This window comes from Rattus norvegicus, chromosome 6 (genome assembly GCF_021556685.1).
Source record: "Rattus norvegicus strain SHRSP/BbbUtx chromosome 6, alternate assembly SHRSP_T2T, whole genome shotgun sequence".
Classification (NCBI taxonomy): Eukaryota; Metazoa; Chordata; class Mammalia; order Rodentia; family Muridae; genus Rattus; species Rattus norvegicus.
The window spans coordinates 77,974,849-78,046,937 of NC_141539.1; the positions used below are offsets into that span (position 1 = coordinate 77,974,849).

General features: G+C 45.9%; 2 protein-coding genes across 3 annotated transcripts in view; both read right to left on the reverse strand.

Moving 5' to 3' along the window:
- The window catches only part of LOC148005241 (uncharacterized), a 136,958-nt gene extending 125,555 nt beyond the window's left edge, over positions 1-11,403 (reverse strand). Inside the window, exon 1 of one of the 2 annotated variants that reach the window (XR_015622416.1) lies at positions 11,201-11,372. The gene's annotated coding sequence lies outside the window, so the exon portion shown is untranslated. Of the gene's footprint in view, positions 1-11,200 lie in introns of both variants that reach the window. The other variant, XM_087554946.1, reaches the window with a different exon arrangement.
- A 22,982-nt stretch (positions 11,404-34,385) lies between these two features.
- Egln3 (egl-9 family hypoxia-inducible factor 3) lies at positions 34,386-59,988 on the reverse strand. The gene is given in 5 exon segments (NM_019371.2): positions 34,386-35,980; positions 36,995-37,068; positions 39,056-39,192; positions 39,994-40,113; positions 59,095-59,988. Coding segments are annotated over 5 exon segments (1,068 nt in total). The 5' UTR covers positions 59,800-59,988; the 3' UTR covers positions 34,386-35,948.
- Positions 59,989-72,089: the final 12,101 nt, after the last annotated feature.

Consider the following 72,089-nt stretch of genomic DNA (forward strand, 5'->3'; position numbering starts at 1 on the left):
GTGTTGGTTAAAAATTTCAATTAGCAATCCAAAACAGGAGAGTCAGAAGCAAAGAGAAATAGGTTGTCAGAGAAGATCATAAAATATCAGACTCTCTGTAACAATGGCCTGGGACAGTGGTCAGCCCTCATAAAAAGATACCAAAACTTAACCAAACTGCAAGTCTCTGATCCCTAAAGCATCAGGGAATGAAAGTCACACCCTTCATAAAAGTAAGAGGTACTAAACACATCAGAAGTCATCAGAACTAAGGCACTCAGCACACTGTAGGGGCCACCCAGCAACTGGGAGTTAAACACAGGAGGATCAGGAGGACCTTCCATTACATCAAGACCAGCCTGGAACATGTAAGGACCACCTCAAAAAAAAAAAAAAAAAATCAAAGAATCCCAGAGGCAAATTAGCAGAGACAACACTTCTGTCTGGAGTGATTTGTTGTTCTTGATATTCTTAAATTTGTATGTGAGTAACTTGGGGCTGCAAAAAAGACTCATCATATCATGGCCCAGACCCATATCTAAGGAAGAGGGTCAACAACAGAAGACTCCTCTGGCATCTAGGTGTAGGGTGAGGATAGACCAAAGGGATCCAGGCCCTGTGAGATCCTATATCCTCAGTAGGTCCAGAACTCCAGAACTCTGGGATTAGGAGGTCCATATACTCACATTACCCTAGGTAAAATTCTTCACAAAAGACTGTAGCCATGTTCTAGTTAGCCTCTATATAGAGAGATATTTCCACGGCAACGGTAATCAACAATGAATACATATTTAAAACAAAGCAGGAATGGCGAGAAGTCTCGGCAGTTAAAGTACTTACCACAGAAGCAAGAGGACCAGAGTTTGAATCCTAGAACCCAGGTCAATATAAATGCTGAGTGGACGTGATGGCCCACATCTAATTGCAGCCTCTGAAAAGTGGATTAGGACTTTAAGCCTAATCCATTTCCACTGGCTCTGGGCCTAACTGAAAGACCCTGCCTCAAAAATAAGGTGGACAAGTGGTCAAAGAACATTGCTAAATTCAACCATGGGGGCCTCCATATGTGCATATATATACCTGCATGTACCTGCACATACATATATGTCCATATATATGTGTGCATACATCATGAATAGACAGACAGATAGATAGATGATAGATAGATAGATAGATAGATAGATAGATAGATAGTGCCTTTCTCTCTAGTGTGATTTCTTTTTATCTATATATCTGTATCTACATTGACATCTACCTCTACCTTTCTACTCTACCCATATCCATATCCATTATCTATATCTATCTATGTCATCTATATCCATGTCTATGTCCCTATATAGGTATATAGATATTAGATGATATCTATATATGCAGATATGTACATATAAATAGAAATGATAGCTATATATATATCTATATATAGATATACAAGATATAGATGTATAGATATACTATATATTGCATCTGTAGCAATCAAGAGAGCACTACAAAATAATTTAGCAAATGAAAAAGGGAACCCAAAAAACTACTAGATTACAAAATAGCCAGCCAGAAATGGCAGTGCACTCTTGTAATTTCAGGGGAGTCCTTTCCCCTTGGGAGACTGAGGCAGAAGGGTTGTAAGAACAGCTGATAGCATATCAGGCATATTCATTGACGGTGATTTTTTAAGATTATTACTTTGAATATAGACCAAAGAGACAAACAAACCCAAAAAGGAGATATCCAGTAATTCAGAACGGTCAAGGGCACCCAGAGAGAGCTCCTACAGAAGAGGAGAATGGAACAGAGACCACAAGAGAATGTCTGAGAGTGTCTATACCGCCATATTCTAGGAATTTGAAGCCCAATTAGAATGAGCAAAATAAATTCTTGCCTATGTCCAGCAAAGAGGAACCACTGCCACCTAAACAAGGTGTCTGCTTCTAAGTAAAGCCATGGGTAAACCCACAGGTTTGCTTTCAATAGCTGTCAGACTGATGGTAACACGACATAAAACCCGGGGGCACCAGCAGAGAGGAGCCATGCCTAGGTGGGCAGAGCATGTAGTGAGTAGAGAATTAACACAGATGCCACCACAGGTGCTGGTTAGGCAAGGCTGAGTAGGAGAACTGCTGGAGGTGCCTACGGGTCCAGCAAAGGGTCCAACAAAGTTGAAGAGGCCTAGGGCCATCTGAGCAAACGCAGATCCAGGTCTGCACAGACGGATGCACAACCGTTCAAGTGAACCATGTCTAGCAGTGTGGACTGTGCTCAGATAAAGCCAGGAACACCTGGCAGCTCTCTGCCTATTGGTCCCTTGACCTGTGTATTAAATGTTGGGCAGTCAGCTGATAAGGCAGTTACCATGGGGATGTTAGGTACTCTTTTTGTAAGATTCTGGTGAGCTAGTGTACCCTTAGTTGGAATGCCTTTATTAAATTCTTGGCATGGTTTTTCTGATATGGTTTTCTATGTCCATATGCCTTGTACCCCAATTGACTTCTAAAAGTTCACAGATGGTACCTCCCCACTTACATAAATAAGTTATGTATCCATTTGTGGCCCATGCTTTATACTGGACAGGTAGTGGCATTTATATACACAAATGAAAGCAAGGTCATTCTGCCTTTGTATTTATACCCCAAATAGAATCAACCCAGGGCAAGACACATCTTAAAAGCTATTGGTTCATGCAGTATCAAAAGCTTGGGGCAAGACACACAGCCTGATCATGCTGTTACACAACTACAGGGGAAGGAAAATATCTAAGTAAGTTCTGAGCTACAGTCTAGCAATCCACTATTAGTGACACTCTGAGGGCTTTAATCTAAGTCACAAAAGTAAACTGCAAAGAAATTTCAGACTTTCCTTAATATGACTGCGGGTAGCCAAGCAATCATAAAATATTTATTTATTTCAGGACTGAGCAAATACATTGTTGGGAACCTAGGCTTTCGTGCTGGAGAAAGAGGTGGCCAAGAGAGCAAAGGCCTATGGTGTTCGATGGAATTGAGATGTCAGCAAAATAAATACATTTGACTGCTTAGCACTTTCTGTAGAAAAGGGCTGTTATGTTACTTTTCCTGGGAGATGTCAACAAAGAGCTGTTCTCCTCAGATAGGGAAAACAATAACAAAAGAGAGTATTGCTCCCAGGGCTGACCTAATATACCACTCAGCCTAATTGGGATTACTTCACAGGAGCAGGGCAATTTATGGGTAGCTAGACCATCTCAGAAGACCATTCTCTGAGAAACCGAGAGCTTGCATATCCCCAGGGAGGGAATGAGTGGCAGAGTGGCATATGTCTTCATGTGTACCCTGCCCCCACCCTCCAAAAGGAAACGGTAGTGGACCCAGTCTTCCGAAGGCTTCATGTGGGCAATCATAAGATGCTCTGATATTAACCACTATGATGATAGAGTTCCTAATTACATTAAATCTCTGTTCCAAAGGTCATACCTCTTCTCCATCTCAGTTTCTACATGCTACTTCCTACTGCAAAGAAGAAATGGACTGATTACAGAGCTTAAAAAAAAAAAAAAAGAGGCAAGAGAGACAGCTGGGTGGGCAAGCGCCTTTGCTGCACAAGCGTCAGGATCTGAATTCAGATCCTGGAACCCATGTGACTACCTAGGCCTGGCCATACACATCCTTATAACTCCAAGGTGCATGTATGTAAATGGGCCAAGACAAGAGGCGAGTTGACAGAGTTCCACGTTCAATGAGAGACCTGTCTCAGAGGAATGAGGCAAAGAGTCATAGAGCAGGACACCCAGCATCCTCTTCTGGCCTCCACACACATGTGCAGATGCTCACACTCACATACATATACATATAACATGCAACTATATGCCTTACTCACAAGGCATATCCACATACAATTATTTTATTTTATACAAAAATAAAAAGACTAAAGAACACAAGCTGGGACAGTTCTATAGCTATCATAGAAGAGAGATTTTAAACGTGGAGCATTACCGGAAAAATGAAGTTTATTTTACGACCTTCAGAAAGTTTGATTCACAAAGAATATATTAAAAAGTTCTACAATTGCATATGTCTAATAAAAATGATTTTACTATAAAAGACAAAACAGACATGACCACAGAGAAAACTTGAAAACTTACATTTCTTTGTCCCACACATCCTAAGAAGAAAAGCAGTGCTGGCACTATCACGATACTTGATCTCAGACTATACTACAGAGCTACAGTAACAAAACTGCATGGTACTGGCACAGAAGTATACATGTAGACCAGTGGAATTGAAGACACAGAAATTTACTCCACACCACTGCAGCCAACTTTTGACAATATGGCCAGCAATCAGCCCTGGAACAAATAGTGCTAAGAAAACTGCATATCCACACTTGGAAGAATAGGCTGGGTTAATCTCACACTGAGCAAGAAGATTAAAATGGAAGAGCTGAGACTTTGAAATTGCTAGGGGAAGGCACGCGGAAAAATACTTTAGGGCATGGGTGTAGGCAAGAACTCCTGGAAAAAGACTCTAGTACAGGAAGTAATTCTGAGAACTGAAAAAATGGAATTCTGTGAAAGTAGAAGGCTTCCATGTAGTTAAAAACAAAAACGAACAAACAAACCTAGTTGAAGACATACCCCTACACACCTTTTTGCTAAGAGAAGAGATCAATAGCTAGAATACATAAAAGAACTAAAAAAAATTAAACACCAAAAAATTTAAAACACCCCATCAACAAATGGTCTAATAGTTCTTAAGAGAAGAAATACAAGTGGACAGTAGATATTTGAAAAATGTTCATCATTCTTGACTCCCAGAAAAACATAAAATGAAACTTTTTTAAGATTCTGTCTCATCCCCATCAGCATAGCTACCATCTAGAAAAGACAAAAGTGCCAGCAAGGAGGTAGGGGAAACGTGTCTGTAGGCATTGGTTTAAGGAATGGGATATGGTGCAACCACTGTGTACAAAAGTAAGGAGGTTCCTCAGAAAAACTAAAAATAAAGCTCTACCCTTTCTGGATATACACTGAGGGACTGTAAGGCAATATACCACAGAGATGCTACCACAGCCACATTCATTGCTATAGTAGCCACAGTGACTGAGAAGTAAAACTAACCCAGGTGTCCTCCTAACCCACTGAGACTCTGTCTCAAAAATAGCAAACTAAAACTTAAAAAGTAAGCAGCCCTTCGTCCCCACCCCCATAAAAATAAAAGACAGGAAAGGGACAAAACAAACATGGAAATAAAGAAGGTGGCAGAGTGTGGTGAGTCAGACCTAAAACACCAGGTAGCTTTCCTCAGAGGCAATGAAACTTAGGACTATTTCCAAGAGATAGCCCTGAAATAAAGTTTTTTTTTTTTTTCCTCAAGGACTCTGTGACCGTTTGCATAGGAATGGCTATCTTAGATTCATGTGTTTGAATGCCTGGCCATATGGGAGTGGCATTGTTAGGAGGTGTGGACTTGTTGGAGGAAGTGTGTCACTGGTGGAGGTGGGCTTTGAGGTCTCCTATGCTCAAGCTACACCCAGTGTGACACAGAGTCTCCTGCTGCTGCCTCGGGGATCAGGATGTAGAACTCTCGCCTCCTCCAGCACCATGTCTGCCTGCCTGCTGCAGTGTTTCCCGCCATGATGATAATGGACTGAGCCTCTGAACTGTAAGCCAGCCCCAGTTAAATGTCCTATCCAAGAGTTGCCCTGGTCCTGGTGTCTCTTCACAGCAATGGAATCCCTAACTAAGTCAGGCTTGTCACCTGCCTTTTAGAGAAGGGACCCCTCTCAATGAAGCTTGATGACTGAACCAGCTGGCCAGTGCATCCTGGCTTCACCTCTCCAGCTCAGGGATTATAGGCACACCCTGCTGCCCTGCCTGGCTTTTTATATGCATGCTGGTGATTAAACTCATCATGCTTACATAATGAGCACTTAACTGACCCCGGAAACGGATTTAAAAAAAAAAATGAGAGTAAGTACTTATCCCAAGAATAGTTACAAAAAGAATGATGATAATAGTGTTTAGTGACATGAGTTGATGGAACTCTATGCTGTATGATGTCACTAGAAGAAAGCAAAGGGAACAGCTTTAGCTACAATCCACAGAACTGTAAGAGTCACGAAGACTTGGACATTAGCCAAGAAGTCCAAACAACAGGCCTAACAAAAGGATAAGCAGAAAAGTTGGAGCCGCAATGGGTCTGGCAGGCTTGGACTCCTCAGCCAAGCATGCTCTCCAGGACAGTCTTGGCACAGTAGCAATGTCTCCAAGTTCACCTAGAGTCCATCTAACATACGTCTTCCCAGGCCAGAGTTGATGAGCATCCCTGGAATATGAGGACTGATGCAGCTTGGGACAGCTGTGGACAAGCCTTTTGGAGGACAAGACTTCCCTTTTGTAGCACAGGACTTTCCTGCAGAGGGAAATTAGTCTCTTCAGACATAAAAGTCAAGGAATGCCCCTAGGGGAAACGCTGGGAATAACTTAGGGTTTCAAGATGGCCAGTGTGGAAGCCAGTGAGATGGCTTAGCAGGTAAAGATACTTGTCACTCAGATTGACTACCTGAGTTCACCCCCCAGGACCTGCATGGTAGAAGGACACACCCTGAGCTCCATCCACATGCCTTTATGCTTGTGCACATGCACACACATACAAAATCAATGTAAAAAGACCTTTTTAGTGATTGCCGGTTTCATCAGACTCCAACCTGACATTCTCCCATGTTTCAGAATTCTATTCTTTCCCATTTAATACCCTGCATTTTAGTGTAAGAAATTTGGAATGCTGTTACATTATAACTCAAGAGCTCATACAATCACTCTTTAGAGCTTATATCCAGCAATATCAATTCTGTGGTCAGAAGAAATAACTCTTCCAGAGCAGAAATAGGAGCTCAGGTGTTTAGACATGACGGAAACAGAGGATAAAGGATCTGGCCTTGTCAGTTTCTTTCAGTAAACACTCTGGTAAATGGCCAGAAAGTTCACTCAGTGTCACAGTCAGCACAGTCACCATGGAGTCAAGCACCTGCCCAGGGGACTGGAGAATTTGCAGCCACTGACATTTCATCATAATTGCCCACAGGTAATAGCATGGTCCGTTGGGCAGTGCTACCTGCCACAGTGAGGAGTGTTGCCCTTAACCCCACAATGTCCCAAGGCCATTTGTGTAGGTGTATGTGCCCTTGGGAGGAGGGACTTGTCCCCTGGAACTTTTCCTGGGGTTGACTCTCTGTCAGGCAGGACTGTGATTTGAACAAAGAGGTTTTACACGCAAAACTGTGGCAGAGTATACACGAATAAATAAGAAGACCTGGAGCTGAGGAAGAGAAGCTTCTTGGAAGGCAAGCCAAGAACAAAGCCGACGGGCTTCCAGACTCCTTGGAGAGGATCAGGCTGCAGCCTGTTTACACACTGGGTGCAGTCAACACAGCACACAGGATGGGTCAGTGCTGAGGAAACTTCTAGAGGGTTAGCACCACCTGGATGTGGTGGCTGTGACCATATATGCCACAGATAACCACCAAAGGAGCAAATGGGAGCCTGAACAGAAAGGAGTGGGCACTGAAGCAGGACGGTCTGTGGTGTTCCCCAGCACCCACCACTACAGAGCTCAACACCACTGAAAGCCTGAGAAAGGGAAGCTGGGTCGTCAAGTATGGAGGAACAGCCCTGAAGTGGAGAAGTAGACAGTTATGGCCGCTTCGCTCCTCTTTTCCTTCTATTGCTAAGGAAGCTGAGCCAGGGAGTGTAGCTGGAGGTCTCTGTAACTGCCCAGGATGGGCCAAGGGATCGCCTAGTATCTGGTACCCACATTCCCTGAATCTCCAAGCACCAGAGATCCTAACCTTCCCCGCACAGTTCCATCAGTCACCCAGATGACTGGGTCTTCCTGTCACTCACTTCTGATTATTTACTTAACAGTGACATCTGAAGTTACGACCAGACTGGAAGAGTTCAGATACAGTAAATGTTGAGTATTCAAGTCACCCTTGGAGGGACTGAAGGCAGCAAGGTTACAAAGGAGAAAACTGGGCAGGACACATTAATCCCAGAGGCAGAGGCAGATGGTCATCTCCAGCAGTTCAGGATTAGTCTGGTTGACAATAAGGTCACCAGATCAAAAGAGAGGGACTATCTCCAAAAAAAAAAAAAAGAAAAGAAAAGAAAAGATAAGAAAAGAAAAAACAAAACAAAACAAAAACAGAAACAAAACAAACAAACAAACAAAAAACCCAAAGGAGGGAAATAGGCCCTTAGGGAGTGGATAGTTTAGATTGCAGAATTAGAACGTCTGGCCTGGAATCTAAAACCAAAGTTCCTCCAAAATCCACTTGCTTCCCACTCATGGTCTATAAAGCTACTGTGACACAGTGGGGATAAGGACAATGTCAGAAGCAGTTAGTGGCCCAGGGCCCCGACTATTGCAGCTAAGAGAATCACTACATCTCAGATACCCACCACACTGTAGTCTACAGGGACCTGCCTGCCCTTGTGGTCAGTTCACAACCACAACCATGTAGGTCTGGTTGTCAGACCAAACGTCACTTTCAGGACCAGTGTCCTTCCCTTCCGTCAGAGCTGAGCCTTTCCCAAGCCTGAGAACACTGCAGCAGAGACAAGTTCATGGGTCCGGAGTCTTGGTGGTTGGTTCAATTACTTCACTCCATGTCCCGTGGCAGAGGCTCCCAATCTACCATCAGCCAGACAAGAGTGGTTTTGAAGAAAAATGCCCACTTGGTAATGGGAAGGAGGCTCTGGCTGGCATTTACCAGACCCTTCAGCTCTGAGGGAACTTAGCATTTAGACGGTTGAACGTCACCAACGGCTCTGCTTTGTACCCTTGAAGTTGTTTTTCCTGATCTCATTTCTACCTTCAGGGCTTACTCATGGGGCAGCAGGGAAACATGTGGCTGGAATCTGGGGGAAACATTAACTCTGACCTGTAGCAAATGGAGAGCATTACTACATAGCAACTGGCCATAATCTAATAGGGTAAGAAATGCTATGATGTAATTACTCCCCCTGAAGAGGGGATTCTTGACATGACTGTTATTTATATAGGCCATTGCTGAGGCCAGGTTTCTTCAGGACGGTCCAGGACCTGACGGATTCATACAGATCTAAGTGCTCGAGTGACTCAGGCCTTCTCCGTCTTCTTAGGCACTCACCACCCAGGCAAGAAGGCTGTGGGAGTAACAAAGCCTTCTGCTGTTGCCACCCAGCAGGCTTCATCCTTCCTCACACTCCTCCATCCACGATTCTGAAATCACAGCCTGACGTTCAGCATTGACAAGACCTGACTCCTACATCATTCGTTCCCAAAACCTAGGTCAGCTGCAGCCTCAGAATCACAAAGAAGCAGGTCGGCAGGTGTGTCACTTTATATTTGCTTAACAGATGTGAATCTAGCACTGATGCACATGACAATTTGGCAGACACTATGGACCATAATGTCTGTCATAGTAAGGCTCTACAAATATTCATAAGCCCTATAAAAGCCTTTAGGAAATGTGTCTCATTTGATAGCAGAGAGGGTTGAGCTTACCCAAGGTCACACAGCCCATAAGACCTATTACAAAGGCCCATCATTTTCACCCACGTTCACAGATCCAGGCATTCAGAATGGCATATCAAGTGTGTATTTGGAACAAGAGAAAACAGCAGGGTGCTTTTAATTACACCTCTAATTCCAGCAGGTGGAGGCAGGAGGATTTCTGCAAGTTTGATATCAGGTTGGGCTACAGAGTAAGACTTTTGCTTCTTATTCCTACACTCCCTATGGAGAAAGAAAGAAAACACTAAAGAAAAGGTCCTATTGCCATCACAAAAGATATCAGAAACCAGGAAAGACATGTTGTCCGTACTGCAAGTCCTTTCTTACTCTGTGTATACAGATGTATATGTGTATGCAGGTGTGTGCACTATGACTTATATGTGTGGGTCAGAAAACATCTTCTGGGGAGTTGGGTCTCTCCTTCCACCTTGTTTTTGAGGCAGGGTCTCTCTTGTTATTTCTGGTACTGTTCTGTGTGCCTGGGGTTCAGACCCATTCATCCCTCTCTTTCCTGATTCTCTTGTCTCTACCTCCCATCTCCCCACAGACATGGCAGGACTAAAATTATAGATACCAACGACCACACCTGGCTTTTTAAACGTGGACTAAAGCCAAAGGCCTTTCTAGTCAGTTGTTGCTCCAAAGTAGAAATGACATAAATATACCTGAGGTTCTTCCTCCAAAGTCAGCCACGATCGAACGCCTCCTCCTCACGCTGGAGGTAAGAAGCAAGATGGAAGGGATGGTGTCAAAATTGTTATCCTAGCTCAAACGAGAGACCCAAGTGGGGTGAGAGGAAGAAGTGCTGTAGGCTCAGGTCTCTGAGCTTGCCCTGCCTCTTGAGCCAGAGCCCTGGTCCTTGGGATCCATCTCTCTGCATTCTGCAGGCGCAGCTTGCCCAGGGGCAAGGAGAGGGGAATGAAGGACTCTGGCTCTCAGCTGAGCTCCCACAAGCTTCTGTGACACAGTGCATTAGCACCAAAATGTGTGCACCTGGAAGAAGATGAATACATTTCTAGTGAAGCAGGCTGTGTGCCCCTCTTGGGTGGCAGGCCACTGGGACATGCTTCTGTCCTTTGTTATCCAGTGAAATGCCTGCTGTGATCTGCTTTGGACTGTGTGCTGTGGGTGAGCATGTTCCCTGTGTGGCCCTGTGGAGGTGGTGGAATTCTGGAGGGTGAGTGGCCATGGTTCCTCAGTCACTTACTGGCTCTCACACTCACTCCTACCACGATGGTTTCCATCTTAAATCTCTTATCAGAGGCAGAACCCTTAGAACCACCCTGCCTTGGGCTGCGAGCTAGATCAACCTCCTTACTTTATAAAGTTATCCTGCTTCAGTTATTTCATTACAAAAACAACAACGGAAATGTGCTAAGACAGAGCCTCCATGGCATCTGGAAAGGATAAGGCAGGCTGACCCCTTGATCTGAACCCTGAACTACAAATAAGTCCAGAGCACTGGGTCTTAACCTTCCTAATGCTGGGACCCTTTAATACAGCTCCTTGTGTTGGGGTGACCCCCAACCATAAAATTGTCTTTGTTGCTACTCCATAACTGTAATTTTCCTACTGTTTTGAATATCTGATATGCAGGGGTGTCTGAAATGTGGTACCCAACACACCTCTCTCCCAAAGGATCTCAACCCAGAGGTTCAGAACCACTGATATAGAGACTGGACAGACATAAGACTCACCTTCATACCCCAGCAGAGTTGAAGATCCAACCCAGGGTCTTTTGCATGCTCTAAAAATTTCACAGCCCTAAAAATTTCTTTTTGGATGGTCTAGCTCTAGAAAAGAAATAGGTCCCATTGCTTGACTGTGCACAGTCCCTGCTGAGAAAAACCAGCAAACAGCTTAAACCATACCATTGAGTCCACCACACCATAAGTTATACAAATTTCATCAGTACTGAGTCATTTGATAAGTGTGTTCCACCCCCTGAAGCTAACTAACCCCATTTACCAGTGCCACTTGCAGTGGTCATAGGTGTCAGCAATTCCTCTAGGCTCCGCCCAGCAGTTACCTAGCAACAGTCTGCAACTCCACCCCAAGCTCCGGCCTGGAACCAGGAGTATAAGGATCTCTCTCTCTCTCTCTCTCTCTCTCTCTCTCTCTCTCTCTCTCTCTCTCTCTCTCTCTCTCTCTCTCTCTCTCTCTCTCTCTCTCTCTCTCTCTCTCTCTGTCTCCCCCCATCCCTCCTCCTTCCCTCCATCTTCCCTCTCTGTGTCTCTCTCCCGCCCCTTCCCTCGGTTCCCCATGTGTTCCAGGCCGGCCTCTTGCTCTCTCATCTCCCTTTTTGCCCTTCTGTCCCTCTACCCCCTTTCCAGGTCTCTGCTGCTCTGCTCCCTGGCTCCCTTTCCCCAATAAATTTCCTTTGTATTAGGCCTGTAGCGTGGCTTGACCCCGGAACACCTTGGCAGGGCCCACTGAGATGCTCCCTCCAGCCACACTATGCTACCCCATTTTATAAAACACAATAGGCTTGGTGGTGACAGAGCTCAGTGAGCCTAAGAGACAACTGGTCCCCTGAGAATAAGTGAAGTTCGAGGTCCTGAAGTTCAAATTGCCTGGCAGCAGTGTTCCCATGCACACTCCTGGGACAGAGGGGATACTGCCAGTCAGGCCCCATTCTCCTCTCCAAACCCTGTAGTCCTGTCAGAAGAACTTCCGGTGTATATACATTTGAGGAAGGAGCATGCTGGACCAAAGGGTTAAACGGAGAAACAGAGCACATTTATATAAAGTACTGAGGTAAATTTATTCCCACATACTTGTCTGGGAAAGCCTGTTGCTTTTTCAGACACCATGTGACACTAAAACCAAAAATTCTTCCCTCCTGTGGGAGAACTGGCTGCTTTGATTAAATCTTAATTCAAAGGCTGCAGGTTAAGTCGTCACCCTGAGAAGTCTTAGTAGCTACAGGGCATTGTAGCTGCCTGACCCACGTGTTAATCATCACAAGTCACAGCTGTCTTGTTTGTGTTTCTTTTTAAACGGGTGTCCTTTATCAAGATAACATAAATTTACTGACAAAAGGAAATTCGTGGACAGCCTGGAGGGGAAGCAGGAGGTAAGAGTGAATGGCCCTGCTAAAAACAGTGCCCCACACCCAGGAGAAAGTGTCCCTGCCCTGGAAGTCAAGCCACCTTCCCAGCTCCCCACTCAACTACAGTCAGTTAGGAAGCCCCTGGCCCAAAGAGTGCCCGCATGAAAGCCACAGGAGGCTGGGAAGTGTGTGAGCCTAAGAAAGTTAGAAGCCAGGAGGAAAGGCTGTGGGGCATGGCTAAAAATAGAACTTATCAGATGGATTAAAGTCCTCGGGAGAATGTTATCTCTCCCCACAGGAGGGTGGGGGGAAAGTCTGTCGAGGGGAACACTGGCCACAGGATGAATAAGCAGAAAAATAGGAGGAAATGACGGAGCAAAAGCACGGGGTGTGCGTGCTGGACGAGTGCTAGAGGAGTGCTGGGGTGCTGGCTGAGACAGCACAGCTCGAGCAGAGAGTCAGAGAATCTGCTGAGGTAGAACAGTCCCCAAAGCGAGACGGGAAGGAAGCACTTGGTCCTTCCTTCCCACCTTTTCAGAATTGTGGTATTCCCCATTTGTTTGGGTATTACCTTTTTAAGCCATTAAAAAAAAAAAAGGTCTACAGAAAAGGTTTCTTGGGAAAGTCCTACTTCCAACATTTTATGGCAGTCACCCAGTGAAATTTCCCAACTCAAGATAGCTGATGAATCCTTAGATCTTTCCCAAGCTCCCGCCGCCCCCAGTTCTGAACAAGAGAGGCTTCCTACCCCTCCTCTCTTTAGTCCTGTTCCCCAGAATCCCTCAAGAGACGAAAGGTTCTTCTACTCCTTAATCCCAACTTACCTTTTGGAGTCTACACATACACCAGTCACAAACACAAAAATGAGACCTCCTGAACTATGTAGTGTTTTAATCAACTCAGTATGTATCTACTCCTACAGCAATTTTTCTCAAGTTGGTAAAGCATTGTCAGTAAGATCCAACAGTATTTCCTAAATATCAGAGATATTTTTTAAGTAGAATCACAAAATGACCTCTATAAATATTCCCAAAAGAGCCAAGTGCAGCGACAAACGCCTTTAATCCCAGTCCTTGGAAGAGGCAAGTGGATCTTTGTGAGTTCGAGACCAGCCTGGTCTACAGAATGAGTTCCAGGACAGCCAAGGCTACATAGAGAAACCCTGACTTGGAAAAGCATACCTCACCCCCAAAACAATAAGAAAAGAAAAAGGGGAAAAAGCACTCCGGAACATAAGAGTCAAGTTCCAGGAGTTAGGAGAAAGGCTATCTGTCTTAAGTGGGAAAAATCACCCAAGATCAAAGTTTTTTTTTTAAGTCTTATTTCAACACAGTTGTTCCTACGAGGAACTGAAGGCTGAAGGCTGTGTGTCACAAGGTAGGAATCTAAACATGTCAAGAAGAAAAGTCAGTGTTCCTTTCATTCCTGGAAACTGTATCTGCCACGGGAACACAAGGGAGGCATCAGGTACACTGGCTAAATGCTCCAAACTGCACCCTGGTGTTGTCCACTCCAAATGACCAGTGCTGCTGAACTCTCCCTTAATGGAGGAGAACATCTCACAAACGTCTCACACCCAAGAGGCCAACGTTGGGTAAAAACCCAAAGTCCCTCCTCAGTCTTAGGAGGCAGGCAAAGAAAATCCTATTCAAGCAAGAAAGCATTCAAGAACAAAGCTGGGGCTTCCAAGTGTGTGGCTTTTACTGAATAAGGAAGACTTCACTCCTTTAGGAGGCTGGCCCCGAAACCCATTATGGGGAGAGAACTTAAAAATGCAGCAGCATCGGGCATTTAAAGCTCGCCCTTCCCAGCTCCATTCACGCTCTTTCTTTGCCGTCTGCTCGGCAGGAAGGAACAGAGACAACAGGGAACTGGAGGTCTGGAGTCCAACCCTGTTGTGCCACTCCATCACAGTAACCTTGGCAGAGCCGCCTGACTGTTCTGAGTAGTTTCCTCAGCCTGGAAAGAGGAAGAGCCGCCTCGCTGTGGTTACAAAGAACAACAGCGGGCGCACGTAGTGCAGGCCCCAGGCACACAGGTATCCTCCGAGGACTCCAGCTCGACCATTGTTGTAGGCTTCCCTACGTGACTCTTTGCCTCCGTCTTTGGCCTTGCAATGACCCATGGTAAATAAAAGGGTGCCCTTTAAAGGACCCGAGGATCGCGTTTGAGCGGGCAACATTACCCAGCCTGACTGTTTAATGGAAGCCAGCACATATTACTCAACCAGGTTCACTTGCAGACTTCCAGTGTGGCTTCAGCTTGAAGGGAGCTGTTGGTTTCCACCGTGTCTAAGTCTCTGACCAACCCGATTAGCTAATGTTCTTTCCACACCACATAAAAATATTTAGGGCAGAAGCCAAGTTAATTTTGTATTTTTTTTTTATTTTAAATAGCTATGCTGAGTACGGACCTCTCACTTGATCAAGCCTAGATAGACCTGGCAGCTGACTCCTGTCTTACACAAAGTGCTGGCCGGGCCTGGCCTTTCCCATCGCTGCTTTCTAAGCACACAGAAACATTTCAAGACCAAACGGCTGAATTCAGATGACCTAGACTCAAAAGTCAAAACAAAACAAAAACCAGAGTTACTTACAGAAGAAAACCAAAGTCATGTCTGAGTTGATAAGTCATGATTCAGACAGCCCACAATTTAATTGGCATTAAATACTCTACTAAGCTCTACTAAAGAGTTTTAAAATGTACTTAGGTAAGGCGTTTTATTTCCATGAAATTGAATCTTTGCTCCCAAACTCAATCTCCTTCTGCGGACTCTGCCCTATTCAGATGATGTAATGTTGAGGTAGGCTCTTAACATTTCATTGCCAGGAATATAAGTGAAATTGATCAGATTATTTGCCAAATAATGTTTCTTCAGCGGGACCAAGTCATCCCCTAAGTGGGCTGTGAAAGCAAGGGGACACGAGAGCAGACACTGAGAATCGCATTTTCCAGTGCGATCGCGCAGGCCTCTGATCAGCCATGAACAATTAGTGTGCAGTGAGAAGTGATTTGTCGTGTGGTTTATTAGTTTAGGGGACCTTTGTCTGGAGAGGCTAAAGAGTCATATCCCTCGTGGGGTCAAAATAATGCGAAAATGAAAGCTGCAAAATACAGAGATTAGACAGTGATAAAGAGTTAGTTGCTAAGCCCTCTGTCCCTGGGCAGCTGTGAGAATTAATCGGGATGTGTACTACTTGAAACTGCACAGGGCAGGCAATAATCATTGTGTAGGTACTGTAAGTAAAGACAATAGGCCCAGGCCCAGAGCATGAGCCTACGTTCCCCTTGAGTCACAGGATGCCTCTCTGCTCCAACAGAGCCTTGAGTCTGAAGTGAACTCCAAACCAGATTCCTACTGGGGCTGTTTCGTAGAACACACAAATGCTTGTGTCCACCCAGGGACGGGCTGGCTTTCTCCTCATACCTCAGCATGCTTCCTGGGAGCTGAGAAGCACCAGTGGATGCTCCAGCAGGACCTTGCAGTAGTCCAGTTCATGCCGGGCTTCAGCCACAGAGGCCGAAGTAGAACAGAAGACTCCAGGTGCCAGCCAGCTGATGGGGATCACCTTCTGAGATCAAGTTCTGAACAAATTTCCACCAGTCTCTTCTGTAGGGGTGACACCCATCCCTGGGGAAGTGGGGGGCAGTCCCAGGCTGCAGCTTCTTCTAGAACATCAGCGTTACATTGGTGGCTCAGTCCAGGACACAGCAGTGAATCAGACTGGGCACCCACAAGGCTTCAGATGTTGCCTGCACAAAAAAGCCCGATTAGGTGGACCTCCTGGGAACACTGCCGAGTGGCTTTTGAGTTACAATAGCACCCTAAGCCGCTGGGTGGAAGACCTCATAGTGGCTGTCACCTGTCTTTTCAAAATCCTTCCCTTCTGTTCCAGAAAAGACAAACCAACCCTTCACAGCCCTAGAGCCAACTTAGGTGAGGGTCTTACAGCTAGGCTGTTGTGGTAAAAATAAAAAAAAAAAAATTTTGCTTTTATCCCGCGCTAGCCAGCACTGTAGGGCCACATGGCATCTTCGGAATATTTTCAGCTCAGTCAGCAAAGAGTCTCACCCACTAAGTTCCATCCCATCTCACACTGCCGATGGCTACTCTCTGAGCTCTACAGCCATCTCTGTACTTATCTAGTTCCCAAGGCTTGTCGCTGCCAGGCCAGCTTCATGCCGAGACTGCCTATCTCTCGCACTGTGAACTCAGTGAAGTCGCCACATGGTAGAACACACCGCACAATAACCTGTGATCCAATGATAAGATAGTATTTGCCCATCTAGACAGCACAAAATCCTGTACGCACCCATCTCAACGCTAGTCATCATAATCTGTATCTATGTGCAGAGAAGACTCTTAACATCTGCCACCATGTTCTCCCAGCCACTTCTCCTCACTCAGGCCCCTCTCTCCCGCTTCTAAAACTTTGTTCCTGCCCACCCTTCCTTCTCGTCCAATGACAGACCTTGTTTTATCTTGTCTGCTCTTACCTGCATAGTAACATCAACCTACACTAGGCTGCCATTCCTCCACCTGTCCTGTAACCTGCTACCTTTGTGTGGCCATCCTGACCTGCAAGGTCCTTTGTCTTTCCTGAGATGAGCAGCCTTACATGTCTGCTTATAATTTTTAAATTATACAAGAGATGTGTAGTCTCTTGGAACACCCGAACAGGGCCTGGGAGAGTGTCTGGTGGCAATGTGTTTGCTGCAAGCCATAGCCATCCGAGTTTAAACCCCAGGCCTTCATGCAAAACCTGTGCTGCCCTGCTTAGCACTGCCTCCAAGACAATCCTATTTCAGCCTCTCCGCTACGTCAGTTACAAGTCCGTTCTTTTTAACCTGGGTCCTGAGGTTGGAAAGCAGGGCATCCTGTTCACACAGGAGGCCGTTTGAGGGCTGCGCCCTCTCAGCGTCTCCTGCCCCTTTACGGTTGTTAAGGTTATGAGATGTTTGCTAGTAGTCGTTTGCTCTTTTTAATGTGTAGAAATTCAACTTTCTAATTCAATAACCAGTCAAAGCATAGAAAATACAAGTCTAGGGAGGGCTCAGCTGCGGATGGGACACCTACATCACACTCTTCAGATCTGCTTTCACTCACCCGGTCTTTCTGACCAGCACTGCATTCATTTCAGGCTGTTTAAGAGATTTTCTCTGTTTTTGTTTTTTAAGCTACTGTGTGTTTTACTGTTAATTTATTTTGGTTTAACCTTTAGCGATTGTTACCTTTAGGATTTTGAGGGGTTTTTTTTGTTTTGTTTTGTTTTGTTTTGTTTTGTTTTGTTGTTGTTGTTTGTTTGTTGTTTGTTTTTTGGTTTTTTTTGTTTTTTGGGGGGGGGTTGTTTGTTTGTCTGTTTGTCTGTCTCTGACCAAGTTTGGGAGCTTGACAGATACTTTTTGAGCTTTTGAGCCTTGTTCTGTCCCTATGAATGCTGATGATACAAATCTTAGATGTCTAGGTGTTCAGGTGAGTGTCTCTCATAGATCACTAAGGCTCTGAATGGCCTGTCATCAGTGTTTTTTTACCTCTGGTTTTCACACTGAACACACCCTGATATCTTTAAGTCCTCAGGTTCTATGTACTGTTGTTGTCTTTGGTTTAGTACTGAGTCTGTCCTAGGAGGTTTATGTTTGTTTTTTTGTTTGTTTTTCCTTAAGATTTACTTTTATTTTATGTGTATGGGTGTTTTGCTTACATGCATGTATCTGCACTGTGTGTGTGCTTGGTGCCCCAGAAAGCCAGAAGAGGGTGCCAGATCCTGAGGAACTAAAGTTGTGGACCAGTGCAAATGGCCGGTGGGTACTGGGAACTGAGCCTGTGTTCTCTGCAAGAGCAGCAAGGGTTGTCAAGCACTGAGCCATCTCCTCAGGCTCTGTCCATTGAGCCTTTTTATTTCTATTGTATTTTTCAGTTCTGCAATTTCTACATTTTACCACATCTATTTCCTTACTGAGTTAAATTTTCATTGTTTCAAGGGACTCTGTTGACACCTTCTTTTTTTTTTTTTCCGGAGCTGGGGACTGAACCCAGAGCCTTGTGCTTGCTAGACAAGTGCTCTACCACTGAGCTAAATCCCCGACCCCTGTTGACACCTTCTTATTGTAAACCTTTGAATCTTTGTGGAATAACGTCTACAGGGTTCATTTCGGTATTTACACCAGGTGATATTTTTTTTCCTCATAAAATGTGTAATTTTCCTGAGTCTTTGATATGACTAGTGGATTTTTGTTTTTAATCCCAGACACTTTAGTTACTCTGCTACGGGATCCTTGGGATTTAGATGACCTTTTGTGTTTGTTCTGTACCCCTCCCGCCCCAGCAGTCACATATCTCACTGAATTGTGCTTGCCCACTCAGTCCTATGCTTGCCTGTAGAGTCATCCTTAACAGGTGACATACCTCAAACAGTGAGGTTTCTACTTCTCTGTGATCCAGTCAACAACTAAAATGAACTAAGTCAGCCCTTGGGCAGGGGTGGAGGTTGGGGAACATGGCAGATGATGGTCTTGGAACTCTGAAACAGAACCATACCCAGTACAGGAAGAGTCATGAGCTTCTGAAGCAGTTAGAACATCTGTCCTGCGAGGCTAGCCAGTTGTCCAGGTTCAGCCACCAGGCTGCCTGGTGGCTTTCCTAAAGTTTTTACTGCAACCCCATGCTGCTTTCAAACCTCTAATCCAAGCTGCTTCTTAGAATCAAGCTGCCAGGTTCTCCAAGGAGACCCCTAAAATGATGTTTGTAATTATCCTTCTCTCTGGATCAGCAGAGCAGTAGGTGGTCCCCTACTTAGAGACAGTTCTATTGTGGCTCAGGACTAGTGTGAAGCAAGCCTTTGTCCTGAATGAATGGAAAACCAGCAGCCCAGGATCTCCTGTAGGCACAGTATGGTTTTATCTCAGATAGCTCACTGGCTTAGGCCCTGGGCTCCAACCCTTGTAGAAGCTTGGCTGCCACCAGCTCCAGTGACTTTATACATATCAGCTGCCACCCCTCTCTGAAGACCTCACAGCCACCATCCTCTTGGACTGAAAAGCTGAAGCTCGCAGGAACTTCCTAGAGTTAATGTTGGTCTGTCCACTGGCCTGGGGCACTTTTCCCAGCTAAAATTACTTAATTTTATACATTTTGTTTCACATTCTCCTCACAAGTTGTCCATTTGGGCAGTACATGGAAAATGTGGTCAGTTTCTAATTCTGTTTGTGTGTGTGTGTGTGTGTGTGTGTGTGTGTGTGTGTGTGTGTGTGTGCTTGCCCTTGCCAGTGTGCTCTTCTGGAGGAGGCAGGGTATGTGGATAGGAGCGCAAATGCCCAGAGACCAGAGGCTTGGGGTCCCTTGCTGCTGGAATTACTAGCGGTTATGAACCACCTGGCGTGGGTACGGGGAGCTCAGGTCCTCTGAAGGAGCAGCAAGGATCTTGCCCTCTGAGCCGTCTCTCCAGCCCTGGTCATGTCATTTTATTTATTTATTTATTTATTTATTTATTTATTTATTTATTTATTTATTTATTTTATTTTTTTTATTAACTTGAGTATTTCTTATTTACATTTCGAATGTTATTCCCTTTCCCGGGTTCTGGGCAAACATCCCCCTCCGCCCTCCCCTTCTTTATGGGTGTTCCCCTCCCCATCCTCCCCCCATTGTCCCCCTCCCCCCAACAATCTAGTTCACTGGGGGTTCAGTCTTAGCAGGACCCAGGGCTTCCCCTTCCACTGGTGCTCTTGCTAGGATATTCGTTGCTACCTATGAGGTCAGAGTCCAGGGTCAGTCCATGTATAGTCTTTAGGTAGTGGCTTAGTCCCTGGAAGCTCTGGTTGCTTGGCATTGTTGTACATATGGGGTCTCGAGCCCCTTCAAGCTCTTCCAGTTCTTTCTCTGATTCCTTCAACGGGGGTTCTATTCTCAGTTCAGTGGTTTGCTGCTGGCATTCGCCTCTGTATTTGCTGTATTCTGGCTGTGTCTCTCAGGAGCGATCTACATCCGGCTCCTGTTGCCTGCACTTCTTTGCTTCATCCATCTTGTCTAATTGGGTGGCTGTATATGTATGGGCCACATGTGGGGCAGGCTCTGAATGGGTGTTACTTCAGTCTCTGTTTTAATCTTTGCCTCTCTCTTCCCTGCCAAGGGTATTCTTGTTCCCCTTTTAAAAGTTCTTTTCTTTTCTTTTTTTTTTTTTCTGGTTCTTTTTTTCGGAGCTGGGGACCGAACCCAGGGCCTTGCGCTTCCTAGGTAAGCGCTCTACCACTGAGCTAAATCCCCAGCCCCCTTGTTCCCCTTTTAAAGAAGACGTGAAACATTCACATTTTGATCATCCGTCTTGAGTTTCATTTGTTCTAGGCATCTAGGGTAATTCAAGCATTTGGGCTAATAGCCACTTATCAATGAGTGCATACCATGTATGTCTTTCTGTGATTGGGTTAGCTCACTCAGAATGATATTTTCCAGTTCCAACCATTTGCCTACGAATTTCATAAACTCGTTGTTTTTGATAGCTGAGTAATATTCCATTGTGTAGATGTACCACATTTTCTGTATCCATTCCTCTGTTGAAGGGCATCTGGGTTCTTTCCAGCTTCTGGCTATTATAAATAAGGCTGTGATGAACATAGTGGAGCACGTGTCTTTTTTATATGTTGGGGCATCTTTTGGGTATATGCCCAAGAGAGGTATAGCTGGATCCTCAGGCAGTTCAATGTCCAATTTTCTGAGGAACCTCCAGACTGATTTCCAGAATGGTTGTACCAGTCTGCAATCCCACCAACAATGGAGGAGTGTTCCTCTTTCTCCGCATCCTCGCCAGCATCTGCTGTCACCTGAGTTTTTGATCTTAGCCAATCTCACTGGTGTGAGGTGAAATCTCAGGGTTGTTTTGATTTGCATTTCCCTTATGACTAAAGATGTTGAACATTTCTTTAGGTGTTTCTCAGCCATTCGGCATTCCTCAGCTGTGAATTCTTTGTTTAGCTCTGTACCCCATTTTTAATAGGGTTATTTGGCTCTCTGGAGTCTAACTTCTTGAGTTCTTTGTATATTTTGGATATAAGGCCTCTATCTGTTGTAGGATTGGTAAAGATCTTTTCCCAATCTGTTGGTTGCCATTTTGTCCTAACCACGGCGTCCTTTGCCTTACAGAAGCTTTGCAGTTTTATGAGATCCCATTTGTCGATTCTTGATCTTAGAGCATAAGCCATAGGTGTTTTGTTCAGGAAATTTTTTCCAGTGGTCATGCCATTTTAAACCCCTCTGTCCACAGCAGCGGCCACCACCTTTGCTCCAGGTACACTTCCAGACTAGCTTCCTAAGCTCCGTACATTTTATCATTTAAAGAGAAACTATGGTGTGGTAAGTAAAAGCTATAAAGCAAGCGCCAAATATCAATATCTCATGTAAGTGGCATGACAAAAACAAAACAGAGACGGTGAGGAGCACACAGCCTCTGCTCTGTGTCCCCTTGGTTTTGCTTCCTTAGCCTATGTGGAAGACGGTAAGCTCTCTGCCGTGGGCCAGGCACTTTACAAATAAAGCCATACCTTTCGTTAAAGATATTACTTAATCATTAAAAATAAAAATATGAACCACCTCCTTGCAACATTTACTGTTACAAGGCTACACATTAGAGGGACGTAGCACAAGGAAAAGTCACTTTTGCTTTAAACAAAATCCTAATCTAATTCCAGGAGAGGGAGGCTAAGCTCCTCCCCATCTCTCCTTCACCCTCTGTTTTCATTTCTTTTTGCACCAATAAATGATGCTGAGATAAACATACACACACAATAAAAACCAGTTAATCTATTTAATGCTTTATAAATGCAAGTATATAGTTAATTATATACCTGAATGTAAGAGCCTTAAAATATTTCAAAGAATACCTGGGGCTGCGATTCAGTGGACTAGCATACATGAGGTCCTGGGTTCAATCCTCAGTGCCTAAGAGGAAATTCTCAAAGAAAATGCAGAGGGTTCTCATAAAACTCTCGAGTATGAAATAAAAAAAATGAAAATCTTGATAAATTTGATAACTCAAAATTTAAATATTTTGTTCTTCCCAAGACACTGTTCAAAGAATGAAAGGATAAGCCACAGACTTGGAGAAAATGTCTGCAGGTCCCATCCTGAAAAGGCACAGGTGTTCAGAATATAGAACTTTCAAAACTCTATGGAAAGACAATTTGAACTGGAAAAAGATTTAGAGTAGACATTTCACAGAAAGTGATATGTAAATGGCGACTGAGCAAAGGGAAAGAGGTTCCACACCATTAACTATTAGAGAATTCCAAGTCAACCCTCTCATGATAGCACTGCACTCTGGGCCAGACCACACCAACCATTAATGAGAATGGGAAGAAAGTTAACCTCACACAGGGCACAGTCACGATGGGCGGTCGGCTCTTTGGAAAATAGTTCGGAAGATTATAAAACCGTAAACACAAGCTTCACAAGCGTAACACGGGACAGCTCCACGTGCAGGAGTCTATCCAAGAGAAAGGAAAACCCTGGTTCTCGAAAGAAAATAATAAGGTTTAATAAGCACACAGGTATCATATTAGCTTCTTTACTGGGGGAAGAGTCAAGGAACCCTTAAGCAAAAGTGCAAAGAACGGATGGAACCCTGAGTGTCATATATTGTTTGTCATGGATATGTAGCCCTGTCAAGGACCAATGCCTCAGACTCACGGCAGTAGAAAAGCCTTCCTCAGGTCTGGTTCAGAGTAGCAAAGCCTTTCTTTTATTCAACTACTAGAATTTACCAACTATTGGCCAGTTCCTGCCAAAACTAGCAACTGCAACTCATGTCTTCTAGGTGCCTGACTACTCACCCCAGAGACCTCCTACCAGACTAGATAGTCCCTCCCCCTGTGCTGTACATACAAACTCACTGAGGCTCCAGGTGTTGAAGTGTTGGTACCACCCCACTAGAGAGTGCATGAGCCACCCGACCCCAGTTCTATGTCTATATGCCTGTTAGTCCTTCATTCCATAGCTACTCTTAGCCAGGTTTCCAGAACTAAGTCTCTCACTGGACTTGGAGATGATGATGATGATGATTATCAGTAGTAGTAGTAGTAGTAGTAGTAGTAGTAGTAGTAGTATTTTGATGATTTACTTTTATTTTATGTGCATTGGTGTTTCACCTGCATATGTGCCTGTGTAAATGTGTTGGAGCCTCAGGAACTGGAGTTAAAGACGTTTGCGAGCTGCCATGTGGGTGCTAGGACTTGAACCCCGGTGCTTCAGAAGAACAGGCAGTGCTCTTAACTCTGAGCCATCTCTCCAGCCTGGAGATGCTTATTTTAGATAAACTGACTGGTAGAAAGCTCCCCTCCCCTGTCCAAATCCCAAGGCTACTAAGCTACCGTACCTAGCTTTTATGACGCACTTACACTTTAAGTCCTGATCCATCTGCCCAGCCTGTATCATTGAGATTCCTCTACCCTGCGATGTACCCTGCTTGTTGGCACTGATGTGAAGTGTAGACTGACTTCCCCAGGCAGTTCTGTGCTTGGTTCGCATCTGAGTGTTTCCTAGTTGGAGGTGTTAGCAGTTTTTATTTATTTCTGCCACTGTCTTTCATGTTCTACTTCATAGAAGCCCATGGATACAACAGCTGAATGCATGTGCACATGTATGCATGTGTGTGTGCATGTACCTGTCCAGCACTGTGGCAAAGTTAGCAAACCTCATGAAGTAGATAAGAGGCTTCATCCTCACCTATGTTTACCATGTTTCAGTCTTTTCTCATTTGGACCTCTTTGGTGAGTGGTCATTGATCTGTGATTTTACATAGTTTGATGAACTTTCCTCTACTGACACATTTTACCACCAGGGTCCAGACACCCCTTTCATGTTCCCTTCTTGGTTATTGTGCATCTTCTTTGCCACCAACTGTCTTCTGTGATGTTTTTATTCCATCTTGTTTCATGGGTTTTTATGGAAGCTCTTTGTGTACACATAAAGTTCACTCTTAAACATATAGATTACATTGTCATAGATGGGAACTGAGACCCCAAAAGGGAAGATGGTGAGCCTAAAGTGGAGTGACCCAGGTATTTGGACCACAGTGTTATCCCTACTTCTGCAGGGTTCAATCTCCTGAACTGGCATGGTTGCCATCATGCACCGTGGAGCTCCCTACCTAGTAACAGGCTGGCCTTGAACCCACAGATCCACCTGCCTCTGGTCCTGAGTGTACGGATTAAAGGTGGGTGCTACCACATCCAGCTTAACAGAGTGATTGAGCATCTCCAAAGTTCTAGAGAACTATCCACAGTTTCCTGGAGAAAATGGCTGAGGCATTTTTCACAGGCTTTCGTGGATAGGAAGTCCCTGGGAAAAGTTCCAACTGTTCCAGCTCACCGACCAATGCTACCTGCTCTACAGGCCGTTTTATGGACCACCACCATCTTTTCATCCTGGTTTGAGATGGACTGAGCACATTCACACTGAACATCATCTTCCCATTCTGTTCCAGGGCCATGAGCAGGCCCAGATACTCTTCTTTGTGTCTTACATTAGAAGGCCTATCTGACAGTCCCTCCAGGAGCTAGCCTCCTGCCTGCTATAAGTACAATGTCTCCCAGCAACAGCGGAAAGGACCCTGGAGCATCTATTGCCCGGTTAGTGCCATGTAGACCCCATCTGTGCTTTGCAAGCATGAAGACCCATGAATAGAAATAAGTCATGCATGGTTATGAATAAACACACATCACACTGTAATCTGCCCTTGGTCCGTCCATCATAGAGACCGAGGGCTCACTGAGCCTTATGTCTGTGCATTGACATTTCACCCCAGGCCTGGGGCAGAGCCATGAACAAGCAAAATTAACTTCCCCCAAACATTAATGGAGGGTGAAGGACAAGTAGACATCAGGAAGTCACAGAAGGGCCTGCAGAAAAATGAAAGACCAGACATAAAGGTCAGAACAGGCACAAACTGACATTACATTCCTTTCATTCAGTACTTCCTGGCGTGTCATAACTGCATTTCACACCTTCTTCCAGTGGGTTATGTGGCCATAGCTCACCAGCTGGTTTTGAACATAAAGTCTACTATAAGTGGCTGTCCATGCTCAAACAGCTCTCTGTGAGTCTTGTACTCTAGATGTGCCAATTCAAGCCCCAGTGTTCAGGTGGTGCTGTCAGCCATGAACCAAAGCAGGCATCTTCTTGGACTGATTCCTGTATCTATGCCCCTTCAAAGTGTCCCTTCCTCCATTTTCAGCTTCAGAGTTACACTGAAGTCTAATGTGACTGAAAGACCCCAGCTTAGCAACAGTAACGCCATTTTGCAAGGCTGTACTTAAGATGACTGGTTCAGGGAAAGGTTAGAACACTGAGTACACAGCGGCTGCCAAACAAGATGTGTTTGGTTGAAGGCCTGGCAACAGGAGGACTGCCGTTGAGCACCTGACAATGAAAAAAGCCCCGGGAGAGGTTCCACACCCTGGTGGGGGGCCGAGTCAGCCGTTATGTTCCAAGAAGGTAGCTAAGAAACTTGCCCCCAGGCTGAACCCTTGGGGGGCCGAATCAGTCCTTATGTTTCAGGAAGGTAGCTAGGAAACTTGCCCCCGGGCTAAACCCTTGCCATATTAGAATCCACCAATTATATCCCTGTAACCATACATCTGCTTCTGTATGCTTGCTTCTGCTCCCCAAAATCCTATAAAAGCCCATCCTTGGTTCCATGGGGTGCGCCAGTCCCCCGAGTGACTGAAGCGCCCGCAGGTGCCTGTGCCTGTGTATCCCGACAATAAACCAAATCCTCTTGCTGATTGCATCCTGTGGTGTCTCGGTCTGGTCTTTGGAGTTAGAGGGTCTCCATCCCGAGGGAAAGTTCTCCCTGAGAGCTTTTCAGTGACCAAGGCCACAAACATTTCTGTCCATCATTTTAATCTTTTAAGCATGATTTCCATTATCTTCAACTGAGCATGCTCAGGAATAGGCTGGTCTCCACTGAGCATGCTCAGGAATAGGCTGGCCTCCACTGAGCATGCTCAGGAATTAGGCTGGCCTCCACTGAGCATGCTCAGGAATAGGCTGGCCTTCTCCACTGAGCATTCTCAGGAACGGGCTGTTGTTCTCCATTGAACATGCTCAGGAATGTAGTCTATCCATTAACAGAGCATGCTCAGGAATGGACCTACCCCTCTATGAATATATAGAAGCTCCCTGAATAACCCACACCCCAACCCCCACGAGTTCTGTGTTCAAGGAACACATTGCCTTCGGAATGGAGACCACATTCTCTTAACCTACTGCAGGTATTATACATTCTCTAGTCTTTATCTCCCATTGCTCCTCATTTTGGCTTTGTATTCTTCAGCATAACAACCCTCAATTCTTGCCTCAGTGTCTTCTAAATACAGCAAGCATGAGCGATGCAAGTAATCTCAGGTGGAGGACCTAACTTCTGAGCAGAGAAAGCCCTTCAGGTGAATTAAGGGGATCATCCACTCTGATGAGGAAAGAGGAGGAGTAACCCAGACAAATGGATAATCAGGTACAAAGTTTCCTAGTCCCTTTGTCCAAGGCCTATACCCTCTGCCGAGAATAACACCACTTTGGCTAGCGTACAGTGCCTGGCTCCTTCCCTTGTGATGTGCCCAGGTAGAGAGCAGCAGGATCTACTCAGCAGACTTTGTTTGCAGGAATGAGTTAGGCCTGGCCAGTTTGCTGCTCTGAGAACACACAGCCTAAAACAGCTCTTCACCAACATGCCTGGTCCTAGGCACTCTGCCCTCCATCACCCTACCTCTCTCATACTTCTACCAGGCGAAGCCTCCACACAAAACACATGGCTGCAGAATCCGGGGGTTTTGTTAGGGTTTCTATTGCTGCAAATAAACACCATGACCAATAAGCAAGTTGGGGAGGAAATTGTCTATTTGGCTTTTATGTCCACATTTCTGTTCATCACCAAAAGAAGTCAGAACAGGAATTCACACAGGAAGGATCCTAGAGGCAGGAGTTGATGCAGAGGCCATGGAGGGGTGCTGCTTACTGGTTTGTTCCCCATGTCTTGCTCGGCTGATTTCTTATAGGACCCAGGACCGCAGAGCCCAAGGATGGCACCACCCACAATGGGCTGGGCCTTCCCTTGTCAATCACTAATTAAGAAAATGCCTTCCAGCCAGATCTTATGTAAGCTTTTCCCCAGTTAAGGTTCTCTCCTCCTAGATAACTCTAATTTGTGTGTCAAGCTGACGCAAGACTAGCCAACACACAAGGAAAGAAGGAAAAAAAATGGCTCCTAAGAGTTCTAGACTTAACCTCTGATCTCTAAGGTCCCAGCCTCTGGCCACAAAAGGCATTACAGCTGTATCCAAAAGCCGGTCTATGAAGTTATAAGATTCCCTACTAAACACTTTGTGCCCAAGAACAACTACTTAGCATCTCTTAATCCACAGTGTATCCTTTGTAAGGTTGATGTCTGTGGGGTGCCGTGAGGACATGTCAAGAGACTGGTACATAGTTCTAGTGATGGACTCCTCTACTCTCTGAAAACATGAGGCACAATTTAGATGCTGTACATGAGCAGGATGGCGTTGCTAGCTTGCCGCCTACTTCTCTTGGGTGAGAGTCCAAGGGAACTAGAGATGTCCCCTGAGCAGCATGAACATGGCCCTCCCTGGGGAAGCCAGTCAGGCTCTTGGTTGGCACCTCTGTGTGTCCCAAAGACTCAGCATCTCTCTGACAGCTATGCCTACTGAGGTCCACTTATGTGCTTGGCTTCTCCCTACAGACTCCCTAACAATGCAACCTCCTTCCCCACATGCTGGCTTTACAAACCAAAGGACTGGCTCGATAATCACCTGCTCACCAAACCTGCTCTGACCCCACCAGCAAGCTGCTTGGTGTCTCTGGCCCTGTTTCCCATGTAGGGCTGTCTAGGACTTACCTGGTGCTCACAGTTCTGGAGCATGATGTGATGCAGTGGCAGGCCTGTGACAGCAGGAATGTCTTGCCATGCCAGTGGGAGATGACTTGGCCATTCCCTTCAATATGATGTGGTGCTCCACAGTGGTCTGGGTACAGACTGACAGAGTGAAGACCTGCTATCTCAATCTCTCGATCACAACAGACACCAGGAACCTTCTGCTGTCTCAAGCATCCTTTGACCTTCAGCAAGGACGCCTGGTTGGGAGGCTTGCTCCAGCTGCCTAACATTTCTCTTCTCTAAATTCAGACCGTCCAGCAGGCCTCAGAAACTTGTCTTCTATCACAGGCCATATTTAATGGATTCAGTGTCACTCTCAGCAGTGCAGGCAGAGATTAGTCCCCTCCTTTCAGGACAAGGTGCAACCACTGCTAATTCCAGGGAGCTGCTCTCAGCCTGGAAAGTACCCAGGCAAACTCTACAGATACCTCACTCAGCAGGGTCCGTCAAACCGCTGACAGCTGCAGCCCCGTGACTATCATGGCTTCCTGTTATTCTTGTCCCTGATGTGGGCACCACATACAAAGCATGGTTTGTTGGCTGTGTGTTGACTGACGCCCTGGGAGATGGCTGAGGCACGACCTTCCCCGCTTGTATGACTGGTCACAAGCCAGGCTCTACTGGGAACAGGCCCTCTTCTGCTCATGGCTGCCTATGCCCTGTACTTTCCAACTCTGCTCTTCAGGGGAAGTTTGTCCTAGCCCAACTCACCCACCCCTTTCTCCTCACCTGGATAAATGGAATTTCCTCTGGTCAGACTCTCCTCCTCCCCCTTCCCCTCCTCCCCCTTCTCTTCCTCTTCTTCCTCTTGATTCGTTGTCCTCTTCTTTCTCCTTCTTTACCCTGCTTCATTCCTTTCCCTCCTCCCCTCTTTCTCCTTTTCCTCTCTTCTCCACAGATCTCTTTCCCCTCTTCTTTTCCCTCCCTTCTTGCCGTCTTCCTCCTCCTGGACTTGCAAGGTATCTGGGTGGCTAGTGCGGATTTTGGTGGGGATGAGGAGAGAAGCTGCTGAAGACCCTGAGCCCTACGATGTGCACAGTTCTCTCACTGCAGTCCTGGGTCCCACAGCACCACAGAAGCTGGAGGAGGCGCGTAGCTTCATACGATGGAAGCCAATAGACCTGTTGGTGTCTGACAGGCAGGTGTTCTGGTACACAGCCTCCTGGAGTTCTGGCCTGGTTCCTTCCTGTAGTTCAACAACTACAGAGCTGGACTTCAACCTTTGACAGATGTCTACCATTCCTCACAGTGTTTCTTTGTGTTGTCACAGCAAGGACTGGGCCAAGAAGGGCAGGGAACAACCCAAAATGGTTTCTTTCATTGTCTGTCCCCAAGGACTGTATTGGTTATTTTTCTCATGGCTATCTATGATCAATCAGTTCCCTGACAAGAAGCCATGTAAGGGAGGAGGGGTTTGCTTTGGTTTGTGCTTTCGGCAGATGGCAAGGTGTGGTAGTTGGAAGACGCGTTGGCTTAGGAAATGGGCCTGAAGCAGCTGGGCACATGGTTCGGCAGACCCCCATTCCCTCTAGTCACCTAATTGACTTGCTCATTTCCATTCCCCAAGGGTTTCATTACTTCCCCAAACAGCACTATTTACTAAGGGTCAAGCACTCAAACACATGAAGTAGTATGGAGCCTTTCACATTCATCCCTAAGGACATTTTGACTTTAATAAGAGTAGTAGTAGCAACAAAGACAGACCGAAGAAGCTTCATGCTTTCTTAGGCTGGAGACATGGGCACTGACTAGAAATGAAATGAAATAAAATAAAAGTGGATAGGGGTTGGGGATTTAGCTCAGTGGTAGAGCGCTTGCCTAGGAAGCTCAAGGCCCTGGGTTCGGTCCCCAGCTCTGAAAAAAAAAAAAAAAAAAGAACGAAAAAAAAAAGTAAATAAATAAAAGTGGATAATCAAGGCGTATGCTGTAATGAGATGCCTTATCCTGTATAGTTAATACATACTGACAAAAGTTGGTTTTGTTATTTCGTTTTGGTTTGGTTTTTTGAGACAGTTTCTCTGTGTAGCCCTGGCTATCCTGGAACTCACTCCATAGACCAGGCTGGCCTCTTACTCAGAGACCCACCTGCCTCTGACTCCTGAGTGCCAGGATTAAAGGTGTGTGCCATCACCCTGCTACCAATGAATGTTTTAAGATAAGAAAGATAAATTTGAATGTCAAAGAAAATGAATAGTTAAGAACAGAAAAATGTGTAGTGGTGGTGGAGTTGGAGGTGGTAGTGTTGTTGTTGTTGTTGCTGTTGTTGTTGTTGGTGGTGGTGGTGATGATGATGATGATGATGAGATGAACTGGAGTAAAAGCACAAATTAAATCCCAAACCAAAATCTACAACTCAAAAATTATAAATAAATTCAAATAAATCAAAAATTCACAAACCCAAACCAATGAACCAGGAAACAAACTCACTATGTTTGGCTCAAAACAGAACACCAGTGTGTTTTTCTAGAAGATTAACGAAATCCACATTTGTCAGAACTGAAGGGAGTCCGACTGTTTCCCAGCCAACCAACAGCTTCCCCTTGGTATGAGGAGCAGCTCCATCCAGTCAGTGCAAGACATGTGTGGATAGCTGTCATTCCTCAAAATGCCTCCTGTGAGGTCACATATGGTCACATGATGGTGGCAAACCACACCTGGTCACAACCCACATTGACTTTCCTAGTCCTTTTCTCATGGCTGTTCCCTAACTTCTGGCAAAAAACAATTAAGGAAGGGTTGATTTAGGCCTGGGCTTTTGGGGAATGGAGAAGGCCTGGTCGTGGGCTTAGCAGGGGTCAGAGGAACTGGTTTAACTGTATGGACAATTTCCTGGGACTCACACGGACAGAACACCTCCAGCTAAGCCTCACATTCAAGGGTTCCCCAACTTCTCAAAACTGTATAGTCTAAACAGATTGAAAAATTAGCGTTCTATTGCTGTGGTAAAACACCATGATCAAAAGCAACTTGGGGAGGAAAGAGGTTTTTTTCTATTATACTTCCAATAACAGTCCATTTCTGACAGCAGAAGTAAGGGCAGGAACCTGGAACTAGGAGCTGAAGCCAAGGCCGTGGAGGAATGCTGCCCATGGCTTGCTCAGCCTGCTTTCTTATCTTACATCACTCAGGACCACCAGCCCAGGGATGGCACCACCCACAATGGCTTGGGTCCTCTCCTGTCAATCGCTAATTAAGAAATGCCCTACAGGCTTGCCTACAGCTTGATATTATAGAGTCATTTTTGTTTTTTAAATTGAGGTTCCCTACTCTCAGATGACTGTAGTTTGTGTCAAGTTGACATAAAACCATCTAGCAGTACAGGGCCCAAAGGTTCATGAAATAATGTGGGACATTTCATATTCACTCCACAACAAAGACCTTTTCCACTTAGTAATAATGAAAGTCACCATAGCAATTAACATGATAGTCAGGACTCTTTGTGCTTCTGTGGGTTATAGACACTGTCGTTTACTAGGTGGGAAGTGTGCTTCAGTGGCCTTATGACTTGGACCCTAAAATTCTATAACATCTGGCTTTTATAGACCTCATCTCAACACTCAAGGACATTCAAATCTTCACTTTAAACCATGATCATTTTAAAGGATCAGAGCCTCTAACTGATACTATGGGTGCCTAACAAAATGTTGTTTCCAAGATGTCCCTGAGCATGTGGTGAATGTATATGGGCCTCAGAAAGACAACTGCATCACATCTTCCCTCTGAGACCCTCGGAAACCTGGGACTCCCAAAGACAGTGCTGATGTACTCAAAAGAAACTCAAGAAGCTCACCAACTCAGCCCCCACCCAGACCCAGATCTAGAGCTCTGAGTTGGCCCACCCCAACTTCTACCCTATGACACCTTCTATCTATGAACTGCACGAGCAAGTGAAGAGCAGGTCCTGCAGATCCAAAGCTGCAGGATCTCCACGACATGGGGGAACAACAGGATATCTGAGGCAGTCCTCATGAGGACCCAGTGTTAAAAGTGTAGCAGAAGCCAGACTCATTGCAATGAACGTTTGTAACTGAAACTGTTGGGGCAAAGGGTAGACTGTGTCATGTCATGATACCACAGCTTTCATGACAAGATAGCTTTTTGGTTTTATTTTATTTTATTATATTACATTTTAGTTTCCTTTGGTGGGGGGAGGTTGCAAGGGTAGAGAAAAGATATGAAGGGATATGAGTGGATTGGGGTGCATGATGTAAAATTCATGAATCACTAAAAAGTTAAAAAAAAAAAAAGGGAGGGGTGGACCTTTGAATCCAGAGTTCACCGACCCAAGAGGTGTCCTTCTTATGGACATTGGAGATAAAGCCCTTTCTTCTTGTTCTCCAACAAAATGCCATTTGAGTCATCAACCAACCACCAAAACTGACTTCTTATACCAATGGAACTTGGCCAGTTAAGACTAATGCACCAAGAACTGCAGGGTGGAAAGAAGGCTACTGTCCGTATCATGTACTCTGTTGCCCTTGCATGACCGAGGGAAAGCCTGAACTCAGTCCTCAGAGTTCCTCTCTAAGGGCAAAACCTTCCATGACTGTGAACTCCAGAGCCTTGTCACCTAGATGCCCCATGTCTTTATTCTGCTGTGTTGAAGTTGAAGTTTTAACAGGGATCTAGGGAGACACATGCTCCCACCTGACACAGCGGGCTCCCCCTAGATATGGCAGTCTTTCATGTTCAGTTGGACAGCAGGCGGGAACTCAAGGCAGAAGGTGCTAAAGGAGAAGGCAGGGCAAGCATCAGTTTAAGTGCTCTTCACAGGTGGGTACAGACAGGGGATCAGCGGTACATACCAGCTCGAGATTAGACTAGGGCTTTCCTTCAGAATCCTGTCACTATCGTTCTTAAGATGTTAGTAATCCTGAGAAGGGAGTCCCAATTTTTACAGAACCTAAGACGTTTGACATATGAAGTTTTAGAAACTGTCTGAAGGTATCTTCAGATACTCTTTACCATTTCACAGCCATGGAAACACAAAGGAAGCACTGCTCCTGGTGGCAGAGTTATTCAGGGAGCAGCCCTGGCTGGGTCCATGTGTAACGGCGCGGTTGAAGTAAGTGAAGGAACTCACCTTTCTGAGTGAAGGTATATTGTTGATGAGGGCATGGCCATGATAAGGGTCCAGTGCCTTAGGACTCACGGGAATGCAAAGCCTGCCCTGTATGGGTGAAGCTCAGGAGGGCCGAGGGCTAATGTGTGTGCAAGCATGAGATTGTCTACTGTGTGAGCTGCCTCTTCTCAGAAGACGAGGCTGAGGCTGCACTCCTACAGAGATCTCCTAAGGTGAGCTAACTCTTCTAGTGCTGCACAGAAGGCCCAGCTGTGTAGGAGGCACCGCTCTATCAGAGTGAGCACCGCTCGCCTGATCCCAACTCAGATGTCTGTCTGTCCTTTTATCATTCTATCTCAGCCTCCAGTCAGATCAAGTCCCTGTTGTGTGGTACATGGCACCTGTGAATGGCCCTCTCACCACGACCTGAATTTTCTATACTCTCAGCCTAAAATTACAGCAACAAGGGTGTCATGATGGTACAGTTCAGTGGAAGAGTGCTTGCCAGGTAGATTGAGGCACTCCATCAGCGGTTCTCAATCTTCCTAAGGCTGTGACCCTGTAATACCCTGTGTTGTAGTGACCCCCAACCATAAACTTTATTTTCATTCCTCCTCCATAATTTTGTAATTTTGCTACTGTTGTAAATGTCTGATAGGCCCTTGGGAAAGGGGCATTTGACCCCCGAAGGGGTCACAGGGTCCAATGGTTAAGAACCACATTCTAGATCCAAGAAAGAAAAAAAAAACGCACACAATCTAAATGCTCGAATCAAAGATATAAAATCCAGCAAATCTTTCCTGCCAGAGACAATGAAGATGGTCCGACCATTACAGAGGAGACTGAGTTTATTGAACATGTGTTTGGTAAGCCGTTGCTTACTGTATGTTAGCTTAGGTGCTGGGAACATGCTGCATGGATCAAAAACGTACAAAATCCCTGCCTTCGTTGTGTTTAACACTCTAGACATCATAGGCTACAAGACAATAAACATAATAAATAAGGAAATGACATTGTAAGTTAGAAGGTGGGAAATAAAACAAAACAGAGCCATGGGGGAAGGAATGACAGTTCTTCCTGGACACTTTCCCAAAAAAAAAAAAGTATCAACTTCTTTCTTGGAAAGTCTGCATGGCTGAACACGATGAAATAAAACACTCTCGGGTCTGTGCTGCTTGTGGGATTCTAGCAAGGAAATTAAAGAGGTTCGAAAGATGGGGAAGTAGCAGCGAAAACTAGGATGGCTAACTTCCGTAAAATGGGTGTTTCGTACAGAGTTCTGGGGGAAGCGGCACCTGCATCCTGCAGCAGGAGAACCTCCCACAGTTCTAGGAAATTCCACAACACTGGCTGCACTACCAACCAGTTGCTCTCAAGGATCAAGACGGCTAAAGCGAGGCTGGCAGAGCAGACAATGTGGGAGAACTCGATAGCTTTGAGGTCTTTTTATTTCCATATCTTTTAAGAGTACAACATGCTGTTCTTAGCCATGAACGAAGAACAGTTAAAGGGAACATGATGAAAGGGGGCTGTCTGCACTTCCAACCACATCTCCCTCTCGAACTGCTCACCGTATGCATGGTTATCGCATACCGCTAGGCTTTGCTCTTCCCACAGAGTTAGCAGAAGCTAAATTACCAGGACGCTTCCTGTCCTCTCATTTAACTTCAAATTTCAGTACCAGAAAAAACAACCCAAACTACCTGGTGAGTTTTATTCTCTGGATAATTAGGATCCCCAAGTAAGAAGTAAAAATGGAGCATACAGGCTGGGGTCGTCTTCGACAAGAGAGCATCAATTTAGCAATGACCTTCAAAAAGAACAGGTTGTAGGACCAGGAAAAAGGAGCATCCACCGTGGGACACTTATAAATCGATCGCTATGACAGCAGCCCTTTCTAGAGGCGATAATGTCATCAGGTTGTCCGTAATCGTCCAGTCTCGGGTTAACAACATCTGGAAATAGTTCAGATCTTTCTCTTTCTTGCTGTTAGGGTTTCAAGGGTGCCTCTTTGTGGCATCTGTCACCAGTTTATTTCTTCGCAAACCTCCTCCTATCAGACCAGGAAGTATGCATAAAGTGCGAACACGAGGCAATCCTGGGCTGAACAGCTGCATTCCCATATCTATCCATTCCCAGATCTATCCGTTAAACCGCTGGCCAGCTAGGATGTCTGCAGGTGTTTCTGGAGTTAGCAAATGAGTTCATCCGGCAAAGAGAGTGTCTGGAGGGCAACGCATTCCCAGCAAGAAAACACGAAGTACCACAAACAAGGTAGGGAGCCAAACGATGCAGGCGGTAGGCAGGGGATTGGACAGAGTCTTTGGATCTTGACACTTAACATTTCAGGAACTGTCACTAAACGAATGCGCCCAGCGGACTTCACACCACCGTCAGTCTTTAGCAAGAGCAGATTCAGTTTTTCCTGGGTTGGAAACAGGGAAAAACAAGTTAGGGAGTCAAATTTGATGAATTATGTCAGTCATCAAGTCTCCCTCTCCCTCTCCCTCTCCCCCCCCCCCCACTCCTCTAGTAAAAAACATCCCCTTTTATAGAGCTAATTGAGATTCCCAACAGAACTTTGTAAAGCCATCTTTCTTGGCATTTGATAGGTACAGAGGTCATGACTTAGGTAGAGTTACGTCAATTTCTTTATGTAAAAATACATTTTATTTATTTGGCAGTAAAAAGAATTGAACCCATGACATGCCACACGTTAGACTAGTGCTCCAACTGAGCGACATCTCTCGTTTTCCGTTTAGGACGTCTTAGGATCAATTCAGTATACTAACACTCAGTTACTCGAAAGAGGGATACAGGACACAGCATTTCCTGTATTCAGAGGGACAGAAGTTTACCTTTCCATGAACCAACTTGGTAGGATTACTGCTTTCGTATAACTTTTTGGGGAGGCCGGACATTACAGAGGTCAGGCTGACATCAAATTCACGGTCCCCCTGCCCCAGTCTAGTTGGTGGAGCCCCTCGTGCTTGTTCCGCCAAGCTCAGCTTAGCATAGCCAGTATTGAGAAGCATGGCTTATGAATGCTGGCTGCGGATGCCAGGAACGATGTGAAATCATATCGGTTTGATAGTGTGAGAGCCCTACTTCTTCTATACCGAGCCACAATCCCATACCACTGGCACTAGGATCTGTTATACTTTTATATTAATGCTAAATCCGTGAGCAAAATTTTATATTAGACATGACTGATTAACAGTCACAATAAAAAGTTAATTATTTCTGTCTATTACAAACCATCCCACAGTGAGTGGACATCCCAAGGGGCAATGTCCCATGCGTGTCCTTCTGATTCCTCTAAGAGCATGAAAGTCAAGGCTTTAGGTATCGTTACACATGAAGCTAAGTCACGACTGAGACTAAACAGTGTCATTACAAAAGTATAAAACTAAAGTTGCAGAAATGGCCAGACACCTACTAGTTAGATTCCTGAATTTCTTTTTGGCTTCTGCCCTTTCTTCAGCATCGAAGTACCAGACAGTCATGGCGTACCTGTGGAAGAAACACACGTGCTATTGGAGACCACCAAAAGCTTTGAACTAACTCTGTGAGGCTCACAGTAAAATCACTTGCAAAACCACCACCGTTTTAATGTACAAGTGTTTCCTTGGGACGGATTCTGTTTAAATGCTGTGTAACACAGGCGTTCCGGGGACTGCCAGGTCCTGCTCCGAGCACTGGGAACTCAACGATGCTATCCCTAGAAACTTCCCTTAAGAGCTCAGGCTCCAGTGACTGACTGGAGGGGTAAGAATGCAATGGGCAAAGGTAATCTGCCTAGGAAGGCCTGAAAGAGACTTGCCCCGCAATAGATGGAGACCCAAGATGACGGAAGAGAACAGAGAAGGGGAGGTAACAACATCCGAGGGAAGTGTTCACAAGTAGCTTTGTCCACCCTAACTCTCGCCCTGCTTTCTTTAGTTTTCAGCACCGGTGCCAAGACTCAGCTCGGTACTGATACCTTTGGGCTTTCCACTGCTCCTGTTACTTGCTTTAGTGGAAGGGACTGTAATTGGCACTATCTCATGCTTGGATTTTTAAACCTTCTACTTTTATAATTATCATTAGCTACAGTACTTTCCACGGCACCCCACCCCATCCCCAACTCAACCCCCAGGGACTTCTGATCACTTTTGCTAATGTTTCCTCTATAAAGTTGGTCACAGTGGGGCTTGGAAGTAACTAGAGAATCCTGCCACAAAACAGGGTCCTATTATTGAACCCCATAAAACAAGCCGCAGGTAGACTTCAGCGGCAGCGACTCGTGGCCTGTTTATGCAGAGCATGTCACAGTGTGACTGAATCTGTAACTGGAGCTCAGGTCAGGATGTCTATAGGGCTATGCAGAAGGCTAAGCTTGATAATGCTGAACACCATCCTTCCACAGCTTTCCCACCTCAACACCCTTCCCAGGACAAGCCCTACTCCACACCACTCTGCTCCCTGCCTGGCCCGTGGTGTGGGAAGAGAAGGGAGAACTCAAGGCAGAAGAGGAGTAAATGCTTTTATCGGCTTTCTAGATTAAGATTACAATTCTAAGTTGTTCATTGACTTTAGAATTCTGCTTATCCATGTGCCCGGGTGGGGGTGGGGGAGGGAGGAGGGGAGAGAAGGAGGGGGGAAGAAAAAAATAAAAAGGAAAAAGGTTTTAAGAACATTGAATTATGGTCTGGGGTCTATTCAGTTGATAGAATGCTTGCATTGTGTGCCTAAAGCCGTAGCTAACATCAGAAAAAACTATACGCAGTGGCCATGCCTATGACTGCAGCACTTAGGGGGTGGAGGCAGGAGGATCAGAAACTCAAGGTCATCCTCTGCTATATAGTGAGTTCCAAGCCAGCCCAACAAGAGACCTGTCTCAAGGATGCATGGATGGATGGATGGATGGAGCAAACAAAACTATAACATCCAATTGTTACTGCATGGATGAGGCTAGCCCAGACACATGTTAAGCTATAGAAAGAGTTGAAAAGGAAGTAAATTCAAGACAAATTCCCTTTTCCTTCCCAAGGTTCTTTCTTTGCTTCAACTGACTGTAAATTCACTCAAAGAAGCAGAACTTGACACGTGGTAACGGGGGCCAGCTCAACATTAGCTCTGTCTGTTCCCTGATGCTTTTGGGACTTAAACCCTCGAACCTCCAAGTGCTGGTATCACAGGAGTGAACCGCAAAGCCCAGGCAACTCTAACTTTTTCTTAATGGTCGAGAAGGAAGGGACAGAAGGACAGGGGAAAACATTCTAAGGGACTGAGACTGCGGTATGCACAACTCACAGAACAGGAAGTTAATAGTTACTTTAAATTGAAGTCAGATTTGTATGCTAATGAATCCCAAGGAGGCTCCTTCAATTTCCATCACTCCAAACAGGTTCTCTCAGTTTTGGGGTGTACCCAGCACTTCCTTATATAGGACATTAGTTTTCAGGAATCTAGGGTTCGTATGCACCCTAGAAGAGGAACTGTGACCCCCACCTCTTACCTGGTGGCATAGGAGGGCTGAACTTCATGTGGATTCCTGCGGTCTGACCAGAAGAACAGGAGTCTATCAAAAATGGGCTCCACGTCTGCTACAAATGATTTTCCTTCTGGAAATATCCGCAGGACCCCTCCATGTAACTGAAAACCAAGAAGATAATTAGTTATTTCCTGGTCTCACAGGAGGTTTATCAGCAATGATGTGTTACCTCTATCCTGGAGAAATACCACCCATACTTCAACTTTAAGTGGGTTTTGGCCCATAACTATTTATTCCCCCTCATACTTTGGAATTGAACTTGTATCAGACTTAGCTATAGACAGTTATATTCAACTTCAGTTCAGCATCTTCCCATTCCCACGGTCATGAAGGCCACAGACGCAAAATAGGACAGTCAGAGCACCACACAAAACTGTCCAAGTCAGACTGCTTCAATCTACGCCCCCCATACAGCTGCTCCTGTAATAACTATTTATGGCTGACCTCTGAACTCTTCAAATGCCCTCTGACCCCATTGACTGGACCCTTCCGTGACCTTTCACGCCATGCTATCTGCATCTTGTTGAACATCTATCCGTCTCCTCAGTTGCCTTTTCTTTTTTCACATGAACAATCTACTTGTCCTACTAGAACAACTAGCTATCTTCTTAATATTTGGCACTAATTCCATAAGTAGGGGTTTGGGGGAGGTAAGACATAAACAGTGGAGACCGGCTATTAGAAGCTATAACTCCCTTAAAGCCACCGGAAGGTTTTACCTAGTTAGAAATGGCATGCTCTTTTGATCTGAACTCAGAACACCTCTATCTGCACCTTCTATAACATATAACTCCCCAAGCTACACACATATGCGCACGCGCGCACGCGCGCACACACACACACACTCACACAGACACTCACGCACAGACACAGGCATGCAGGCACACACTATTCCACAGTACCTTGGCGTCCCAATTCTTATTCAGGTAGTAGATACAGGTGATACAGCGGCCATCACCATTGGGGTTGTCCACATGACGAACATAACCTGTTCCATTTCCTGGATAGCAAGCCACCATCGCCTGTGGAGACATTCCAGAGATGCTGTTTAAAAAAAGTGTAGGTAGTCTCCTCCCACAGCAGAGGTACACAGTGCATACATTTGGATTACGATCAGAACATAAAACGAACACAAGGTAATCTTTGGTATGAAAGCTTAAGTCCCCGGCCTTAGGACTTGGTGCAGGGTAAGTGATCTGGTAATATTCCCACGTTCTAGAACACTGAGAACTTCCTAAAGAAACCCACCCACATCATCAACAAGATGCTTGCCTTTCTTTAATATTCCTTTGTGGAAAAGCAGGTTCCGGGTTCCCATCCAAGCCCCATGAGATCAGAATCCAGAGATATGAGAGGCAGGCATAGTATAGTGGGCACGGACATGTAAACGTTAGTACTCAGAAGCTGGGGCACAAACATGAGGCCAGCCTGGCCCACAGAGGGAGACCCTCTCCAAAAGGAAGGAAGGGACAGGGTGTGCAGAGAGGTTAAACGAAAGAAAGAATCTTTGGTGTGGGGCTTAGGGACTGTGCTTGGTTAGCAGTGCCCCACGTTGTGGAATTACGCAGGTTTTCTTACAAAAACGTGTCTGATTCTAAAGGGAGTAAAGGTCACTTACTCAATAAAAGCTTAGGACCGCAAGAAAAGAGAAGGGTCAGTGGAAAGCCAGACCTTAACACTTAACGAGTCAGCACACACAATACAGGGAGATCTCTTAGAAGGGGAAAAAAGCCATTCATTTATGTAAATATATAAATAGACATACATAAATCAATGTAATATATAAATAAATGTAACATACACACACACACACACACACACAGAGGAATGTATCCCTAAATCCTATGTTCTTCCTGATGATGGTTAACCCTATACCCTCAAGGTGGAAGAAGAAAGCCACCTAGAAAAATCCTAACTGAGAATTACAATTACAGGTTAATATGCCTTTGTTGTTTCATGGGGGAAATGTAACAGAGGTGGGGGTGGGGTAGAGAAGCAAAATATAAAACCTATTCTCATTACAAGACACAACTATAATTTTTAAACATTATAGGGATTTGGAGTATGTAAGGAAAACATCGGAACTGGTAAGGAGAGCCCGAAGCTTCCCTCGTACCTCAGTTACCCGTGCAATCTTGGCGTTAAGGAGCACCAGACACAGAGGTTTGTCCACTGAAAAGCTGACAGATCATATCAGTGTGTGTCAATGAACTTGTCGACGGTTCTTTGCTACCAGAGTGCATGCTACCCAGCTTAACAGCTTTCCTTCCTCTGATTTGAAAGCATACTTTCAGACATATTTAGGGGTCTGGGTTGTAATACTCCTTGATAAATAGCAAGGTTACTTCATGAGGAAAAGGAGTAGTCTGGAACAGCCCCAAACTAAGCCACTGGCAGTTCAGGGAGCTGGTTCCCAGTAGAGCCTGAAAACAGAGTTGGGCCTCACACACACTGCGTGCTGGAAGCTCAGTAGTGGCCTGGCTTTGGAATGAACTTAAGTTAAATCAGAGGCTATCTGTACTTGACCATCCTCGCAGCGAGCGACCCCTCAGCTGGCCTCTGGACAAGCCACTGTGCTGTCCTGTGTCGAGCTGAAGTTGCTCTGTTAGCCAGAACGTTTCCCCAAAAGTCGGGTTTTGAGGTGACTGTAATAAGGATTTGACAAATGGCATTACCAAATAGATGGCGGCTCGAAAAAGAGGCGGTTGTGAGCAGCCAGAAGCGGCTGGCCTGGCCGCAGAGGAAGAGACAAGTTCCCTAGGACATAGGGAATCACCTATTCCTGGAAGCAGCGGGTCGTAAGTGTGTGAGGGCCAACAATGAAAGCCACTTAGCACAATGACTCCATGATTCCCCCACCATCCCAGTCTCCCCACTACTGGGCAGACTTAAAAAAAAAAAAAAAAAAAACCAAAAAACCGCCTGCTGTCAGTCAGTGTTTCAGCTTTATATTCCGAAACAGCTCTGCTCCCAGAAAAGGTCAGCGGTCTGGATGCCTGCCATCTACCTCATCTGCAATCGACTGTGATCCCAGGCTCCTTCCTGTGATGAGGGGGGCGGGCTACATGGTTTATATCGATTGCCGATTTGACAGGATGTAGGATCACCTTGGAGACAAATCTCTGTTGGTGTTGGGGATAGATTTTGTAGATTGGGTCAATTGAGGTGGGAGACCTGTCCTAACTAAAGAAGAGAGAAAATGAGCTGCCGCCAGCATCCTTCTCCCTCTGCTTCCTGACTGTGGAATCACCGTGTCCAGCTGCTTTGAGCTGCGCCATGACTTCCTGCCACGAAGCACTGTGCCCTGGGACTTGAGCCAAAGTAAATCCCTCCTTCCTTCAGCTGCTTTTGTCGGGTGTTTTGTTACAGCAATGAGACAAGTAATTAACACAGTCCTCCAATGTCCAAAGAGAAGACTTGATCTAAGCTCAGCACGTTGTGAAGAAAGCAGTGTCCTGTAGGACATTAAGACGCACGCACAGGCTTTAGAACTCAGCTCGAATTAAAGTACAGGCGGGAAGTACAGACAGTTCCCACAAACGCACCCTCCACTAACTGCTGCAGGTATAAAACAGAGAATGTGCTGGCACAGTGCCTTGTGGACTTGCCACTAGGACACCCCGCTAATTGTGAGCATACATGTTGTTAAGGGAAGGAAGAAATCATTTTTCTGGCCGGAGTGCAAGTCACCCTCTCTCCGATTCCAGAAGCCATGTGCATCACGTTTAAACAATGAGAGGAAACCACGGGAAGCTCAAAGGTCCCGCCGCAACCTTGCTGACCAATTGTACCACTGAGGTCTCTGGCTGAGTGCCACAGGAGATGGGTTTTGGCTTGAACACATTCATTCCCCCAACTGTCTGCTGGTCCTCGACAGGATCTCAAACTGTGAAGCTATGGATGCACTGATAGGCAAACCTCAGGGACGAGTCATCAAGCCCATGCCAATTTGTGCACGGGGCAGTAACAGACTCCGGAAACTGATGGTTTTATCAGATCTGTTATCTAAACCTCATCGAGTCTGTAATGAAGCCAGAGAGCAGGTCAGAGGGAAACACTGCAACACTTCATGTTTTATGGGAATGAGGAAGGTATCTTATTATAGGGCTTTTTTATTGGCAAAAACTTCCTGGCTTGACCAATACTTGAAATCTGCAGCACTTTAATAGCACATCCGTGTCCCTTTGGTAGCATGGTGGCTGTGCCCCGATTCTAGTCCTGGGTTTGCAGATGAATCAGCATGTCCTGATTCTGCACGTTCTCTGATGCATCACCAACCCCGGCACCGGCCCCTGAACAAACCCCCATCCCCCAGAGGCCTCCCCATAGCTCTGTAGCAACAGGAAATGAGAGGAATGAACCAGGTGTTCCCGAGCTGGCTCTACACCAGAGATCTGTGCTTCAAGACACCTCCGTGGTCACGTTCAGGCGAGAGGTGTACAAACACAGAAGAACTGTATAGCAGAATCCAAATGTAAAATCTACTTTACAAATGCCACCAGCGGAAAAGAAAACCATGCATCTGTTGAAAGCTGTGGGAGAATTACAAAAACAAACAAACAAAGAGCCAAGTGCAGAGATCAAGCCCAGGATGCATACTCCAAGGCCTCGACTGGATGCTCTATAGCGACCAGCCACAGCCTGACGGAGGACACAGTTTTAAAACCAGCATCAACAGCCTCGCCTGTTCACTCAGCAATAATGCTCATTTCAGACAGTGTACTTAGCACTTCTCTACGGACCGACCATACCGCAGACTGGAGGGGGGGCAAGCAGTACAGTCGCACCATACAAGACAGCCTATGCCATGACTCCTAGCCCCTCAAAAAGAAAGAAGCCATGCTATGTGTTTTTATGAAAATGTATATACACATATAAATGCATATGTATTATATATGTCTCTCTCTCTCTGCCTCTCTCTCTCTCTCTCTCTCTCTCTCACACACACACACACACACACACACACAAAATGCTTGGGACTTTGGAATCAGATTCCTTCGTATAACTTGATCTTTGAAATGCAAAGTTGCGTTTATGCAAATTCTTACTCAGCAAAACTAAAAAAAAAATCCGATCATTTCATTTACAGAATTCACAATTGATATACAGATATTGTTTAAGCCTGACACAGAATCACATACCTGATACTCAAGTTCCTAAGGAGGCTGAAGCAAGAGCATCACAGATTTTACAGTTGCCTGCCCTACAAAGGGAGCTACGGTCGTAAAAACAAAAAGCCAAACAAAGAGTCAAGCCAAGAACAGTCGAACATTAAAGTTATCCGGCTGAACAGCCTTCAAAATTGAGTCTACAAACACATTGGACCTCTTAGCTACTAAACAGATACTAGCAAAAGCTTTGTAAGAATGTTTTCCCTTTTCTTTTTTAAGAATGTTTTTTAATTCTTCTTTGGGAGGGGGGTGGATTTAATATTATTGCTTAATTTTGTCTCTATGGGTGTGAAGGCACCGGCACCGGCACCGGTGCAGAGGCTGGGAGGCATCAGATCCCACTGAAACTGGCAGTGTCCTGGGTGCTAGGAATCAAAGGCAGGTCCTCTGTGAGAGCACATACACTCTTAATCACTGAGGACCATCTAGCTCTTCCGCCCTCGGATCTGTTTAATTTAGGGTGGTTCTGTTAAAGAGACACTGTCTGGTAGAAGAAGCAGGAGAGGGAGGAGGTGGGGGAAGAGGGAAATGAGGAGGGGGAGGAGAGGGCAACAATGCCAGAGAGAAGAAGAAACAGTTTAAACTCAGTGAACATGGCACAGCCTAGGCACAGGTTACCAGCGCTTAAATCTCCTTGTGCCTCAGCTAACTCCTCTGTAAAAATGGGAAAGCAAACTGAAGTAAATAATCCATGTAAAACTCATAGCACAAGATCTGGGATTGCTTTCATTGGCATCTAGAGTAATGGGGGGTGGGGGGCCCTTTCCTTCTTTTCCCTCCGCTCTACCCTAAAGCACAGTCAGACGCGTCGAGGGTCAGGAGAAATTAAAGGAGGGCACACACCTTCATCAGCTTGGACAGAAGCCCAGTGGGAGAGAGCCACAGCTGAGCTCTGTGGCTTGAAACAGTCTCATTGGGATTCAGGTGACAAGGAGGGCTAGGTGACACGTACTGGCAGTGTTTTTAGGGTCTGTGAGCGGAGGAATGGAAGTCAATACTCGGGGAAAACGGATTGTGCTCAGCGAGTATTTTAACTCACACAATGAATGTGGACGGTGAGCAGGGCCAGCTGCCCCTTGAACACTTCATGAAACTCACTGGTAAAGGTACCTGCTTAGGCAGGGCCCACGAGGTGACACACAGAGGCAGGGGCAGGGTGATGAATGACTGAACAGAGGCCTATACGGCGAGCAACAGCCTTAAGTTTGAATTTCTCCTGTTTAAAATGGAGAATAAAAATCTCTGGATATCCAAATGCTTTCTGCAATGGCCCAACCACAAAGACCAGAGGGAACCGGCAGAGTAGAAGAGGCACGGTCTTTGCGAGGTTTGTTCCTAAATGCATTTCTTCAGTTAAAGACAACTGAAGCTGGCATGTCAAGTTACGTTCTGGATTTGGCTCTGACAAGGAGCCAAAGAACGCCAAATATCCTTTACAGATTAAATGCAGAGAGCCTGAGGTGCTGACTGAAACTGCAGCTCTAGCCCTCAGCCACCTTCCTCCTCCACTGAGGGCTTGTGTTCTTCACGGACACCAAAATTAAGTTCCTACAACACTAGTGGCTGAGAGCAGTGGGTTGACTTTAGGAAATACGTCTGCTCCCAAGCTGGGCTACCCAAGCTCTATCCTTGGGAGCAACAAGGAGAATGGAGAGATCGAACTCCATTTGTCCTCTGACCTCAACGATGCACAGCACAGCCTGAATGTGCCCGTATACATTCACACGTATACACACACACACACGCACACAGACACACACACACACATGTACACAGACACACACACACGCACACACACATACACACATACACACACACGCACACACATACACACATACACACACATGCACACAGACACACACACGCACACAGACACACACACACACACATACACACATACACACACACACACACACACACACACACGAGCGCACTAACGTGAAGGCCTCTTGATAAGATGGCAACAGTAGTCATGGAAAGTCTTTTCTAAGCTTAGGAAAATGTCACCAGCACAAGGTTCACAGTAGCCACCAGCTGAGCCAGCCATATGAAATGGAACAAAAAGGAAGGTCTGGATATGAAGAAGAAACCACACTAGAAATGCTTTAGAAATATTTTTTAGTGGCTTCTTAAACTCTTCTTATTATGATTTGTGTGCATGTACGTGCGTGTGTGTGCGTGCGTGTGCGTGTGTGTGTGTGTGTGTGTAAGCTTCTGTGTACACACTCAGAGGCCAGAGGACAACTGGCGGGAGTCACTTCTCTCCTTCCCTGTGAGTCCCCCAGGACTAAACTCAGGTGCTCAAGGCTAGGGGTAGCAAGCTCCCCGACCAGGTGGGCCACCTCACTGCCCAGGTTCAGAATTTTTACAAATGTATTTCAAGCACTTATGGGGTAAAGAAAGGAGCTGAAGGCAACTCCAGCACTCGGAGAACAAAGGTAGGCGAGGGCTCAAACTGTCATTAGTTATCTTAGCATCTTGCTTGTTATCCCTATCAAAGGTTCCGATCAGGCCCTTCCATTTCCTCCCTTAGAGTGCCTCTGGTTAGAGGCCAACGTGACCCAGTGAGGGGAAGAAAAGAAAGTGTGGTTTGGTGGGCAGCAGCATGGCTGTGTCCAGCTCCCCCCCACTTTTCTTCCCAAAGTTTCAAGATGACAGAGTCCAGGGCACGTCAAGTATATAGTCCTTTTCAACCAACTCCAAATCGCTCATGTTCCCTATCGGTCTGGTCTCATAAGGAAAACTCCTTCTGCCCGCCTCACATGCCTGACGCTCACACTAAAACCAGCGCCGTTCCCTGACCCCACACGCCCAGAGTACTGCTACACATTAACACCACTGCCAAGGCGGTGTGGTGATGTGCGTGCCCTTCCACCTGAATTGCACAACCAAGAAGGAACTTCAGGACTTTTGCAAATGGGTGTTACAAACGGCTGAGTTCCTTTGAAGTGGGTCTGCCTGCCCTTCCTGTTCTGGCTGGGGCACTGCACCTAGAAGGGAAGATTAATTCACCATCTTCACTTTCCAGCCACTCCTCGGTGAACTTGGCCCTAGCTTCCAGATCAGACAAACACCAGCAATTATGCCGAAGATAACCACCTATGTAGTTGTTCTGTGATATTGATGAGTTAACAGGTACCAAGTACCAGCATCGTCTTTTGAGATCTTCATGTTAAAGAAACTGGCTCCCGATCCACACTCTAAGAAACACTCACGAGGGTACATAGACACCGCCCCCGCACGCACACACAACACACACATATGTCCACAAGTTTGCACAAAACTATGGGAGACCACAAGACTATAATATCTAATGGTATCCCGTTGAGATTCCACTGCGCAGAGGGTCCCCGCTTTGTGCACAGAGTTCTGAGTGAGTCACTCTCCCCCAAGGAAGCCCCTGAAACTCTCAGGAGACTGGGGCTTGAAGAGACAATTTTCACTCCTTTCTCAGCTAGAGCTAATTCCTTGGCTTGAAGGGGATTCTTCTAAGTCCTGCAATTAGGCACAGTAAACAGGCCTGGTAACATCCACATATCAGCGCAGGCTGTCTGGGTTTGGGAAAGCAGCCCTTCCCGTGGAGGTCTGGCTCTAGGCCAGCTGGGAGATGACTGAGTGACAGGGCTACGTGCGCTTCGTGAGAGTGGCGGCCAGCCCACACCCGAGCACACCGCCAGGCAGCCAGGGGAGGGGACAGACTCTGGGGAGCCCTGGCTCCTCCCCCGCCGTTCTCCAGTCACCAGAGAAAGGCTTTCAGCAAGGGCTTCCTCCTGGCAATTACAAAATCAGCCAGGCCAGCAAGCCAGAGGACACTGAGAGGAGTGGTTAGCCATCTCTTTCCCAAGGCTTTGGCCCAGATGTTAGCAGATGTCACTTCCTAAAGCTTCAGCGCCCAGGTGGCACTTCCACAGAACCTGTCTAATTGCCTGGTTACTGGAAGGGTGAGCAGAAGCTTGCCCAGAGTCAAGGCTGTTGTTCACACGTTCTCAGAGGGAGTCATTAACCCAGGTTATTACACGGACCTAGAGGTTACCACATGTCCCTGGAGAACAAATGCATTAGTCACCAGAAAGGCAACGTGGGGTTGGGACTCACAGCATTTGACTTCCTTAATGTGAGAAACAAAACTTATCAGAAAAATCAAACTTCACCTGTAGTGCCCTGAAGACCACACACAGTAGAGAAAGGCCACGCCAGCTGTGGATGGGTCTCTGTATGCTTCCTTCTTAAATCAATCCCAAAGAACAGGAAGGAATTCACGGCAGTTTAAATGTGAGCCGTAAGAAAAGACTTTATTAACAGATACAGCTACCAATCAAATGTCCTGGGGTGAGGGTGGGGTGGGGTGGGGCTTCAAGCAACACTGATTAGATAGGAGAATCCTAACTTTGCATTCCAGCGCTTAGGAAAGAAAACGCACCCACTCTAAGATTCCACAACCCAGAAGACAGTGCGGTCGGAACTCAGGAGACGCAGTGCTCACATGCAGTTACTGCACGAACACTCAAGCAGGCTGAAATCCAAAGCTTAACAAGAAAGCCATCTAAGACGCAAGACTAACTAGCTTGTCCCCAAGCTTTCTGGGGGAATTAAGGTCGTCAGTTCTATGTAAGGTACAACCCCAGGACCTACCTCAGATACCAAAATACATGCTAAAGTCCTCCACATAAAATGGTGTGGAGAGTCGGCCTACCCACACCTTCCCATGTTCTGTCTGTAAGTCATCCCGAGGTGACTTAAATACCTTATAGAATGGCATGCAAATAGCTGTCAAGCTCTATGGCTTAGGAAATGACAGGAAAGATCTGGTGGCAAAGCAGCAGCGCTGGCTTGTGTTACCACTGCAGAAACAACCCAACCCCATCTCCCCACACAGGCCCCTGGGCTTTCCCCTCCCTCTCCTTTCCCAATGCCTACTCCCCATGTTAGCCCAGGGCCATTCCCCAGCCAGTTACGCTGTCCTTCCATGTTCTGGGATGTTTGGGGATTCTTTCTAGCATCTTCCTTCATTAGGTCATGTCAACACAAACTATGGTTCCCAAACTGGCTTCAAAGTCAACTGATAAATGGCCAATTCAGAAAAAAAATTTTTTTTCTTTTGAAGAAACATAAAAGTTCATAAAAGAAAATGAGAAACACCAAGTAAAAGCATCCCAGGGAAGAGATCAATTTTCCCTGCGAGGGCATGAAGCTAGTTTGGGAGACATCTGAACTCTGCTACTGGCACATTAATTAGAATTCACAAGCCGCAAAAACGTCTACAGTCACGTTAATTAGAATTCACTTGATGAAGACTGCTGGCTTAAAGCGGGGCGGGCATCCAGAAGACCTTTACCAGGGGTAGGAGGAGGGGGCTTCTCAGAGAGGAATGGATGCCTCTGTGGTTTTGAGGAATGTAAAGGGAACTAGAAATAAGGATGCCTGGCTCCAAGTCAAGCAATTAATTCAATGGGTCCCAAAGTTCCTCAAAGACAGCTATGGACCCAACAGACAAGTTGTAGGGAACTGCCAGGTATGACCCCACATACTGGTAATCCTGGTCTTTAGCAGAAGCCTAAGGTCCTGGTCACAAGTTCAAGGTCAATCTGGGCTTTCTATCTAAACCTACTTTTAAAACTGCAAAACCCACAACCAAAAGTGAGAACCAAGAGTCAGACTCCAGGAAGGGACTGGATGTCACAAAGCTAAGTAGGGGAGCCAGTGTTCCGAAGTGCCGACTTTCCACCACTCAACACCGCTTCCAAACTACCAAGGGAAGTGATATCTGAAATAAGTGCTGTTCTTTCTGGAGGGGCCAGGAATGACACTGCCTTCCTTCGACTCCAAGATAAGCAATGCAGAATCAGGGTATACTGGGTCAAGCCTGGCATCTCAGCACTTGGGACATGGAGAGGATCCACAGCTCAAGAACACCTCCCCACCCCCACCCCAGCTAAGAGTGGGTTCAAGACAGCAGAGGCAACCAGACTGACATCAAACAAACAAAACACAACAAAACAAGCAACAAAGAAAGAATTCTAAGTTCTTCTGAATTGCCAAGCATACCTTCCAACCCCCCAACTGGAGAAAAAAATGAGGCCGTCCATTGGAAGCAAAATGGCAACCACACCCTGATTTCTACTGAATCACACCTTCCATTCCAGTCAAGATATTTCAGGGCAGACAGTCCTAAACTTTGGCTTTCTCACGCCCTTTATAGTCAGGCACCTTTATTCTGGAGGGCTAGGGGTTCTGGGCTCCTACATGGTATCCATATTTGGAATATATAGATAAGTTTTCAGAGACTTGGCTGATTGCAAGACACTTGGAACCACCAAAATGACCATGAATCTTATTTGTTCCTTTCTCCCAATCTGTGGTCATCGCCATTTACTTTCCCCTTGACTTACCAAGAGGGAGGGAATCAGTTTCAAGCTTCCTTCCAACTATAGTCTCAAAAAATGAAGTTTATCACCACAAATAGAAAAGCCACAGTCAGGGGTTGGGGTAGAGCGCTTGCCTAGCAAGCACAAGGCCCTGGGTTCGGTCCCCAGCTCCGAAAAAAAAAAAGAAGAAAAAAAAAAAAAAAAAAAAAAAAGAAAAGCCACAGACGTGTACAGCATGGTTGTTCCCCCAAAATCTCACAAGTAAATGAAAAAGCTTGTCTCCTATTAGCTTTAGCAACAAATAAATAAGCCTGGATTTAATAAACTGAAATCTTGCTAATAGAGGAACTGGGAAAAGACCCTCACTACGCCTCATGAACTTCCCAGGGTAGCTCTCACCCTAGCCTATCAGAGACTCATCCAGAGATTAGGTACGTCTAGAGAAACCCAAGAATATGTGCTTAGAGCCAATAGTGATACCAGCCCAGAACCTCTGAGAGCCACAGCTATGCCAGGCCAGAACCAAGAGTGTGTAGAGCCTCCTTTTAAATGCTTGAAGGTGAAAAGGTCAGCTGTGCACTGGTTAGTTTTGGGAGCCCGGTGGCCAACAGGAAACTTTCTGTACAAGCTTTGTCCCCGCCATCCTGGAGCAGGCAAGAAACACCCAGCTGTTTTTCTTTGTTCAGCATGCTATCTGTGCTAAGTTCTGCCTCTGAGGACAACCATCAGGCCAAGGCTGGGGTCTGACTTTAGGAACAAGTCTGCAGGCCCCAGGAATCCATGGGAAATCTAGTTTCAGTTTTCATCCAATTCCGTGTACTCTTGGAAGCAGAGAATACTGTACAGGGGTAGAGAACAGACTTGCCCAAGAGCAGGACGGAATCAGTGAGATGAAATAAAATGTAAGGTTGCTGTCTAAGGCCCAGTAAGAGATGCCACCCAGATCTATAAATTCAAATGTAAAATGTTATTCGATCACCAAGGGGTGGGAGATGTTCTGAGAGAGACCTCCTTTGGAGACACAATGCCTTGGGTCTGGGCTTCTTATTTCTCTGAGGCAGATCTGTGAAGAAGCTGCCAGGATATAGGAGTGGCACAGAATTCCCCAATGGAAGACAATAACTTGCAAAGCTAAGGTTCTCCTTTGGAATGGCCCCTCGAAGCTTGTCCAGTGAGAAACCATGATGCAAACTCCTTTATCTCCTAGCAAATCATATGTGCTTTAAAAAAATTACACACCACACACACACAAACACACACACACACACTGACATCCATGGAATTCAAAATTCCTTTCAAAGATGAAATATAGCCAACCATCTATAATCTTAGGAAACTGTATACACAAAGCACAGTGGTCTCCGGGCCCAGGAACTTCTACATTGAAGGGGGGCAGAACAAGCGGCCGAAAAATGTCCTGGAGCCATCTAGGCAGGAGACGGATAAACTTCCCAAGACTGGCACTACTCGGCCTGGGAGGCATAGAGTGCGTGACAATGGAGAGGCTGGCTTGCCATGCCTAGCAAATCCCGATCTGGCATTTCAGAGTGGAGGGATGAAGGCAGTCGGGAAAGATTGAGTGTAAAGGGGCCAGAGGACGTCAGACGGAAGAGGTCTCTTGATTCAGTGGAGGTTCCAAGGGTTATTACGGTGGACAATGGGAAGGGAACCGCACTGGTTATCATCCTGCTTTTAAGAATGGCAACTGCCGGGTTGGGGACTTAGCTCAGTGGTTAGAGCGCTTGCCTAGGAAGCGCAAGGCCCTGGGTTCGGTCCCCAACTCCGAAAAAAAGAACCAAAAAAAAAAAAAAAAGAATGGCAACTGCCTAACTAGTGGGGAGCCTGCAAGACCAGATTCTAGCAAAGGCAGAGGGGAGGGGTTAACAGAGAAGGCGAGAAGCAAAGGCAGCCACTCTTCTTCCTTAAGGATGTCTCCTGAAGAAAGAAAATTCTAGGTGAAAAGGAAATTGGAAAAACTTGAGGTTCCACAGTGAAGCTGAGAACAAGCAAGCAGCAGCATGGGCAGCATGGGCCCAATTCTGACCAGCGCGTGTCCCTGGCTAAGTGGTGAAAGGAGGGTTTGATGGCCTATTCAAATCACTCAAATTACCCACAAAACAAGAATATGAAATGAAATGAATATGAAAGAAGTTGGAGCTCTTGTTGTTTGTTTGTTTAAAAAAAGGTATCAAATTGGCAAGAGGAGGGGTTGGTTTTGCATCCCTGAGGTTGGGGTGAGCTGGGGGAAGGCGCTTTACTAGTGAATACCAGAGGCAAGCTTAGGACAGCATACAAACTACACCTCCAAACATCCGGACAACTTCAAGCTGTAAAAAACAGGTTGCGACGGCACTTGGAACAGAGTTTCCCATTTTGTCTTCTGACTGGCAAATAATTCAGACTACTACCACACCGTTCAGTTATACATATTTGGGGGTTATTTTTGCTTCGAAAGGCAAAAATGATTAACGTGAGATGCATACATTATTTTCGTTATTTTTCTGGTTGATGTGACCAAATACCTGACAAGAAGCATCTGAAGATAGGAAAGGCTTGTTTCCTGGCCAGGGGAGGCTAATGGGAAGAGAGTGAGGACGCTGCCCAATGGCCTACAGCCAGGAAGTGAGAGTAGATAGCATATGAGGGCCTCCAAACCACAGGACCCTCCCCCAGTGACCCACTTCCTCCAGCAAGCTCCACTTTCTAAAGGTTCTACAACTTTACCAAACGGTGCCAACTCAGGAATAAGTGTCCAGATACCTGAACTTATGGAGGAGGTAGTGTACATCAAAGCGACAACACATGTTTACTCTAAAACTTGGGCAACATTATCAATGTGCCTTCTAAAGAATCAAAAGTTGGGCTTGCCTTAATAAGAATGTATCAATGAGATGGGAGCAGGGAAAGAGATGCACAGTTCGCCAAAACCGCGGGCAGAAACTCATCCACATGTGAGTATCAGAAGAGGAGGCAAACCGAAGCCAGTGCTATATTGGTTTAAGATAGAAATAACCAGGAGAAAAGGGTACAAATCCTCTGTATAATTAACCAAGCTCATTAATCTTACTTGGCAAACACCCACAGAGCTACGAATCCAAGCCAAAGCAATGGTTCCTGGCCATCTGCCAAAGTTGAATTCTTTAGTCTGGCATCATAAAATGATCTGTCTGTTGTATTTACAATTCCGGTACCTCTGGATTCAGCCACCCACTGGGCACCCAGCAGATACCCAGCAGAAAACATCAAAGCTATCGTATGTGTCAGAACATGTGCATCTGACAAACACCAGAGAAAAGTGACAAGTATCTCGAAGCATTAGTTAACAGTCACAAAACGGTTACAAAAGAATCATCATCGAATCTGTGGTTAAAATAACTTTTAAAAAAGTGTCCACAGTAGGAACTTGTTCACTACTCTTTGGTCTTCAGTGGGCATAAGTTAAATGCCCTTTGTTTACTGGGCACCAGAGAATTCAGCCAAAAGCAGATACCAAGCTGACCAAACAAAGTCCCAGGTGAGCAGCCTTCTGAGTCTTGTCCTGAAGGACACGTCGTACTGTGGTGCTTGGAGATGCTCACCAGACAGTTCTGTTCGGTGAAAGTCTTCAAGCCTCTGCACATTGTCTCCCATATATGGTGTGCTCTCAGGATACAGTCCTCGGATGCAAAGCTATTTTTATTATTAAGAAAAACTAGTTTCCCTAGCCGGAGTCAGGAATCAGGAGAGGATTTACCAAATTTGCGTAAGCTGTCAGAAAGAGAAATTGTTCTGGGACATTCAAAGGACCGTTACAGAGATAAGTAATGTAATTCTACCATAAAGGTGCTTAGCATTTTCGGTCTGAACCATGTTTAAAAATCTCAAATAAAATACTGAATTCACATAGCAGAGTTCATCAGTTAGTCCTGGGCCACATGACCAGATGACCCAGCCCCAGCCTTCGAGGCACCTGTTCCCACAAGCCCTTCTCGGGGACTAATGAAGGACTCCTCTCCTAGGAGAAACACCTTTCTTCCTGAATGAGGGACCAGATACACACACAACACACACACACACACACACACACACACACACACACACACACACACACACAGGAGAGACACCTTTCTTCCTGAATGAGGGACCAGATACACACACACACACACACACACACACACACACACACACACACACACACACACATATTAGGGGCTGGAGACATAGCGTCACCATAAGCAGGAAGAACTCCTAAATAGCCACACAGCTTCCTTTATGTTCCCCAAGTCATTCAACAACACAGACCATAAAATCACCCTCCACAAAGAAAGGATTCCCTCTTAACGAGGCTGTGTTCTAGAAATGATTTCCTCAGAAGTTTTTTTGACCACAGAGATACTACAAATCTCTGTTCTCTAAGGATCACACCTTGTCATGGGCTCCGACAACCGTATTTGTGACATATAATTCTATGCTTTCACCACCCAAGGCTCATAGTTCCCCAGAGCTTCGGTCAAGGCCATCTAGCTTTCTCCAGGGCAGTGGAAGCTGTCGTTCAAGCTTCAGGCCATCTCAACCTAACAGCTGAAGCAGCCATTGTAAAGAATCATCTTGAGCCACATGTGTGGAGCAGCAGCAAAGGCTGGATTAGAAGCAAAGAGGGGAAGAAACACAGAACAGAAACAGAGGAAAAAAAAAAATAAAGGTCTTAAAACTCAGAGAGTTTGCACCAGCTGGGTATGAAGGTTCCATGTTTATGGCCCCAGCCCTCTGAGACTCCTGACTGCATTTCCTGCGCTTGGGTCCTGAGAGAAATCAGATCGGCATGGTACATCATCCCATTTTTGCTTAGAGTAATTTCCAACCAGCATAAGTTCCAGTAAGTGACAACAAGCATTAACACTAACAGAAGGGTGGGCCAAAGAGCTGCCCCACAAGGGGAAAAGCAAGCCCATGCCCCGGGGCTACACTCCTTCCTATTCATTAGCCCCACGCAGTTCAGTCCTCTGCAGTGTCTCCAGGAAAAGACAGACCTGTCTGCCCACAATACAACCTTTTCACCACCATTGTCCACAGACACCCAGGTCAGGGTCCTAACAACCAGTCTAGCAATACTTCCCCCGACGACAATGGAAAAACTAACCCAGTCCTTCACTTGCACCTCGAACTCACTCAAGTGGCCCACTTCCATAGTGTGTGTTGTGTGTCTTATGGCTTGAGACACAGTTAGCAAGGAACTAGACTGCCCTACAGTTCTCATGGATTTGTGAGTGATCTGGCTCACAGGAGTCCTGCACAGAAACTCAGAGACACACGTGCACTTTTGGGGTGCTAAATAGGAAGGCCTGACATTACAACCAGACTTGAGTCAGACCAGTCTGGGTGAGAATCTCAAACCTCACCTGGAGCTTTTAAACAAGGACGAAGACTGGAAATTCTAAGAATTTTACATGTACTGTCATAAAGTTCTTCCTCCCAAAACCTTTAAATTATTGTTTTTACACTTGATGTAACCCAAGTGACTTAACTTATCTAAGACCACAAGGCTTAGCAACCCCAACCCTCCCCCAACCTCCTTCTAAGACTGCCCCTGGTCCCTGACTGTGAGAGACTTTGGGTCTAGTATTTAAGTGCTTGAATCTGGTTTTTTTTTGGGGGGGGGGGGGCTCAGAAAAATAAGTAAAATCAGTTCAGTGCTGAGTAGAGAGAGAGAGCACCAGGCAGCGCAAACTGCTCGATACACGGTATTTATTATTGTTAGAGTTCCCAACTCTACACTCTACAGTGAAGGCTTCAGGCAAAGGGACATTCGGTTCTATAAATTACACGTTCTCTGGAAAACAGCCATTGCAAGCTCTAGGCAGCCAAAGAAAAAGGGAGCAAATTATAAGCAGTATTTATCTTGGATATGGTCTAGATCTCCAGAAGGGAGCAGTAACAGATAACCATTGCTGGTTGGAAAGCAATGACCACACTTGTGGGTAGGGGGCGCCATGATACTCCTCAGGACCACAGGGACCTGCATTCCCCAGAGGGACTCCAAACACCATTTTGCTACAAAGGCAAAGCAGACAATTTCTAACACACACACATGCACGCACATGACAGGGACATGACTACTAAGAGTTCTCCCATGGTTTAGGTCTAGTAAATATTTTTGTTTATTCTCAACACCTTTGTAGTCCTGCTCATATTATCCAATGACTCTTACAAGTCCAGTTTAAAGAAAAAAAAAAATGTAATGAGGGTGTACGAATCCATAAGTGCAATGCATAGAAATTTAAAGTTTATTTAAAAAAAAAAAACAGTTTAAACTAAATGTACAAACTGGCAGTTGCTAAAATAGCCTGGGGGAAGTTCATGCTAGCCCGTCTACATGTGTGTATGTTTGAAATTCCCTCAATCAAAAGTTATAAATAAGTTTAAAATCAGTACAAGTTCTCTCTGGTTCTTTCCCCTGGAGCCATAAGCAGGAAATTAAGTCTATCTATATCAGTACTGTGGGAAGCAGTACAGAATAAAGGACACCGAGGGAGGAAAGGCATGTAAGAAAGAAAACAGGCCAAGCGAAAGGAAGCGAGGGTAGCCCCTATAGACAGGATGTGCCTTGACAATGACTGTATCACCAGTAAACTTCAAGTAAGGGACCCGAGGCCATGGGCGTCCTTACAGAAGTGAATCAAAGTTTTACATTAAAAAAAAAAAAAAAACTATAATAGTTGTTTGTTGAAACTTGGTTTTTTGTTGTTGTTGTTTTAGTTTTGGTCCTAATTAGCCAGGAAATAGACCAATCTAGAAGTGGACTTTGTGAAGGGTGTGAAGGAGAGCTTTGTGCCAGGAACAGTCAAGACAGCCAGAGCCTGGATAAGACAAGATGCCTCTTCGGTGGGTAGGACAGATTCTCACAGCTAGCTGAAAAGTTACTTGGTTCACCCTGGGATCTACGGAGCTTGCTCTCCTCATCCTGGATGACTAAGTACTTTTCCCATTCCCTTTGAATTAAATTCTAGCTCAGGGTCCTCCTGTCATCCACTAAGTCAAAGCTAAATAATAAACTACGTTAGGGACCCGACTTACCATCAATTCTAATCTCCCTCAGAGGGGAAACATTATTCCTAAACCTCTCAGGGGAAATTCTTTAACAGCTAAGCTTGGAAGAAACTTTACCAAACTGATAGTGTCATTTGGCCTTTCAGGTCAAAGCCACGAGAGTGCTTCCCAGTACAGAGGTGAAGCCCAGGGTTATCAGCGAGCTTATTTAGTGCAGAAACACTCCTGATGAAAACACAGATGATCCAGTCTACCACCAAACTGATAGAAGGGAAAAAAAACACCCTACTATCACTCTCTAACAGAATTCAGGTAACTCTGCACTACCTCCAAATCAAACTAACACTTAGAGATCAACACTTTCTCTCAGAGTTTCTTCGGATCTATTCATGAGGACGCGCGACGGAGTCCCTTCACATCCTCCGAGTCTGAAAGTGGCCTGCAGCTCCCTACTCTACGTGGGTCAATGCTCCTCAGCTGCCATGTTCTACCTTGCTGGGCACCAGAAGAAGTTTTCATGATTCTGAGAGTCCCTTGACCAGCAACAACAGATGGGCAAAGTTCTCTGAATTGCTCCTGGAGAGAGGGTTTGACTATCCTTATTGGAAGACATGGTCAGGAGAGAGACTAACCCAAAGAAACGTTACATGCACCGTCTCAACTCCTCCACCTCCTACTGGCCTACCTGCCAATCTACCTGTAAATGTTTTCAAGATAAATCATCACCATCCACTGCCGCATTACTGGCTACGTGAGCAAAAGCAAGCTTTCTACCCAGAGGTACTTCTCCACTCTCTTCATGAACCTTATCAGATTGTCTGAGTGGACTTTGCCATGAGTTTATAGGAAAAGGCGATGCGTGGGGCTCGGCACAGGAGAGAATTTTCACTAGGGCAGAGGAGTCTAAGAATTCTGGGCCCCGGGGCTCAAAGGCTGCGCGCAGAAGTGGAGTCTTACTTAACCTTTTCGCATTAAACTCTTCCCTTCCACCCTACCTAACTCTACAAGCCAACTGACACAAGGCAAAAATTACACTTGCCTCTAGTAGAGTTAAGAGTGCCTCTGTGAGCTACTGTGGAGGGCAGTACCGGAGGGCTTTAAAGCAGGCACTTCAGATCATGGACACGCGTGTCGCAGTGTTTGGAATATCTTTTCCCTCCACCAGCCAGTAGTCCTTGAGGTCATCACCAAAACCAGAGCAATTCTTTCAGAGTCAGCAGAAGCTCATCATCACGAGACACCTGAGCCCCTTAACGTGGACTTTTGCTTAAGGAGTTAGGCCGGGAGGTGGAGGGGACGCAAGTAAGGCAGATAAGGCAAGCTGACTTCTTGGTTAAAAATCAAAGTTCGATGCAGCCCAGCCAAGGTGACACAACACTCCGAACGAAGGCTTCCCGTCCCCTGCGGCGCAGCTGCGGCTGGGCACACGCACGCATCCTACCTTGGACCGCTCCTTGACATAGTATTTGCCCAGGCGGCTCCCGCAGTACAGGACCAGCCTGTCGATGAGGGACAGGAGGAAGTTGATGGCCTCGCAGCCCTCCTCGTTGCCCCCGATCCACGTGATCTGGTCGCCTCGCAGGTGCCGCTTGGAGACGCCGGCGCGGGGCCCCGCCAGCTGGCCGTCACGCAGGGCCCCGTTGTAATGCAGCTGCTTGACTCGCTCCAGTACGCAGTCGCCCACCACCTCGCCTAGGAAGTTGTCCAGGTAGCAGAAGCCGACCTCGTGCAGACAGGGCACGATGTACTCCAGGGCGATCTTCTCCAGATCCAGCCTCATGATGTGTCCCAGAGGCATCTCGCTCACAGAGCCGAGGCGGGGGACCCCCAGGGTGCACGCACCGAGGGCTTGCCCAGAGCGAACGCACAGCGGAGATGCAGAGAGCCGGGCCGGGGGCTCTACCACCTGCGGCAGCCACGGTCCCCGAGCCACTTTAGCTGCAAAGGCGGGGAAAGTTGCTTGAAACTCTGAAGAGAAGGGAGTCCCGCTCTGAGACCGGCAGGAGTAGTGTAGAGTTCTGCCACCCAGCGCCGGACTGGCCCAGTGAGAAGTCGGAGGGCCCCTTTTGGAGATGCGGAGCCACCGCCGCGGCGGCCGCAGCCCGGGGAGGAACGAGAGGAAGCCCCGCCTTGACCTCAACGTCATGGTCCCGCCCCCGGGACTGCCCTCCTCCTGGCCCTTCCCCTTGAGCTGGTGCTGCAGAGCATCTGGGCGAGCTCCACATTAGCTAACCTGTGTGTGACCGGAGAAAGGACTGGATTTTTTTTTTTTCAATGCTCTCTGTTTGCATATTGATTTGCATTAAATCCCCTAACAAACTTGAAAACCTGGATCTCAAGTCTGAGATTCACATGAACAGTTTTTTGCCACTTTCTGGGCTAGTCACCTCTCTGGTGACTTTATTTCTTAAACATTGAGGTCTAAGACCTATCTGATGTCTTTCCTTCCTCTCCTTTCCTCTTCTGTTTTAACCAAAACTGACTGATCCATTAACAAACAATCCCCTTGACCTTCTCCCACCCGGTGTGCCAGGCTGGTGTGTATCTCTGAGGAGGGGGTGGAGGACAGGGAGATAGGGAGGCACTCCGGGAAGGGACAGTGTTGCCAAATTCTGCAGACTTTTGTATTTCGCCCTGTGGGAGATGTTCATACTCAAGTTTTTTACTAAAAGGTTCTGAAATTCTCCCTCAAAATCAATCGTGTGCTCCCCAAAAGAAACACTGTTCCAGGTCTCTCTGGCTTTTACCACAGCAACTGGACTTGTAAGGGAGCACTAGACTCTATGTAAAAGGCTTAAATATCTACCTGTAAGCTGGAGTCTACACAGATTTCTTATGCCCTTTCCTTCCAAGTGAGAGAGAGGGGGAGAGAGAGAGAGAGAGAGAGAGAGAGAGAGAGAGAGAGAGAGAGAGAAAGAGAAGAAGAGGAGGAGGAGGGAGGGAGTCAGTTCACATCTTTACACATTTGGATTTTCATTTAAGTCAAAAGAAAAACTAAACGGGTCTTTCGAGCATCATTTATTATGGACAGCCTTTTTTGGTTTTATTCTCTTCCCCAAAACAATGGCCCCTCTGCTGACAGACTGGGAAGAAGCCTCTATTGTAGTTGGTGAGGACAAACAGGTCCTTGGGGAGTGGCAGTCAACCATGGAGGGTGTAAGAAGCTTTGAAGAAACCTAGCTAGCTCTATGGAGAACAGGGGCCCTGTCTGTGCTCAGCTGGCCTCTTCCAGGAGGAGGTGTCTTTCCTTCGGGTAAAGGCTCAAATTGCCCTAACTTCAAGAAACTGTCCAAAAGCCCACAGCAGCACTAGGATGATAGAAACCAGTGTCCTTGGAAAATTGATGCCAGCACATGATAGATGGTTGGAAAATAGTTTCCTGAGACACTGATATCTGAACCTAGGCCCCGCAACCACCGTCTGGGATTTTAGACAGGAAGCCAGCAGGACAGGACCCTTTGCAAGAGGTACTGAGGAGCCTCCCAGGGTATCTATTCACTGGGACAGTATCGAGCAGAGGTCTAAGACCTCAACGGCCACTGGAGGGGGACAGTGAGAACTTCTGCAGGACAGCTCTCTTAGTCCCATGTCAGTAGTGGCAAACAAAGCCAAGGCTGGAGAGTAATTTATCTTCATTGGGAAGAGAATGGAAATGAGTTCCAAAGAATGAAAGGCCGTTTCCCTACTGTTATCTGAACCCCCATGTCTCTGGGAGCCACTCTGACCCTCTTGAAATCTATCTGCAGGGACACCTTGGGATAGGCAGCTGTGGAAATATTAACTTAATATTTAAATAATATTTCCATAATTTTAGAGCACAGTGGCTTCTAGTGTAGTCACAGCTAGAACTACTGTTCTTTCAAGCCTGATGCTGTTCTTGATGACTTTAGATCCAAAACTTGTGCCGATTAGGAAGGGAGTCTATCCTGTAGCACCATCCCTACCTGAAGGGCATTTACTAATCAACCACAGACCTGCCACTCAACTCAGGGTTGCCAGCACTGAGTGTGGTAGGGAAGTCAGACATACTGTGGCTGGTAGAAACCAAAGTTCATGATTATATAGAGGGCACAGACAGGCTCTGAGGCTGAGCACCAGAAGGGAAAAATCCAAGTTTTGTCTACTTATTTCAGATATTTGTCCATTAACCCGAGTCACTTTAGGATGAATATTAGTCAGCTTTTCATTGATCTCACATTGTACCTGAAACAGTCATTGTGGTGGTTTGACTAGCAATCAGGAGGTATGGCCTTGGCAGAGTGTGTTGTGGGAGAGAGCAGGCTTGAGATCTCAGAAACTCAAGCCCCAGCCAGGGGTGCACAGCCATTTCCTGCTGCCTTTGGATCAAGATGTAGAACTCAGCTTCTCCAGGACCATATCGACCTGCATGTGGCCATGCTTCTGGCGATGAAAAGGATGGACTAGATCTCTCAAACTGCAAGCCAGCCTCAGTTAAATGATAAGTGAAATGTAGGTGATTCCTTACTGAGACTCCCTTCCCAGATGATTCTAGATTGTGTCAAGTCGGCAAAACTCACCATCACACGATTTCAAAGTGAAAATTTCGGCATTGTTTAGTACATCCACAGCATGTTACAATCACCATCTCTGCCGTGACAAAACGTTTTCACTGCCCCCCAAAGGAAAGTCTGAACCCCTTGGTCAGTAATTTTCTGTTCCCACCTCTCCTCAGTCCCTGGCAACCACTGATCTGGGGCATTCTATATGGGACTTCTTCCAACTGGCTTCTTTCTCTTTACATGGAGTTGTTTGTCTGGTTGACCCACATTGTACCACATATCAGTACTTCCTTCTCTGTGGCTGGATAACTGTGGCTATATCATAAGAGCCTACTTATCAGTCGATGGACATTTGGGTTCTTTCCACACCTGAGTTACTGTTAGGAGTGCTGCCGTGAACACATGTGCCTAAGGATTTGAATACCATTTTCAGTTTGGGGAGAAGTGAAATTTTGAAGTCCCATCTTGAAGAGTCATCAAACTATTTTCCTCAACAGCTCACCATTTCACATTCCCACCACTAATGTAAAAGGGGTCTATCATTTTTTTTTCTTCAAGAAGGGTCTCATTATAAGGTCCTGGCTGTCCTAGAACTCACTACAGAGCCAGGGCACTCTCAAACCCATTGAGATCTACTGCTTCTTGTGTCTTGAAATTAAAGGTATATGCCACTGTGTATACCTCAAATTATTTTATGTGTAGCAGGGTTTGGCCTGCATGTATGTATGTAAAACATGGGTGCTCCTGTTGCCTTCAGGGGTCAGAAGAAGGCATTGAATCCCCTGGAAATGAAGTTACAGATGCTTGTGGGCCCCTGAGTAGGTGGTGGGCTGGCTCTGGAAGAAGAGCTGGTGTTCAATTGCTGAGCTGTCTCGGTAGTCCCTCAAATTCTTGCCTAATCCTCATGTAACTTATTATTTCCCATCAAAGCCCTGCAGCGTCCGAGTTTTCTTTTATCCTAGTAGGTGCCCGGGGATCATTTGCACCTGTGTGCAACTAGAATAGTTTAATAGCATTTAATACGGTGTCATCGGTTTTACAACCACTAATTCAGTTCATCTTTAAAACACTATGACATGACTTCTATTACGAGTCCTTCCGTTGTGAATATAACCAAAAAAGTGGAACATGAGGATGGTAAATAATTTGCTGAAGTTTACATTGAAAACACATCAGTGTAAGGCGGGCAGTTCTCCCAGTGTACTGAGGCTGGGGAATGCTAAACCACGTGCTGGGTATTGCGACGTCTTACTCCCGAGCACTGTTTTGTTTTGTTTTGTTTTGTTTTGTTTTGTTTTGTTTTGTTTTGTTTGCTGTTGCTCTTTGTTGGGATACTTTCACAGGTGATGACATTTTGAATTCTTGGCTTCCTCACTAATACTTGTTGTAGATGGGACATAAGCAGAGTATGCCACACGTTGTTTAAATGACAGTCACTTCCCAAACTGCAAATGCAATCTGCTTCTCCCTCCATCTAATTATAGCCCAGGGATCCAGGATGCAGGACATGGATTTCAGTGATGTGTTAGCCTGTTGAGAACCATCCCTTGGTCACGAGCTACGTTTCAGTCCCTGCACCGGGCGCTTTTACAGGACACAGGAAGTGAGAGTTCATCTCAGCTCGCCTAGTGAAACAAGACCAAAATGAATTTATGGCTGTAAACTCGTGGGCATAACTCAGGTTCAGAGAAGGACGTGTTCGATTACATTGTTGGCCTGTGGACCTGAACCATCCTGGTCTGTCCCAGGTCTCAGAGGAGGCCAAAGAAGGAAAGCTTTGCGTCAGTCCCTAATTATGTCTCTGCTCACAGGTGCGTTTGAGTCCATCCTGTTCGTTCTCTGGCTATTCCGTCGGGTTCTGGGTCTGGGAAATGTGGATATAAATGTTCACTAATATTTTTCAGTTTTCTCTTGTTTAGGTTTAAAGTGTCTAAAAATCTTTTGCGTCAGTCATAAAAAAATACAGCTGTGTCAAATTTTAAGATGGAGTGTTTTAAAGAGCCTCGTTGCTTAATTTTACAAAGATTTTTTTCTAAAGTGTTTCTATTCATTAGAATTTTACACCATATTGTATATTAAAAAAAAAAACAGTATCCTAAAATAATCTTAGATGTAGAGAGAAGCTGTGAAGAGTCGTGCAGAGTTTTAAATCCCCCACAGGCTGTTTTCTCTCACTGTTAACATCTTGTGTTATTTGGTAGAGTTGTGGTAACTTATGAACAGTGCTGATATATTCTTAGTAATGAAAGCCCTTATTTTTGCCACATCTTCTTTATTTTCGTGCAGTGACCGTTGTCTTTTCCAGGATCCTATTGACACCGTATAGAGGTTGAAAGAAAGCCCACACATTTTCTGCCCTGTAGCTCCTGTAGAAACCATTTGGAAGACTGCTGACACGAAGAGAGAAACAGCACTTGGACCCGCCTGTTTCCTTCCTATGTGCTTACTCGTGTGGCTAGGAGTTCGTGGGACTATTGGAAGGTCTCCTTCAGATTCCCAGGGATCTTTAGGGCCCAGGTAGCTGATGTTGCCTTTCTTTCTCCTAGATGGCCATGGGACCTTCATGACAGGCCCAGCAGCCCTTGGCTCCACTGTCCTACCAGACCTCTGCCTTGCTTGACCTGTGTCCTTTCCCTCGCTACAGAGAAAGCATTTCATGGTCCAGGACAGAGAGTCTCAAACTCGAGCATCCATCAGAATCCTTGGCAAGTTTCTTCAAATGGTATCCCTGCCGATCTTCTCCCCTGGAGCTTCTGTTTCAAGCAGGTTTAGGGTGGACTCCTGTCTGTATCCTGATCAGTTCCGGGAAGCCGAATCTGCTGGTCTTTTAAAAATTCAAATAAATAGTATTAGATAGTAAATCATTACACAAACAAAATGCAACAAGCAAATAGTAAATCTTTGCTGTGATAGCAAGACCCAGCTTCTGCTTGGGCAGAAGAGATTTTACATTGAAGTGGTCATCTTTTCTGCTATACAGGAACAGGTGACACAACCCTAGACAGCCAACTGGATGTCATCAGAGGAGCCTAGTCGTGGGATGGAGCCCACACAGGGCAAGGCAGAGCAGAGCAATGAGGAACAGTGATGTCTCAGCGCGGCTCATCTCTCAGTTCTCAGAGCTGTTCCACCTGGGATTTCCAGTTATGGGAGATAATACGCTTCCTCGTTCTTTAAGTCAATGTACGTCACAATTCTCAGCTGCCAGACTTCAAGATCATCCTGATACTGAGAAATGTGGTCACCCTGTGAGCCTAAGAAACCGTACCTATTTTAAAGCAAGGGTGTAGTGATGCCTGTTTGGGCGTAGTGATGAATGTTTGAGTGTAATGATGCATGTTTGGGTGTAGTAGTGCATGTTTGGGTGCAGTGATGCATTTTGGGTGCAGTGATGCATGTTTGGGTGCAGTGATGCATGTTTGGGCACAGTGGTGCATGTTTGGGTGCAGTGGTGCATGTTTGTGTGCAGTGGTGCATGTTTGGGTGTAGTGGTGCATGTTTGGGTGCAGTGGTGCATGGTTGGGTGCAGTGGTGCATGTTTGGGTGCAGTGATGCATGTTTGGGTGCAGTGGTGCATGTTTGGGTGCAGTGATGCATGTTTGGGCACAGTGGTGCATGTTTGGGTGCAGTGGTGCATGTTTGGGTGCAGTGATGCATGTTTTGGTGCAGTGGTGCATGTTTGGGTGCAGTGATGCATGTTTGGGTGCGGTGGTGCATGTTTGGGTGTAGTGATGCATGTTTGGGTGTAGTGATGTATGGTTGGGTGCAGTGGTGCATGTTTGGGTGCAGTGATGCATGTTTGGGTGCAGTGGTGCATGTTTGGGTGCAGCGGTGCATGTTTGGGCGCAGTGGTGCATGTTTGGGTGCAGTGGTGCATGTTTGTGTGCAGTGGTGCATGTTTGGGTGCAGTGATGCATGTTTGGGTGCGGTGGTGCATGTTTGGGTGTAGTGATGCATGTTTGGGTGTAGTGATGTATGGTTGGGTGCAGTGGTGCATGTTTGGGTGCAGTGGTGCATGGTTGGGTGCAGTGGTGCATGGTTGGGTGCAGTCATGCATGGTTGGGTGCAGTCATGCATAGTTGGGTATAGCGATACAAGTTTTTAATCCTAGCACTGAGAAGACAGAATATGTGGATCTCTGTAAGCCTTGTCTATGTAGCAAATTCCAAACCAATCAGAACTACATGGTGAAACTCAAATAAATATATATATAAACTATACACACACAATAATTTTATTTTATTTTACTTTACTTTATTTTATTTTTGAGACAAGTTCTCACCAGTATTCCTGACAGGCCCAGAGCTTACTCCGTAGATCAGCCAGACCTTGAACTCTCAGGAATCTGCCTGCCTTTGTCTCCTGAATGCTGAGATTAAAGGTATATGCCACCATGCCTAGCTAAACTTCTATTTACCTGAGTCCCTGCTCATATACTCTGCAGAAGCATGACTCTGGAGAGGCCAAACTGGCATCAGGTGGGGACAGGTCTAATGTAAGAAGGGTGTGGGCTAAGGCCAGCCATAGGCAGAGCCCCTCCAGTCTTTCACTGCCTACCTTTGCCCAGAAGTTCTAAGAACTCCCACCAGGGAAAATAAACAGAACAAGCCAAGACCTGGCTTCCCTGTGTATTTAAAATGATTCATTTTCTACTTCTACCTATGTAAATACTAGATGGTAGTCCAATAGGTTATGTTCTGACTGTATTTTGCATGAATTGTTTTCTTAAATTGTTTATTTTTAGCCAATGATTCTTTTAAAAAAATTTACAGTCAGAAATGTGATGATGCAGAACACTCAATACTGGGAGCTAGAACAAAGGAAATGCCTGCTAGATGGTTTACTGCATACATGTAGCATGCTGGGTTACAGAACAGAATATAAGGTCAAGAGAAGGGGAGAGAAAGACATACTGGGGAAGTAGGGGGCTTTGGGTGAGCTTTTGATGTTCAGTTGTTTGTGCTTTCTTTTTCCTAATGGGCTTGTATTACATTTTTTTTTTTTTAGAAAAAAATTTATATTTTTCTTTGCCTGGCTTAAAAACAAATCTGTATCCTCCTGTGCTGGCCCTTGGCTTCTCTGCACTAAGTACCCTTCCTGACTGCAATGCTTCCTTGGTGGGCCCTGAAAGCCTGCAAATTGCACTTCCCAGAGGCCTTTGCGAGCTAGCCCATACAGCGAATCTCCAGCGAATGCTGCTGCAGGTACTTCTGGCACCTCTCTTCTCCCTGTGACTATTCCCTTAGCCAGTCCACCTACATCACATTTCCAGTGAGGACCACAGACTCCTGAAGACCTCTCAGCTTCTACACTTGGGCCACCTCCACAGACTCACTGTGCAATTCACAGAAACCCCAGCCTCGTTCCCAAGGCAAAGGTTAGATGTAGTTCTCCTCTTTTTGTGAAATCCCTGAAGTTAAAATTCAAGGCCAACCTTGGTGGGTGCTTTCTGGTAATGCTAGCCCTTGATAAGAGGGAAATTTGAGGCCCTCATGAGCATCAGTCACAAAGAGCTCCAAGTCGGGGTTGAGGAGACAGGGTATTCACTATATCGGCAGAAGCATAGAGACCTGAGTTTTGATCTCAGAACCCACCTAAAAAACCAGGCAGTTATGAGTGTATAATCCCAGCCCTTGGGAGACAGAGATTAAAGGTCCTTGGGGCTTTCCGGCTGGCCTCTCTGATGCTGGACTCAGTGAGAGGCCCTGCATCAAAATATAAGGGAGGGAATCTATTGAAAGACATCCAACATTGACCTCTGAGTGCCAGAAGCACTCATACACACCTATATACACATGAACACTTGTGCATGTATGTGTGTGAACCCACACACACACACACACACACAGAGAGAGAGAGAGAGAGAGAGAGAGAGAGAGAGAGAGAGAGAGAGAGAGAACTGCTCCTGTCATTGTGACCCATCTCAGCATTTTTCTGTTTCCCAAGCAGGCCAAGCCTCTTGCCATCTCTGCAATGTGTATATCCTCCCCCCACCCAACCCCTGCCCTATAGAAGCTTGAGTGTTTCTGATCTCGGTACCCAGCTGCCTGAGGCAGGAGGATCAAAAGTTTGAGGCCAACCTGGGCTGCATGATGACAACAGACAACTGACATTTTTATTGGTTTGTTTTTGTGGGTCTACCTTATTTCTATTCCATCCAGGAGTGTGGGGGCAGGAACGTGCCAGCCACAGTATTTCTGATGCCAAGTACTGAGCCTCACACAGATCAGCCATTAGCTGTAAACTGGATAAACGTTCTGCATATTTTACAGTCTCCGTATTCACACAAAGGCATTGGCACTTTTACCTCTTAACTTTCTTGAGTCCCTTCAGTTGGGCATCCATCTGTCCATTCATCCATCTGTCCATTCATTCAGGTAATAAGTATTTTCCTGCAAGCCCCGGTGTGCACTAGGCCCCAGAAGCAGTGCCAAAGACAAGATGACAGGCTGGATAGCCTTTGCTTCTGTACATCAGGATAAGCAGAGAACTTTAGGCAGAAAGAGAGCAAAATAGCTGATAATTGAGGTTGTGGAAGCCACATCAAGCCTTGATACCTTCAAAGTCTTCCTTGAGAAGGCTACCTTTGCCCTGAGGCTAGAGTTTACAGTGGGAGTTAGTCTTTCTCTCCTCCCGCCTTAAGTAATTAAAAGTACACAAAACTTTAAAACAGGTGCAAAGGTCAACAAAATCCCGATTCCCCCTTAACGGCGGGTACCTGAACACCTTTACGGAAATAACTATAATCAAATTCTTTCCTAATAATGCATCCAGTTTTAGGCTTTTCTCTCCTGTCATCCATTTGTTCAGTGTCGCGCATGAAAACATCTGAGGAGAGGGTTGGGGGAAGTAGACTCTAACATGAAAGCTGGTGTTTACTGCCCATGGGAGAAGTAGCTTTCTTAGGACAACCGGGCTTCTTCTTATACCTGCTGTCCACGGCTACTTTTCTATCAGCGTGACTTTGAGAGCAGTGTCCCCACTCTTCGGCGTGCTAGGGTGGCAGTAAATAAATTACCATGCTGCTCATCGTGGTTACGACGTGGGCTTCTGTTCTTCCTGAAGGGCCCTTGGTGCCCTTCGGAACACAGACAGACCAGCTTTTGCAGATCACCTCCACTGAAGACATCAATCGCAAGAACCAAGTTATCGCTACGATATGCCTTTAGCAGATTGGCTATAAATCAGGGTTCCCTCTATGCTTTCTTTGTAATGGGCCAGGGTGACTCACAGCTCGGGGAAACTCTTGTGAGCAGCCAGCTGCAGAGGCAGACAGGGCAGGGCAGTGGAGGGCAGGGCTCTTAGACTCTCTCCTACGCCATCTAAGCAACCCTATGTGTTCAGGGTCAGTCAAATTCCTCCAGGATTTCTGTAGACTTTAAACTCCATCATACCCCCCACCCCTTCCCCTTTCCTAGAGGTGGTAGGTGGGCCCTAAACCAGCTGAGGCTAAAGCAGTGTATTAGCATAAATTCAAGTGTCATCTAATGGATGATTTTAGGATCCACAAAAGACACACCGATCAATCAGGAAATTCCCAGGGTTTTAAAGACTGATGATGGAAAACAGGAACAAAGACCAAACCGACTGCAGGGTCCTAATTACCCTTCCCTTGCTGTGATAAAACAGCCTGACAAAGGCAATTTATAAAGTAAGAGTTCATTTGGAGCTTACGTTTTAAGATGGTTAGAGTCTATAATCATCATGGCAGGGAGTCTGAGAGCAGGCAGGATGGTATGGTTGTGGGATAATATCTGAGAGCTCACATCTTGAGACATAACCATGAGTCAGGGAGCCAGAAGAGGAGTGACTGGGAATATGGGGATGGCCAGAGTCTTTTGAAACCTCTAAGTCCACCTGAAGTAGTACACTTCCTCCAACAAGGTCACACCTCTTAGTCCTTCCTAAACAGGTCTACCAACTGAGGACCAAGCGTTCAAATATATGAGCCTATGGTGGCCCATTCTCGTCCAAACCATCACATGCATCCTCTTTGCTGGTTAATTATGTATCTGAGACGTCTCAGGGTGCCTCTGTCCAATCAAGGCATGGAGCTTCCTGTATGCCTGGCTCCCTACCACTCCTGCACCTATCAGAGGCGTGGGAACAAGCCAGGCAGCCAGGAGCCCACAGCTTCTGCCAGGAGCAAACTGGTGAACTCAGAGGCTAAGCTCAGAGCTACTGAGATCTTCATTCTGTCCATGCTCCTCCTGCCAAGACAAGCTCAGTCTCCTGGCCCTGGCCCAGCCAGAGTTACATTAAGAGCCATAGGCTGGTCCAGGGCAAATTTGCTCTCTTCTTGGGACCCATAGCAGCATAGCCTGGGCTCTCACTTGAACCCATACCTTACCTTGCATCCTTCAATCAGCTTCTATTTCTGCTGCTTAATGTTCCTGCTTCTCTTTTCCTATTCACTCTTAGTATTCAAGTATTTGAGACCCAATATAATTAAAACTTAATAATAATAGTAGTAATAGTAGTAGTAGTAGTAATAGTAGTAGTAGTAGTAGTAGTAGTAGTAGTAGTAGTAAGCTACTCCTCTTAAATTGCAATGGATTTGGGGTTGGAATTATGAGTAAAAAAATCTCACCACTTTGTGTAAGTTTACAGGGGAACAGATGGACAGAAGCTAGGCACCATGAGGGAATATTAGTAAGAAACTAATGTATGTATGAATGCATGTGTACATGTATGCATACATAAGTGCATGTTGTATGTGTGCATTTGTGCACATATGCATGAATGTATGTATGTATGTATGTATGTTGTAGAGAAAAAGTCTCAATTCGGGCTGGCTTTAAATTCTTGTTCTCCTGCCTCCTGACTCTACTTCCAGAGCATGCAGCACTAGGCCCAGCTCCCTGTATTCTTTAAAGAACAAAAGAAAGACAAATACAAAGTTCAATGGGACACCCATAACTTCCCTTGGTTTGAGTTCCCATGGCTCTCTCTGTAGCCTCCTCAAATATCCTTAGCATGTTTTGTCCGGCAAATGGTAGAAAAGGGAGCCTACTGGAAGTTCAGAGTTGGATAACTTTTTTTTTTTTTTGGTTCTTTTTTCCGGAGCTGGGGACCGAACCCAGGGCCTTGAGCTTCCTAGGCAAGTGCTCTACCACTGAGCTAAATCCCCAACCCCTAGAGTTGGATAACTTTTAAAAGAAACACTGCTTGGCTCTAAAAAGATCCGGGGCTTAGAAAAGTAATCAGGTATGTGCCCCACCCACTGCTGTCACCAGGGTACACTCTTGGTGCGGGGAGATCATGTGTTCATGAGAGGTCAGAAACCAGGAAGAGGAACTGGGGTGGGGCAGGTGAAGCTCCCTAGCCCTGCCTCCTCCCAACATTAAAAACCAGGGGCATGGGGCTGACGAAGACAGAGAGGCTTCCCTATGAAGATACAAGCTTTTAATAGCATCGAACTGAACTCTTTGAAGAATGACCATGCATGAAATTTCCTCTGAAGAAACTTCTCTCCAGTGGAAACCTTAGTTTCCCACAAAGAGCAGAAACAAATGCTCTATTCAGAAGGTACTGGACTGGGACATGCTGGAAGTCTCAGAGGCAATGAATGAAGCCCTTGGTGCAAACTCAGACGATGGGCCACATCAGGAAGGGACCGAAGGTCAGGCCCTAAGTATGAAAGCATTTGGAGATTTCAAATATCATTATAATGATTGTTTCTAGTCCAGGGATGGGATGAGCTCTGGTGTTCATTAGGGAGTTTCCAGACAGATGTGCCACACAGCTTGGTTGGATACTGCTAGGAAGCTGGCTAGCCGTACCAATCCGAGAGTTCCAAGATTTTGAGAGTGTCTATGATATCAGCACTCTAGAGTCTCTCTTTTCTCACGGGGAGGGTCTCTCTCTCCCTTCTCAAATGTGCATTCTCTCCCTCTCCCTCTCCCTCTCCCTCTCC